Raw genomic sequence first — 72,089 nt, 5'->3', positions numbered from 1 at the left:
GCAGGATGATGAGTCCAGTCAGCCACACATACCGCTTATGCAGCAATTGGAGCACGTCTCTTAAAACTCTGCTCCTTCACACTCCAAATGACCCCATTGTTCTCCGTACACATGGAATGTTTTGAAGTGTTTGGTTGGTGATGGGGATGCTGTTTTCAAACATGTATTAAGGGGTCGGCCTTTATCCAAGATACATTCATTCATTTCTACATGGAGACCCGAAGACGATGGGAATGCTGTTTCTTGTGAATGAAGGAACTGTGGCTGCTGTCAGGACAGAGGTATTCACCAACATAGTGTACTGTGCATGGGCACACGGTAACATTAACAGAGAGAGAGCTCCTTCAGTTCCTCTACCTCTCCCCATTGACATGGGTACTCTGCAGATGCCATGTACACCATCGGGAATCCCATTATACTGGATACACCCGGCAGCTCCCTGCTGTGGGGGAAACGATGTATTTACCTCATCCACCATATATATCCTCCATCACCGAATGGTTACATTGATGGCAACATACTGGGAGATGATGGCTATGTCACCCAGTCCTGTTTGGAAAGTTCCAGAACATAGAAGCTGAATGTAACTGTGACACGAACAGCCACTGGCAGCACCGTCCTTTCCCCGTGGGGGAAGATGCAGGACGCGTTAAAGGACGTGACACAGCTCTGTGACCAGCTCCTTGTTCAATCAGTGTCCCCTCACACTCTGCTCCTGGGTTAAGTGTAGCTTGCGAGGCTGTTAATGGAAAACTCGGGTGGGTCCAACAGATCCCTTTCCACACATACAGTAACTCTCTGTTTTCAGAGTTTCCCCACTCTCTAACCTTTGCTCCATTTGTTGCTCATGTTACAGACCCAGATGCTGTAACTACAGTCCCCAGGCTCCACCCAAAGATTGGTCAGCAAATCCTCATGTCTCCCTGAATGTCTCAGGCAGCTCACAGCACAAACCTCCAGCAAACCATCCCCAACCCATCCACTACATTTTCAATAAGAGTCAGTCAGAAACTCCTCATCTATAAGTGTTGTGGACCAGACCAGATCCCTGCAAAATATTTTAAGAAGGTCGCTTAGACCCAAACCTTTCCTTATTTTAAAAGTAGATGTGAAGTTTGCGTTCCAGATATGTTGTGACTGGTCAAACCACTCGACATTAAGCAAAATATAATCTATTCAAATGCTTTAGTTAAAATACAATTAAAGAAAAGAACATTTTGAAATAGCTTATATGTTTGAACACTTACACAAACAACAGATATCGTACCTTCTTGATATACACTGCTTGGCACAAAGATATATTCAAATACAGATCCTTACAGCAGTTTTCCGATCGAAGAGATATCAACATCAACAGAGATCTCAGAGTGAATAGCAGCTGGGGATCATGTATTGAAACTTCCAACCCTTTCCGCGATCCCCAACAGCTTCTGAATGCTGCAGCTAAAAGCAAAACGAGAAAACCTGGTCTGGGAGAGCTGGCCGCTGCCCTTCCATTGTTACCAATGTTTTAATAAAACCTGAAGGCTTTCTCAATTATTTACTTAAACTGTTTTCAGACAGCAGTTCTGCACCTCTGTCTTTATAACCTCTCTTAAAAAAAAATCCCAAGATAAAATAACCTTTTTATAGTGATAGTATGCTCACAACTCCACCTTTAATAAAATGATCCATCAATATACAAAAAGGGATTCATTTTAGACCTCCTAATCTTCCTCTATGAGTAGACTGGCGGGAATGGCGGATTACCTTACACTGAAAGACTGAAGTGACTGGGCTTGTATACCCTTGGGTTTAGAAGACTAAGAGGGGATTTGATTGAGACATATAAGATTATGAAAGGATTGGACACTCTGGCAGCAGGAATCATGTTTCTGCTGATGGGTGTGTGCTGAACCAGAGGACACAGCTTAAAAATACGGGGTAGACCATTTTGGACAGAGATGAGGAGAAACGTCTTCACCCAGAGAGTGTGGAATGCTCTGCCCCAGCGGGCAGTGCAGGTCCAGTCTCTGGATTCATTTAAGAAAGAGTTGGATAGAGCTCTCAAGGATTGTGGAATCAAGGGTTATGGAGATAAGGCAGGAAGAGGATACTGATTAGGAATGATCAGCCATTATCATATTGAATGGTGGTGCAGGCTCGAAGGGCAGAATGGCCTACTCCTGCACCTATTGTCTATTGACTGCAATGCATATATATTACATTGAATCTGAGCATACAAATGTTCACAACGAGATTCGATTTCAGTCATTTTACTCCTGCCACAGAAAGCCTTTGTCTTTCTTCACTCAAGTTTCCACAACGTGTCAAAACTTAGGTTTTCTAACCCCGTCACATGTATAATTTCATATTGAATGGCGGGAATAATAAGCTCAGTCGACACAGACTGGTATTTTTCTCCCTAAACTTCTCCAAAAACTTTAAGGGGTCACGATCAGTGAAAACGATTTGTCTCAGATGCGTTATTTGCAATTTAAATGCTGAAATGTTGGAAGGCCAACACCAAGCTCAAGGCCTCCTTCCCCATTGTGGAATAAATCTGTGGATGTTTCAATTAGACACTCCAACCACACGTTACATAATGGAGCACTTCACATCTCTCCAATAGTCCTTCTTAATAACATAGCGCCTCATGTCTCAGCACAAAAGAATTACATGTTTCTTTACCTCTTAATGCTGTAACCGCTTTACCTGCTACTCCTGGCCTATGCCAGTAAACCTTACTCTCACAGGGATATGTTCTAAGAAAATCTCACATTCTTCTCAATCTCTCACAGAAACCAAACTTTGATTTCTGAACTCAATCATCATCATCAGCCATTTTAGCTTCTAACCTTCCCATTGTTACTCTCTGCTCTTCCACATGAGTTCTCATGACTGCAGGAAGTAAATTGTTGAACTTCTCGAAAATAAGAATCTCTCTAAGGGTCATAGGTTTGCTCTGTTTTAATACCCTTCCCCACCTTTCAAAATTTGTTTGATCCTTTCAAACACAACGTGCGTTTAACCAGGCATGCAATTTTAGATTCCTGAAACACTGTCTGTCAGCTTCTGGCACAAGCTCATATGCACTTCAAACGGCTTTCTTTACCTCCTCATACTCAGCAGATACCTCCTCTGATAGGGATGCAAATGCCTATCAGCTTTGTTTGAATCAACTAAATCCACATGTTCTCTGGCAACCGCATTTGTTTAGCCACTTTCTGAAATGATAGTAAATAGGCTCCCTCCATCATTCTCATCAAATTTAGATAATACCTGGATGTATTTAAACAGATCCCCGTCACCCCTTTGGCTATATGGGGTTGCTCATCCTCACTATCCTCCTTATCCAGCCGACTGTCCGCCTTCATCTCTACCTTCTATGTCAAATTTCCTCTCTAATTACTAACTTTTGAAGTTGAAACTCTCTGCTTTTCTTCTCTCTTTTCTCTCTTTCGTCTTCATTTCCTTTTCTTTTATTTCTACTTTTCATCATAATTCAAACTGTTTCAATTCCTTCTCATGTTCAAGGTGCCTCATTTGAAATTGAATTCTAGCCATTTCCAAAGGTTCTGATGGCGGTTCCACCAAATGTAATTGCCGAGCTATAGCTGTAATTATCTCTCATTTTCTCACAGACAAACACAATTCCAACTCCAGCTTGTCTGCCAATTCCTACAGCTTCCCTTCATTACCTTTTGTAGAACCCCTAACTTTACTTCTTCCACACCCAGAGAACTCTTAGTGACTGAAATTGTCTTTATACTCAACGCACTGTTTAAACCAACCGAATTCAACATCCACAACCAAAGACACTAACAATTACCATACGTAACCTTTGAACCCAATAGCATCCCAGTGCATATTCTCCAGTGTTTGCATGAGCTTATTCTGGATTCTCTAGTTTCCTTCCACAATCCAAAAGTGTGCATGTCAGGTGAATTGACCATGCTAAATTGTTTGTAGTTTTCAGGGATGTGTGGGTTAGGTGCCTTAGTCGGGGTAAATGTGTAATAATAGGGTAGAGGAATGGGTCTGGGTTGGTTACTCCTCGGAGGGTTGGTGTGGACTTGTTCGGTCGAATGGCCTGTTTGCGGACTGTAGGGATTGTAGTTCTAAACCCAATTTGGTGTTACTGATTTAGAACCAGACAAGAGTCCCCAGTTTGCTATAGATCAACCAGACTGCCTCAAACTAGTTTAAGAGGGTAGGTTGGATGCGAACCTTTTCTTATTTTAAATGCAGATGTGAGTTGGGTGTTCGAGATGTGATGGTACTCGTCAAACCACTCACCATTAAGCAAAACACAATGTATTTAAACACTCTAATCAAAATCCATACACAATGAAAAGGAATTTAGACTAACTTAGCTCTTGGAAACCATAACAGAATAATGGATACAGTACCTTCTACAAATGAACTGTTCCAATATACTACAATCACCTAAACACACCCCTTGGCAAAAAGGAACATTCAAACATGCATTCTTGCATACAGTTCTCCAATCCAGGAGGAAAGAGCATCAAGTGAGCTTCCAGAGAGAATAGCAGCTAGGGATAATTTACTAAAACTTACACCTGTTCTGGGACCCCAAGAACCTGGTGATTGTTATTGCTACAATGAAAAGAAACCTAGAAAGCCTGGTCTATGCGAGCTGGCCATGGTTACCACTATTTATTAAAAACCCTAAAACCCCCGTAAGTTATTTACTTGAGCCGTTTTCAGTAAGAAGTTTGGCCTTTAAGACCTCTTACTAAAAATAAGGAGAAAATAACCTTTTATTTCAAAAGTGACAGCATTGTCAGGCAATTTAGATGCCTGGTCCTTTACTCAGTGGTCTTCCTCGTGTTACTGATCGCAAGGTCACCTGAGAGGGACAGCCACAGGTACACACCAAGATACAAGGATGTTTCTCATAACTTCTGAAACACACCTGTCCATGAACCATCACATGGGACACACCGGGAAGTGAACAACAGCCTGACACACGCCATTTCAGTATTTCTGAGCTACACAATGCCAGCACTCGATACACTAGGGAGACAAAACCCAAGGCCAGGGAAAGATACAGAGGGACAGAGAGATTCACATTAAAGTCAGAAACAGGCAGTTAATTAACTGAAAAGATGTTGTGGAAATATGGGGAAAAAGACAGGGCAGTGGGACTAACTGCAGAAGTGAGATCTTCGTGAGTAAAATTACAAGAATGAGAACATTGAATACAGGCATTGTCAGATCAGCTGGAATGGTTTGTTACATCAAATTCTGAATCTGCTTCACAGAACACCACAAACATAAACTGGGACAAGATGACAGCCCAGCATGGAGAGCTGTGCACACCATGCTAGTGTGTTCCTCAGTGAACTGCACTATCTGGAGAGTATTGCAAACTTTAATAACATATGCTAACTATACTCGCATCAGATTCCTGCCTAGAATGGGAAGGTTTGCTCTCTCTGTGTGTTCATCAGAGACTGAGAGAGTGTGCGCGATAGGCGTGGTTGAATGCGAAACTCATTGTTTGAGAAGGAACGCACATGGAGAAAACAATTTTAAATAAGAACAGCTGGCAGGCTTTTTGTTTATCAATAGAGAGAACGAGGGAAGTTTCATGGACAGATGAGGTAAAGTGTTTGAGAATATTAAAATAAAGGCATTGCCAGACAAAACAGCAATATACATGGGCGTGCACATGAATGACAGATGGATGGGAGTTTGGTGTGAGTTCGAATCGGATTTGCTTCGGCAGGTTTGAAGCCGGGAGCATCAGCAGCAGATTATTGACTTCATTAAGCCTGTACTTCATAGCTCAAGGTTCAAACAGCAGATGGAATAAACCAGTGAGATATATTCTGGAGTAGTGAGTATTTCAAGTTAAAAATGTCAGGGAATGGTGTCAAGAATTAGCTCATTGTCAAAGGGATCTCCCACAGTTGTGACTTGTCTGCTTCAACTGCAGATATTGGCCAGGGATGGGATGGAAACAGTGGAAGGAAGTGGAGTTTGTAACCAGAACAGTAGACGGTGACCTCCATGTTCTTAACAGCAAAGGCAATGATACGATGCATTATGATTCTCCCCTGAAACTGAATAGATCAACATAGAGATCCGTGAGTAACACTGTCAGAGCAGAGAGGGAGGCAGGAATTGAACACCTTCATTGATGCAGTTAGTAATGGTCTGTAGAATGAATATCTAGATTGAGAGATTGGATTGGATTGGAACAATAATAGTGGCAGGAAGTGTAGACGATATGAAATAACAATAATACAGTCATAACTGGTTTATAGAAAACAAAATCTGGATAGTGACACTCACCAGGAACACCAACGATAGCCAGGAAGGGATAATAAAATTATTGAATAATGAGAAGAGCGTAATAGATCCGCAATGATAATGACATCCAATCAAATGCAGAAAGATACCAAACATAATAGGCTAAGCTCCTGTCTATTGTTGGAATATTCCTGTCTAATGTTCTCAGATTCTGATCCATTGTTTGAATATTCCAGTCTAATGTTCTCAAATTCTGATCCATTGTTGGAACATTCCAGTCTCATGTTCTCAGATTCTGAAATCTCCTCCCCCTCTCTCTGGATCTACTGATCCCTGTCAGTGCTGTTGGTGATGCTCTGCTCATGTTATGGGTTGACACATTGAACAGAGCCCATTTATCATTAAAAGATGGAAACCCTCCACTGGGATAATTAGAATCCATGGAGATTGGCATTAATCGCAGTCACTGAACAAATAGGCTCAGTTAACCAATTCAATACACCACTTTTCATATACTGGATGAAATGAATGAGGGTTGCTGAGGGATGGACCATAAATCTTTCAATATTTTATATCTTTTTTTCCTTGTATATGAGAGTATTAACAGAACACTGCAGGGGTCTATGTATGTTCCATTCTGTTTATGAAAGGAGGCAGTTATAAAATAACAGATCGGCTGCATAAAAAAATTTGGTGGGGGGTGGTGTGGGTTAGTTTCTAGATACCTGAACACAAAGTACGGTGCTTATTGACCAGTGTGCGGCCACTCCTGGTTTTAATGTCCTGTTGTCAAATCCTTTCATAACCTTGAGATAGAGCATTGAGACTGCTGCTCAGGAACAGGCCGAAGAAATTCTCTCCCAATGGGCCTCTTACAGAGGGAGAAGAGAAGACCAATCAGCCCATATTAGCCTGTTGCTACTTGAAAAGGTGGAAAGCTGGAATATTGGCACATTTTGTCAACAGAATCATTCAGAACAAAGAGATGTGTTGCTGCAGCAGCATAAAGTGTAACTGAGAGAGCACCTGCAGTACATTGTGTTGTCTGTGTTTCTGTATCTGAGAAAGGATGGACCTCCATCAGATGCAGTTTAACGGCTGCTCGTAATCCACGGATTACTGTGTCCCGGATCTGTTACACAAGGACAGGAGGAGGCCATGCAGCCTCTCGAGTGTGTTTAGAAGAACTGGAGGAGGCCATTAAGCCTCTTGAATATATTCCAGAGCGACAGAAGAAGCCTAGTCAGACTTTCGAGCCCGTTATAGAGGGGCAGGAAGTGTTGATTTAACTTTCAAATCTGTTTCGCATAAATATTAGTTTTAAATTATTTGTGGAATAGGAAATACCTAATGTCAACATTTAAGTTCTAACTTTGAACAAGGCCAATTTTGAAAATGTTAGGCGAGCACTGTGAAAGGTTGATTGGAATACCCTATTCACAGGTAAAGGGATGGTTGGTAAATGCAAGGCCAACAAAACGTGGTTTCAGAGAGTCCAGAGCCAACGTGTTCCCATTAGTTAGAGGGGCAAGGCTGGTGGGTGCAGGGAGTGCTGGATGGTTAGATATATTGATGCTCTGGTCAAGGTAAGGAAGGAGGCATATGTCCGGTAAACAGAGCTGAGATTAAGTGAATCCCGAGAGGAGTATAAGGGCAATAAGTGTATAGTCAACGGGAAATTCGGGCCAGAAAAATGTGGACATGAGATGGCTTTAGAAATAGGGTTAACGAGGCATTGAAGAAATTCTACAAATCCTTTAATGGTAAAAGATTAACTCGGGGGAGAACTGGGCCCCTTAAAGATCAGTAAGGCTACCTATGTGTGAAACCACCCGAGATTGGAGGGATATGAAACAAAACTTTCTCCTCAGTATTTAATGAGGAGGAGGTTACAAGAGCGAGAGAATGAATAAATATACAGTGATACATTGGAAGGTGTCTATATTACAGGAGGTGTAAAACACATAAAGGTGAACTAATACCTGGGACCTGATCATTTGTATCCCAAATGTTTGTGAGAAGCTAGGAAAGAAATTGGTCAGCATTTTGCTGATATATTTGTATCATTGATTTCCACAGGTGAGGTGTCAAAAGACTGGAGGGCTGCTAACATAGTGTCATTATTTAAAAAGTAAGGGAAAGAAAACAGGTAACTATATATCGCTGAACCTGACGTCAATGGTGACTAAATCGTTAGAGGGGATTTTGTTGGAAATGATGTAAATGCATTTGAAAAGACAAGGACTGAAGAGGGCTTTGTACATTGGAAATCACGTCTCACTGACTCGGTGTAATCTTTTGAGGAAGTGATGAAGATGATTGATGAAGACAGGACAGTGGATGTTGTCTTTATGGAATTCAGTAAGAAAACCAAAATGTTCTACATGGTAGACTGGTTAGCAAGGTTAGACTTCCTCAGATCCAGGGAGAACTCGCCATTTAGATCTGAAATTTTCTGGAATATTGGAGACAGGGCATGACAGTGAGCATTTGTTCATTAAACTTGGAGACCTGTGACTAGTGGCATGCCGCAAAGATCAATAGGGGTTCCACTGCCTTTTGTCAGTGATACAAATCATTTACATTTGAGTATATGAAGTATGGTCAGTAAGTTTGAAGATAATTCCAAATTTGGTGGTGTTGTCGACAGTGAAGAATGATCTCTCAGACTATAATGGGACCTTTTTAGGTGAACTGAGGAGTGGCAGATAGAGTATATTTTAGTTACATGTGAGGTGTTGCATTTTGGCAAGACAAATCAAGGTAAGACTTACAGGTAGTGCCCTGTCGAAAGCTGCCAGTGAAGGAGAACTCCATTGAAATTATTGAATCCCTTCAGTGAGGAAACAGGCTTTTCGGCCCATTGAGGCCACACCGAACCTCTAAACAGTATCCCACTGGACAAACACCTGCCCTATCCCTCTGAGCCTGCATTTCCCATGGCTAATCCCTGGGTACGGTGCGTAATTTAGCATGGCCAATCTACCCTTATCTGTATATCCTTATATAGTTGGAGTAAAACATAGCACCAGGAGGAAACTCACACAGACACGGGGAGAATCTACAAACTCCATCCAGCCAGTCATTCAAGGATGGAATTAAACCCAGGTCGTTGCGCTGTGAGGCAGCAAAGCGAGACTAGTGGTGCAGGTTCTCTGTTCCTTGAAAGTGCTGTCACAGATAGATAGCGCAGTGAAGAAGGCATTTGGTGATCTTCCCTTTATTGGTGCGTGCTTTGAGTCGAAGCATTTGCATAACATGTTAAATCTGTACAGGACATTGGTTTGGCCACTCTTGTAATATTGCCTTTAATTTTGGTCTCTCACTGTCGAAAAGATGTTGTCAAACTTGAAAGGGTGCAGAAGAGATTTAAAAGAATGTTGCAGGTGTTGGAGGGTTAGAGTTTCAGGGAGAATTTTAATAGGCTGGGGCTATTTTCAAGTGTTGAGGCTGGGGGGGTGGGGGATCCTTAAAGTGGTTTATAAAATCATGAGGGGAATAGATAAGGTAAACCGTCAATGTCTTCCCAGGATAGACGAGTCCAAAATTAGAAGACAAAGATTTAAGGTGAGAGGAGAATGATTTAAAATGGGACATGAGGGACAACATTTTCACACAGAGACTGCTGTGTGTATGGATTGAACAGACAAAAGAGGTGGTGGAGGCAGGGACAGTTACACCATTTAAAAGGCATTTGGATGGATACATGCATGGGAAGGGTGTAGAGGGAGATGGGCCAATGGCTGGCAAGGGGGACAAGATTTATTTCGGATATTTGGCGGTATGGATGACCAGACCGAACGATCTTGTTCCGTGTTGTACATCTCTGGGAGTCTATTGACTCTTCAGTGTATAACACGGGAACAGGAGGAGGCTATTCAGCATCTGAATTTTGCCAATCGGCTTGTTTGCTCAATCACAGAGAGTCAAATACAAAAATACATCATTCAGATTTTGATGGTGCTTTACAGAAACAGGGGAAAGGCCTTTATTCAAGAAAAAGTTGCAAAGAATGTGAAGAGGCCATTCAGTCCCTCACCTCCATTCCACAGGAGCAGCAGGTGAGCACAGAGCTATTGGAGCCTGTTACTCAGGAGCAGGAGGAGAACATCTACTTTCACAAACATGGGATCAGGCGGGAATCATTCAATTGCTTGAAACTGGGGCACAGGGACAGGAGACAGTCACTCAACTGTTCGAGACTTGGACACAGGAAAAGGAGCCAATTATTCAACTGCTCAAAACTGGGGCACAGGGAAATCTGGAGGCGAGTGAGGCTTGAGGATACTGTTACGCAGGAACAGGAGGAGGTGACTCAGTCCCCATCAGTATGAGGCACCGGGAGAGAAGGGGAGTTTGCTTGGAACAAAGAGAAATATATGATAAGTTGCATCAGTGGTCCATTCAATCCTGCCCCACCATTCACTAAGACCACGGCTGATCTGATTGTGATTCCCTCATTCCATTTTATGGAGACTGTCCTCTCTGCAGCCTCTGCTCCATTTGTTGGTCATGTTGCAGACTCAGATGCTGTAATGGTTGCACTATAAGCCTTCAAATAATCAATGGGAATTAGAAGAACAAATATGCAGGAAGACTGGTGAGACTTGCAGGAGCAATAGGGTTGTCATAATAGGTGATTTTAATTATCCGAACATAGACTGGGACTTTCAGAGGGTTAAGAACTTAGATGGAACGTAATTTGTTAAGTGTGTTCAGGAAAGCTTCCACAAGCAGCATGTACAGGGTCCTACTGGGGAAGGGCTACCTACTGTTGAGAAAGTAGGTGACTGCGGTAAAGTGGGGGAGCATTTTGGGAAAAGTGACCAGAGATGTATTAATGTTAAAATAGGTATCGTAGGGACAAAATTGGTCCACAGATTCAAGTTCTAAATTGGGGCAAGGCGAATTTTGTTGAAATTTGACAGGGGATTGCAGGGCTTGATTGGAGTAGTGTGTTTCCAGGTAAAAGGATCCCGGGCAAGTGGGAGGGCTTCAAAAGTGAGATAGATCGAGTTCAAGGTCTGCATGTTCCTGTGAGGGTGAAGGGAAAGTGAGGCTGGAAGAGAGAACCCTGGATGACAAGAGATATTGAGGCTCTGACCAGAAAGAAAGGAGGCGTCACTCAAGTACAGGCAGCTGGTTCCAAGGGAATCTCTGGAGGTACACAGGGGTTACAGGAGTTTGCTGAAGAAGGAAATCAGCAGGGCTAAAATGGGGTATGAGTTAGCCTTGGCTGAGCAGATTAAGATGAATCCAAATTCAGTGTAGTAAATAAAAAGAACAACTAGAGAGAGATAGGATGCCTTACAATCCAAAATAGGCATGCATGTGTAAAACCTCAAGAGATGGGTGAGGTCTTCAATTTCCCCTCTGTGTTTATCATGAAGAAAGACATGAAGAAAGACATGAAGATCTGTGACCTTTGGGAGGTGAGTTGTGATATCTTGGTACAGTCCATATCACAGTAGAGGTGCTGTTGGACATATTAGAATGCACAAAGTCAGATAAATCTCTTGGTCCTGACCAGATATATCTAAGAGCACTGCACAAGGCGAGAGAAGGTAGTTCAGGGGCAAGGTCTCGGAAGACTGGGCAGTAGCAAATGTAGTGCCCTTATTCAGAAGGGCTGCAAAGAAAAACCTGGGAAATATAGACCAGCAAGCTTCACATCTGTTTCGGAAACCACTTGAGAAGGTTCGGAGATATAAGATATGGATGCATTTGGGAAGACAGAGTTTGACTTGGAGCAGTCAGCATAGCTTTGTGCGTGGCAGATCATGCCTTACAAATTTTGATCAAGATTTTTGAGGAAGTGACTTGGAAGGTTGACGAGGAAAGATGGTGGATATAGTCTATATGGATTTTAGTAAGGCCTTTGATAAGGTTCCACATGGTAGGCCGCTCTAGAACGTTAGATCGCATGGACTCCAATGTAAACTGGCAAATTGGCGACACAATTGCTTAATGTTCTGAAACAAATGGCTATGGTGGAGGTATGCTTGTCGGACTGGAGGCCTGTAACTAGTGGAGTGCCTTAGTGGTCGGTCCTGGGCCCATTGCTGTTTGTTATCTATATCAATGATTTGGACCAGAGTGCACAACGCAACGTTAGTAGGTTTGCAGACGACACTAAATTAGAAGACATCATTTACAGTGAGGAACGTTATCAGAAATTGCAGCAGTACCTTGATCAGCTGGGGAAGTGGGCTGAGAAATAGCAAATGGAGTTTAATTTAGATAAGTGTGGCGTCTTGCATTTTGGAAAGTCAAATCCAGGTAGGAGTTTAATGATGAATGATAGTGCCTTAAGACGTGTAGTGGAACAAAAGGACGTTGGAGATCAGGTGCACGGTTGTCTGAAATTTGAGTCACAGATACACAGGACAGTGAAGAAGGCTATTGGCACATTGGCCTTCATCAACGCATTGAGTATAGAAGTTGGGACGTTATGCTGCAATTGTACAGGATGTTGGTAAGGCTGCAGTTGGAGTATTGTGTTCAGTTTTGTTCATCTTGCTCTAGAAAGGATATTATTGAACTAGAAAGTATGCAGAACAAATTTCCAAAGATGTTTCCTGGGCTAAAAGCTCTAAGTTATAGGCAGAGGTTGGACAGGTTAGAACTTATTTCTTTACAGCGTAGGAAACCGAGAGGGTTCTTATAAAAGTGTAGCCCTTATAAAATCATGAGAGGTGTGCATGGAGTGAATACTTCAAACTTTTTTCTCATGTTTGGTGAATCGATGACGAGAGGACATCCATTAATGTTTGGAAAGGATAAAAAATATAAAAAGGAAACTGAGGGGCAACTTTTTTACACAGAGTGTGGTACGCATATGGACTGAGCTGTCAGTGGAAGTGATTGAGGTGGGTACAATAACAACATTGAAAAGGCAATTGGACAAATACACAGATAGGAAAGGATTAGAGGGATACAGAACAAGGGCAGGGAAATGGGGTGAGTCTGGATGTACATTTTGGTTGCCATGGACCAGCTAGGCCAAATGACCAGTTATACTGGAAGTCTCGTGCAATATGACTGTAAATGTGTGTGTTTTGGTGTGGAGATAGGATGCGGGGGGGTGGAGAGACTGAGATAAAATGTCATGGAAGGATATGTTCACAGGTTTCAGAATGAAGACATTTCGATAGTATCATGCAACACGGGTCAGTATTTCGAAGAATTATGAGTGAAAGGGATATTGCTATGAGTTCAGGCGATGGAGAGTTTTGGATGAGCATTTGTTCTGCAGCTTTGTAACTAGGAGTGAGGACAGCAGAGTCTTCGCCTCACTGGGCTGAATCTAACAAAAAACTGTCGCAGTGACATTTTAATTAAGTGTGACAGAGGGGTTGTCTGCACAAGGCCGAGCTAGTTTCCTGGTGCTATCTTACCAAACTCATCTCATTAACGAGCCACCCCACTCCATAATGTCCCTCTCATACAATGCCAGCCCGATTCTCCAACCCATCAAGACTGGAGGTACTCACCATTGCCGGGATGCCCCGGATATTCTGTGACCCCTGACACTTGTGCCATCTTTAAAAAGCCAATGGGTACATGGTTGTGCTTTCTCAGTTCAGAACTGCCCTGCACAGTTTGCCCCGAGCATAGCATCTAAGGGGAAATTACACCACGGTTTGTCAACAGGGGCACGGAGGTCCTGGTGGATGGGCTAGTACAGAGGGGGAGCATTCTCTTCCGAGAGGGATCATACCACCAGACCCACCGAGCATGGTCTGAACTCCTCACCCAGGTCAGTGCAGTGTGCGGTTTGAAGAAATGTCCAGCAAAACAGGACAAGCATCAATAATCTTCCCCACTCTGTCAGGATAAGGGTCACCATATTTTCTCTGCTCCCTCACACTCACTGTATATCTGTTATAGCACCGACCCCCGAACAAGGCTCATGCTCCACCACTCTCACTACTGCATGCAGCACCTTCTCTCTCTTTCTCTCTTGTCTTTCTAATGCACCCCCCCCCCCCCCCCCCCACACACACACAGAGTTATAAAATATTCTGGAGAATGCCAATTATGGAAAGTTCCAGATAATGTTCCAACTTATTCCCACTTACAGAAAAATGGCTGTGCCCCAGTGTGTAACACGTAAAATGATGGAGTAGAGATGTGTGTTTTTCAAATCACACACAATTAAAATCCACCATGATGCCATTCAGTATTTCAAATATGCTCCAACATTCAATACGTTCGGGGGCGATCCGATGGCTTTCTCAGCTCCATGTTACAGGAACTTTCAGTCATTCAACCCCCAGCTTCCTGTTACTGAGCAGACGATTCTCAGACACTTCATACCCCGGGATTCATCTCGCATGTGTTCAGAAAGCATTTCCCATGGGGACGGATTCTCCTTAAAATATATTTCATCTGATTTATAAATTCATGCAACAGTCAGTATGCTTTCCACAGACCAATCAAAAACATGCACTTATTTTATGGTTATCGATATCAAACCACAATTAGTCATTCTGGTTATTTCACTTGTCTCACCTTATTGCATTCAGCCAAAGGCAGCTTCCAAAAACTTGTCTCAATGTAAAATACAATTTCAAGCAGAGAACGTTTTTATCCTCAGTCGTTATCATGACGATTATCTCAAATATACCTTTTACCTTGTCATGAATGTTTCTCTTGCCCTTTGGCTGTGACTGATTCTGTGTGTAACGGTTACACAGTCTCCCACTCAGTTGGCTGGATGGTTGGTTTGTGATGCAGAGGGAGGACACCAGGGCAGGTTCAATTCCCCACACTGACAGAAGTTACCATGAAGGGGATGCTCTCTCAACCTCACCCTGTCACTGGGGTGTGGTGACCCTCAGGGTAAACCACCATGAGTACGCTCTCTAATGAGAGTCCTTTGGGACTCTATTCTAACAATTCTGGCATTTTAATTTTTTAACAAACATTTTTATTGAAAATGAGGTTTTTATTATTATATTAAACCAATAACAAAACAACTCAAATAACTGAATTTTGCATGTACATACAAAACAAGTTAAAGTCTCTAATTGGACAAAAGAAAAACAAGAAATAAACAATAAACAATAAATAAATAACATGGCTCAGCATAACAAAATGATTGTTCTCGTTCTTCGAGAGCATTACACATTCATATGTTCATAATTCTTCATACTAGATTCATTAGACAATATCGTCATGGCTATGTAAAAGCCCTTTTTAGATTGGCAGATAAGCCTGTATCGGGGTAATCCAAAAAGGATTGCCATATCTTAAATAACTCTCTGCTTTTTGGTGCACCATACTCGTGAGAAAGTCCAAAAGGATATTCTCCATGATATGCTTACAAGGACCCAACAGACCCGGGGGCTTTTCAGACATCCAACATTACAGAATATTCTTCCTAGCACAGGAAGTATGGGGGAGATACTAAACGAGTATTTTGCATCAGTATTTATTGTGGAAGACATAAAATGTAGGGAAATAGATGGTGACACCTAGCAAAATGTCCATATTACAGAGGAGGAAGTGCTGGATGTATTAAAATGGGTAAAGGTGGATAAATACCCAAGGATGTCTTGAAACGGGTCCCCAGGACCTGATCAGGTATCCCCTAAAGCTCTATGGGAAGCTAGAGAAGTAATTGCTGGGCCTCTTGCTGAGATATTTGTAATATGGAAAGTCACAAGTGAGGTGCCGGAAGACTGGAGTATGGATAACGTGGTGCCACAGTTTAAGAAGGGTGGTAAGGACACGCCAGGGGACTATAGACCAGTGAGCCTGACGTTGGTGGTGGGCAAGTTGTTGGAAGGAATCCTGAGGGACAGGATATGCATGTATTTAGAAAGGCAAGGACTGATTAGGGATAGTCAACATGGCTTTGTGCGTGGGGAATCATGTCTCATAAACTTGATTGAGTTTTTTGAGGAAGTAACAAAGAGGATTGCTGAGGGGAAAGGGGTAGATGTGATCTACATGGACTTCAGTAAGGGTTTTCATAAGGTTCCCCATGGGAGACTGATTAGCAAGGTTAGATCTCATGGAATACAGGAAGATAGTGGAAGATTTGGATACATAACTGGCTCAAAGGTAGAAGATAGTGAGTGGTGGTGGAGGGTTTTTTTTTCAGACTGGAGGCCTGTGACCAGTGGAGTGCCACAAGAATCGGTGCTGGATTCACTACTTTTTGTCATTGACATAAATGGTTTGGATGCGAGCATAAGAGGTACAGTTAGTAAGTTTGCAGATGACACCAAAATTGTAGGTGTAGTGGGCAGCGAAGAAGGTCACCTCAGATTACAACAGGATCTTGACGAAATTGCCAATGGGCTGAGAAGTGGCAGATGGAGTTTAATTTAGATAAATGCGATGTGCTGCATTTTGGGAAGGCAAATCTTAGCAGGACTTATACACTTAATGGTCAAGTCGCAGGGAGTGTTGCTGAACAAAGAGACCCTGGAGTGCAGGTTCATAGCTCCTTGAAAGTGGAGTAGCAGGTAGATAGGATAATGAAGAAGGCGTTTGATATGCTTTCCTTTATTGGTCAGAGTATTGAGTACAGGAGTTGGAAGATCATGTTACGACTGTACAGGACATTGGATAGGCCACTGTTGTAATATTGCGTGCAATTCTGGTCTCCTTCCTATCGGAAATATGTTGTGAAACTTGAAAGGGTTCAGAAAAGATGTATAAGGATGTTGCCAGGATTAGAGGATTTGAGCTATAGGGAGAGGCTGAACAGGTTGGGGCTCTTTTCCCTGGAGCGTCGGAGGCTGAGGGGTGACCTTATAGACGTTTACAAAATTATGATGGGCATGGATTGGGTAAATTGGTAAAGTGTTTTCCCTGGGGTCGGGGAGTCCGGAACGAGAGGCCATAGGTTTAGGGTGAGAGGGGAAAGATATAAAATAGACCTACGGGGCAATTATTTCAAACAGAGGGTAGCATGTGTATGGAATGAGCTGCCAGGTGAGGTGGGGGAGGCTGATACAAGTGCAACATTTAAGAAGAATTTGGATGGGTATATGAATACGAAGGGTTTGGAGGGTTTTGGGCCGGGTGCTGGCAGGTGGGACCAGATTGGTTTGGGATATGTGGTCGGTATGGATGGGTCTGACCAAAGGTTTCCATGCTTTACATCTCTCTGACTCTATGACTTATACAAATCTCTGTTTTTTGGTGCACCATACTGGTGAGAAAGTCCAAAGGGATATTTTCCATGAGGAGCTTACAAAGACCAACAGCCCTGAGGAGTTTTCAGACATCAAACACAACAGAATAAGTTTCCTAGCACAGAAAGCAAGGATTTTTTTCCCATGCGTAAGATACTCTGGGCAGGCCCAGGAAAAGAGAAACCGAGTCCATCTCCAATTCGGTCCCCAAGGCCCACTCTACCACACCGAACACAGTGCTCCAATATATATGAAGCCTGCAGCAGGGCATTATGCAATGAGCAAGAGTGCTGTTGTCATTCTGCATTTAGGACATGCTGAAGATCATCCCACTTTGAATTTTGAGAGAAACACTGGTGTCAGATTGACCCTATGAAGAATTTACAACTGCATGCAATGTGTACTGTTGCAGATCAAAATCCTTTGAGCATTTTCACAAATATCCTCAAATGTCTCTGAAGAGATCTAAACCCTCAACTCTCTCGCACAGACGTCACGAAGTTGCATAGTCTTGTCTGAGGGGATATTATCCAACTGACGATAAAGGGTACTGACAGAGAGTGTATTCTTAGCAAAAAGAACCCACTTCTCTGTATCGGATCTGTCAGTCTCCGTTAATTTTTTAAAAATTAAATCTCTAATCTGGAAAAAAAACAGAAGAAGTCTCTACTAGGTAGTCCATACTTAACGAGTTATTTGACCAAATGATATCATTGTTTCTCCCTCAAGTAACACGTGGTAGCTCAGTGGTTTGCACGGCTGACTCACAACACCAGGGTCTCGGGTTTGGTTCCAGCCTTGGGTGACTGGCTGTGTGGAGTTCGTATATTCTCAACTGTGACTGCGTAGGTTTCCTCCAACAGTTACAAAGATGTGCAGGTTAGATGAATTGGCCATTGCTAAATCGCTCATAGTGTTCCAGGATCTGTAATTTGGGGCATTAATCAGGGTAAATATAACATGGTAGGGGAATGGGTGTGAGTGGGTTACTCTTCAGAGGGTCGAAGTGGACTTGCTGGGCCCAATGACCTGTTTCCACACTGTAGGGATTCTACTAATTCTAAATCACTCAAGCAAGGTATCCCCCTCGCTGCCCACAGTTTAAACCTGGAATCCATTATCCCCGGTTGACAACCCGGTATACCAATTATAGGGCTAAGAAACATGTTTTTGTCTGTATTGTCCTCGATCTGACGCATTGTCCTTAAAGTTTTAACAGTATTGATCATCATTAGTTTATGACAATACTCCATAAACGTTGTCATTTTATCTAAGAACAACAGACTAATAAGGGTTCACTTTGTCTGAGAGGGCTCAATGTCTAGCCATATTGATGCCGAGACCTCAGTAGCCCAGGCACTCACATAGGATGAAAAAAACCGATTGCTTTTAATCGGGGAGATCAACTCCCCAAAATCTGTGGGGCAGTTGCAATTTTGTTAGCTTGATAAATAATCACTTATGGTGCCAAATAAAAGAGCTAAACCAGCCATTTTTTTCTAAAAATCATCTTAGATTACTTAAAGTTTGCAAACAGGCCCTTCGGCCCAACAAGTCCACACTGATCCGTTAAAGCGCAACCCACTCAGACCCATTCCCCTACATTTACCCCAACATTCATTTTAATAACAGCTACCCGACCTAGCCAGGATATTGGAAATGCCTCCCATCTTTGAAGGTCTTGTTTAATTTTGTCAAACAAATGGATACAGTTCACGTTAAATAAATTATCAAAGACAGATGCAATGAATATACTGAAATAGAGAAACCACCCCAGTGACCATTTAAAAGGAAACCAGGATTTGCCCACAGTGTCAGGTATTTCCCTAAGACCTCCCATAGGCATGGCCTCCGATCTTATCGCCCGGCAAGACAACAAGCAAATCAATGAATTGCATCACGTGAACTACCGCAATTGCGGAATTTGACAAAAAAACATACAATGTAATCTTACGTGACTTCTATCCTACTTCTAGGGCAGATATGTTGGCATCCCTACGGATAGCCTCCGCCAGTGGCTCAATCCCCAACGTAAACAACAATGGTGAAAGGTGTTAACCTTGTCGGCTGCCTGGAGAAATAGTAATATTACTGGTTGGCCACACCATTAGTGAGAACCGCAGCCAGAGGATCACGGTAAAGGACCCTCAACCACTTGATAAAAACCTTGCATAGACCAAACCATTCTAATGTACAGAAGAGATCCGGCCACTCAACCCAATCAAATGCCTTCTCTCATCTAAAGAGATCATTAATCCCTGGACAGATTGTTGTTGACACTCTTGGATCATATTGAGTAAACTCTTAACATTGTAGGAAGATCTGTGGCCCTTTATAAAGCATGCTTGATCCTCTTTGGTAACGGAAGGCAGCAAAGTTTCCAGCTTAATGTACAGGTCACAGACGGGATTTTGAAACCAAAATTTAAAAGTAAGATTGGCGTGTAAGAAGCACAATCCTCCAGGGTCTTCCATTCTTAAGCATCAGAGAGATATGAGCCTCTCTAAAGGATGGATGGAGGGGTTCGTGACTGTATGAGTGATGGAACCTGTTAAACATCAGCCGTGACAATAGGTTTATAAATTATTTATAAAATTCACTCAGAAATCCGTCAGGAACGTGCACCTTTACATTCTGAAGCTGCTTCACACTTTCCCGTGCTGACAATGGTGCATTAAGGCACAACACTTATTCGGGGTTACTCCTGGAAAACCCAGGTTCCTGAAGAATGACTCCATCTTAATCCATCTATCCTCAAAAGTTCAGGCTGAAATAATTCGGAGAAAATTCTCGGACAGGCTGCATTAAACTTTTTGGAATCGGAGGGAAAGATCCCAGAACATTCCCTAATTGAGGTAATGGCTTGAGGGGGCGCTCATTTTCCTGGCAAGTTAGGCTAAATACTTGCCTGGCTTATCACCATGTTCAAACAGCCTTTGTTTTTCAAAAGTAAGTTCCTTCCTGGCTGTCTGTGTGAGCGTGGAATTCACTGTAGACCGAAGCGTTGTGATCCTCTGCAGATTAGGCACTGAGGGGCTATCACAGTATGCACTCTCGGCTGTCCTCAGCTGTGCCTCAAACCAGCGTTCCTGCTCCCCCTTCTGCCGCTTCCTGATGAATAACTATTTCCTTGGCATGAGCGTTAGTAGTTTCACATAGAATGGATGTGTTACTGGTTGAATCTGTATTAATGGCTAAGAAAGATCTGAAATCTTTACAGAAATACTCAATGAACTAACTAGCCTTAAGAAAAAAAAAGGATCCATTCGCCAGCGTCTCAAAACTGTGAAACTGCTTCATGGTCAGAAATGGTAATTTTCCCAATTGTGCAGGATGCCACCGAATCTAAGATTGTTGCAGGGATGGAGAAGAGATCAACATTCGTGTGGCATTTATGTGGGTGATAGGAGAAAATAACATCCCTACTTGTGATGTGGATCTGCCTCCAGACATCCACCAGTTCTAGTTCTGCACAAGAACCAACTAATTGCTTACATTATGACGAGGGTATTGGGTGACCTTTGGACATTCTGTCCACTGTGGGGTACATAAGACAGTTGAAATCATCTACACTAATGCACCATGAGACAAGATAACTTAATTTGGAAAATGCATCTACCACGGTTTTAAGAGGGTGCACCGGGAGGCAATAACTATTCAAAATAATGTATTCTTTCCCTCAGTTCAAGGGTTTGGGGATTATGATCCTCCTGTGAATGTCTAATGTAATCTAGTAATTTAACTGGAAGATTCTTCCTATCCAATATGGCTTCTCCCCTACTCCTATTATTAATAAAACGAGAAATAAACCCGATCAATTCCGCCCTGCTGTAATATCAAATGTTCCTTGTCATCAAGGTGCATCTCCTGCAATAGGACAACATCCACCCTCTCCTTCCTAAGACTAGACAGTACATTTTTCCTCTTGACTGGACTATGGCTCCGCTTATTGTTCCAGGTACCCCATTTAAGCACATCATTTTCCATCACACACTGTAGCAACATTTGAGCTCTAGAGAGGAAGAACTCGAATTACACATCACTGATCATAAATGAAAAAAGACTCATAGAGCTTAAAAACAACATGAACTAAGACTACTACATCTAACAAGCTCTCAAAACTTTCCAAAACTAAACACACAAAAAAACCAAAAAATGAAACAAAATCCAAAGTGCCAATGACCCTCCCCACCACCTGCCCCCCCACCACGCCCGTGCAGTGAGGACGGTTACATACCCCAAAGCTTCATCTTCTGCCTGCTACCAACATGACATTCAGGGCAATTAACGACAAAAATCGGGCTTCAACTGCCCTTTGGTCGGTATTTAGTCATCACAACTACCTTTGTAACCCGCTCCAGCTTGACTTGCTTCCCACACACAAGCAAGGAAAGAGAAAAAGTGTAGTAATACTAATGAAGAAGTTAAAAGTGAGTACTCTACCCATCCCCGACTATAATTTAACACTGGTTAATACCAGAAAAATCCAAGAAAATTTCCTTAAGAGAGAAACATGATTATCTAAACATCCATCTTACTTTAAAATGTCACAAAGTTTTCGCTTTCTCTGGAGAGTCAGACGAGTGTATGGATCCATTGAAAGTAATACGGAGCACTGCTGGGTATATTAAGGAATACTGACTCCCGAGTTCCCTTACTCTTCTCTTGATATCATCCAAAGATTTTCTTTCCTGAATCACCGCCGGTGAAAAGTCCTGAAAGATCATCATCCTGGAGCCCTCGTGAATTAAAGCCATCGGATCTTTCCACTGGGTTCTGGAAGATTCCATCTGCCTATGTTTATCCCCATAACTATGTTACCGCACAAGGACAGGGCGAAGACGTTGGCCTGAGTCTGACCTCCGCACCATAACCCGACGAACTGTCTCAGTCTTCACCTGTCCCTTTTCAGTTTTGAAGTGAAGGAATCGCTGCAGCCAGTTTTCAATAAACTCCCTGGCTGACCACCTTCCATCCGGTCCAGCAAACCGACGATGTGAACATTCTTCATCCTATCCCTGTTCTCGAGGTCGTCATCATGGTCAGTTAAGGTATGGACCTGCTTTTCAAAGGCGAGGATCCTCTCCTGAAAGGAACTGATCGCGGTCTCTGTCGCTGCAGTTCGGCGCTTGGCATAATCTGTTCTGTTTCCAAGGCTGTCAAGTTGCTGGTCATGTTTTTGAAGCACGGCTGAGAGCGGATCTAGCCACTGCTGAACCCTTCTTCAATCATTACTTCAATCATTTCACATACTTGGTGAACTCAGTGACCAAGGCCTGGTGAGTAACTGGGTCTATGGAACGAGCAGAGTGGGTTACAGTTACAGCCTCAGGCATGCTCGATGCTTCTGACGGGTGCACTGTGTGTTGGGACTTACTCGATCCTTTCCCATGTTTTGTCATTTCCATATGATAAAACGGGATTAGTAAAGATTCTATCGCTCTTTTAGTGTTGAATTTTACGTAAATGGCTGGGATGGGATGGGTTAGAGAACCACTTTGCCCGTGCTGTGATGCAGAGCCCAGCAAAACAGACCTTCCGGATCTCCGGTATCTTGGATTCCCCCTTAATGTTTTATCGATATTCTCATTTCATTTTGCATTATATTCCTGGATGTTCCGGACCAGTGTAATTTGATACCACTGTCTACATTTTCCCCTATGCGTCATATTGCTTCCCATTCCTCGATAATCCTTGACTCTCTTGTTATTCATGAACCTTCTGTCGGTGCCTCAAAAATATTCAATATTTCTGCCTCCAACGGTCTGTGGGGAAGAGTGTTACAAAGACTCTCAGCACTTTGAGAAAACAAATATAAACTTTATGATCTGAGTGTGAGATTAATATTTTTGTGTCTCCTTATCTGAGAAAGGATATAATTGCATTGAAAGCAGTTCAGAGATGTTTCATTTCACGTATTCATGGGGTGAAGGGCTTATATTATGAAGGCTTTAACAGGGTACGCTTGGAATGAGAATGAAACATACAAGACGTTGATAAGTGTTGATTAGGTATATAACTGCTGGGTGTTTATATAGGCCAAATTTGTTGTCATTGTCAGAGAACCTCTGCAGTGTGGAGGCAGGACATTCCGTCCATTAAGGCCGCACTGATGCACTAAACTGCATCCTACCTGGACGTGGCCCCCTACCTTATCCATGTTACCCTACATTTCCCATAACTAACTCACCTAACCTACACATCCCTGGGCACTATGGGCAATCCACTTTAAACTGCACATCTTTGGACTGTGGCAGGAAACTGGAGCACTGAGAGGAAAACCACACAGTCACAGGGAGAATGTTCAAACTCCACATAGAGGGTCGCCCGAGGTTGGAATTGAACCCAGCTCCTTGGTGATGTGAGGAAGCAGTGTCACCCACTGATCCACCATACTCCTCCGTTAGTTCTGTTAGTAATTTGTGGCTGACGAAAGAAATCAGCCTGACTTCTTATCACTGAACCTAACCCAGTCTGAGAACTTTATCATCGGCCATATCACCAACCTGGTTACATTTAAAATTTGCTGTGAGCAGTGGAGGATTGAGACTAAAAAAGGAAATAGTGACACCCTTCATCCTCAGTCACAAATGGAGTGAGAAGAAATTCACAAAGTGGGAATTCAGTCAAGTGGAAATCCTCTTTCCTAGAAGTTTGGGATGGCTGAATCTCTATATTATATCGAGGCTGGCTTCATCTGATTTTCCATAGACAGGTGAATCAGGGATAATGGTGCATGGAGAGAAAAGTGCAGCTGGGACCACAATGAGATGAGCCACGATCTCATTTACTGGTGGGGTAGTGTCAAACGGCCGAATGGCCCACTCCTATCCCTCAGCCCTGTGTTCTGATGTTCCAGTCAGCCCTTCAGCAAATGGAAGCCACTCCGATGGTTAGGTGTAGTTTTGGAAATGTACTTGGAAAATCTAGCCTGGATCAGGAAGTGACCCTCACCCCCAATCCCTGTTTCCAGGCTTCCCATCTCTGTAACTTCTTCTCCAAATTTAAGCCATGTCCCAGACCCAGATTCGCTGTGACTACAGCCCCCATACCCCACCCAGCGTAAACTCAAACTAATCCTCTGCTCATCCGAATGTAGCATTACACAACACAACTTCCAGGAAAATAACCAGTTACTTTCCAAAAGTATAACATGTGAAATTAATAACAGTAGGAACAACATTAGGCTATTCGGCCCCTCAAGCTTGCCCTGTCATTTCATACGAACATGGCTGATCAACTCCAGGAATCGACTCCACTTTCTTGCCGACTCCTTGAGGAGAGTGAATGAGTTATATATACCTGCTGGGTGTTTATATAGTCCAAATTTGTTGTTCCTCCACACCTCTCCGAGTTAGGGAATTCCAGACATTCACTACCTTCTGAGAGAAGACATCACTTTGCATATCAGACTGAAACCGATGTTCCATATTCGGTATCTATGTCCTCAAGTTCCGGACTCCACTCAGGAATGGTTACAACTTCTCAACATCTACAGTGTCAACCCCTCTGTGTGTCTTGTATTTTTCAGCAGTATCACTCCTCATTCATTTAAACCCCAATTAATAATCGCCTCACCATTTTAGAGATTCGAATTAACACAATCCTTTCGTCCCAGGAACCCATCTTTTGAACCAACCCAGTTACTTGCTGCACCAGCATGCTGACTTTATGTTTCATACACAGGAAGACTCCAATTCCTTTGTACTTCTCCTTTTCTGGAAGTCCTCTACATTAAATAACAGCCCGCCTTTGGTTCTCAGTGTCATCCACAAATTCGGATGTATGTTGCACTCAACTCCCTCTTTCAGGCTCTCAGTATAGATTGTAAATAACTGATGCCATCGGACTCAGAGCTGTGGTACTCCAGCAGATGCACCTTTATCATGAAGATTCATTAATCCTGACTCTCCGATTTCTATGTGCGAACCAATCATCATCCCATGTTCATAAATTATCCATCATCCTACGACATTCTGTCACGTGTAAGAACTTTTGTTTTGTAATACCTTGTGGAAAATCTCTGGAAAGCCTGGTGTCTACCAGATCCCCTTTATTAAGTATGCTTTTTACATTCTCAGGCATCTCCAGAAATACTTTGCATAATTTTACAGGGCAAAGTATAATTTCCCTTTCACAAAACCACTTTGACCCTGTGTGAAGCTCTTCTAACTGTCCATGCTGGCCAAGTTTTCCAAATTAAGCTCGTCCCACCTGTTTTCATTTGGCCCATATGCCTCGAAATGTTTCCCATTCATATGTTGTCCAAATGAGTTTTAAATATTGTACCTGTACTGGCATCTACCACTCTTCTTCTGACAGCTCATTCCATACCCAACCACCCTCTGTGTAAAAAAGTTGCCCCTTCCTTCCTTTTAAATCTTTCCTCTTTCACCTTAAACCTGTACCTTCTATGGCTGAACTCCCCGATGCCGTTGGAAAGATCTTAGATATTCACCCTATCCATATCTCGCATGATTTTAGACGCTTTTACAATGTCACCACCCAACCTCCTACACTCCATCTGATACTAATTTCAAGAACAAGCATTTAAAGATAAGCACTGCAAATTTAAACAATATTAAACATGACAGGTAAACAATACTCAGCCCAAACTTCATATGCTGATTTTTTTTCTTAATATTACAACACTAAGGCAGCATGAAATGCTTCCTAGTGCAAATAAGAAGTCAAACACATGGATTCCTTTGTCTAAATGGGGCGATGATCTCGACAGTGAAAACGTATCTATAGCCAGATCTATATAATGCCACATAGTCAACATTCTCCCTCCTGGCCTCCCTATGTCCTTGTGTGGTTGTGTCTTCTTTATCTTGCACTCAAGTTAGAGAACCCCTTTCCCCCATTCAAACTTTAATTTAAACACATTTTACATCATCCACTCGTTCAGCAGTGCTAAAAGCCCGTTAATCATTGCCACACCCTCGTTTCCCTGTCATCCATACCCCACCTCTGACAAGGGATTAAACATCCTAGGTTCCAATCCTTTTCAGTTCTGAAGAAGTGTCACACTGGGCATGAAATGTTAACGCCGTTTCTCTGTCTCTGCAGATGCTGACCGACCTGGTGAGTTTCTCCAGAAATGAATAGGCACAGAATAAATTTTCACTAAAACAAATAACTGTGGCTGCTGGAAATAAAAATACAAAAATTGCTTGAAGAACTAGGAGTTTTGTAAAGGGTCGTTGGACCTGAAAGTTCAACTCTGCATTCATTCCAGAAGATGCTGCAACATTTTCAGTAATTTCTTCAGCAATTTCTGTTTTTGGACAATTTCCAATGAAGGATGTCAATGATGCTGAAACATCCCATCCAACCTGGAGCGCCGTAAACTGGGGACTGAACGATAATGCATGGTCCACAAATTCCTAGATTCTAAAACTGCACAAGACTGACATCACTGACACTACAGAGCTCTTAATCATGTCAGGCAGAAAAACAGAGGGAAACACATTCATTTCAAATACCGAAGTTGACATTGTGGAAAAGAAATGATTTAGATTATTACCTTAAATGGATTGAGATAAAGTAACAAATTGGAGGTGTGACACCAGGGAGAGGGCCTCAGCAGAATGAGAATATGAAAATGGAAGTGTTACCGCATCAGAAACCAGGTGAGGTCACTGAATACAGGGCTGATACCAACGTCGGAATCACGTGCACCTAAACTTGTTGACAAACCACACGTGACTGGTTGCATTCCAAACAACAGAAATAACTTCTGATGGAGAAGGGGAAATGATCCCAAGACTAACAGATCGGATCTAAGCTCTGTCATCCTGCTAAATCCAATCATAAATGTCGATGGATTATTAAACAATTTACTGGAGCAGAAGACGCCATAAATATCCTCATCCTAAATATCGGAACAACTCTAAATCAGTGAAAAAAAGTATGCACTACCCTCAGGTGTTGACTCACACTCACACTCATCATGATGCCCACAGATTCACAGATGCAAGTCTTCAAGCAATTCGATTTGCTGTATGTGACGTGAAGAAACAGCTGTACACAGTAGATATGACAAAGGCAATGAGCCCTGAAACCATTCCAGCAATAGGACTGAAGACTTGTGCTGCACAACAAGCTGCATCCCTGGGGAAGCTGTTTAATTCCAGATCCAACTCTGACATCTCTCTGGCAATGCGGAAAATTACTCAGCTATGAATAATTACAATCTGACCAATTACCACCTCGAACTCCCATCACGACAGTCAAATTGGTGGGAATTCTTTTTGACAGAGCTGTCAAGAAGCACAGAAATAACCTGCTCAGTGTGGTTTCCAATAGGTCCCCATGTGGAGATGTTGCCGTCGTGGAAATATCATTGGATTACGAATCCAGACCAGGTCAATGCTCTAGCAGCTGGTGGAAGCTAGAAACAATTAATAAAATATCGAGTCCAAAAGTCTGGTGTCAGTAATAGTGCTCTTGTGTCCAATGTTGATTGTAAACATCGATCTCCTTCCCCAAGTACTTTCAGGAAGTGAATCTCCTGTGCTTTCTTGGTGTGGCCTAAAAGTGACTCCAGACGCACAGACATGTGATCAACTCATCAATGGTCTCTGAATCGGCCAAGTAAGACACTCAATTGTATCAAATTGCTCTGAGGTCTTAAAGGATAAACCAGGACAGAACACCTGGCACCAGCCTCGTTATCAGAAAAGGGAACGGGAAACACAGTCCTATCGATCCTGCAGAGATCTCCTTCCTAACATCTGAGAACTTGTGACAACATTTACAGAGCTTTACCACAGACTGCACACAAACATCGGGAAAGGAGGAGGTTATTCATTACGTTGAGTTTTCGTCATGCTAGTTCAGGGCCGCACATCTCCTCAATGCAGTTTTCCTCATACAATGTTCATATCCCAAAATATGTTTAAACATTGTGAAATATAAAACAAGAATGAATGTAGTGCTTTCGGCCCATCAAGTTTGCTTCTCTATTCGATGTACACACGGTTCTTTGATAACGCTTGTGTATTAAATACGATTTGACTGTTTCCTTTAAAGTGAACTATCATCCCTGCATCCAAACTGTCTCACACTGTCAGAGTTTGATATATTTCCTCCGGCTGGTGAGGCCAAAAACAAGGCGATAATGGACTTGAACGTGTTGCTGGGGAACTGGCACAGGAAGTAAGGATGTAAATTCTTGGATCACTGGCGTATGTTTTGTGGTAAGCATAAATTATACAAGAGAGACGGTTTGCACCTTAATTGGTTGGGGGACCAGCATTCTCGCAGGCAGGTTTGCTATTGCAACACAGCTGCATTTGAGCTAAGTAGCTGGGGGGAGGGGACAAACTGGATGTTTGAGAAGGAAATTGAAGGGAAAGTTAGAAAAAGGGAAGTCAAGAAAGACAACTGTATCAATGACGCAGAAAACTCAAAAAGGGATCATGCTGTAAGGTTGAGTGAAATAGGAGTTTTTGGGAAGGGTGAGGATAGCAACAAATTAAAAGTACTATATATGAATGAACGAAGCATTAGAAATAAGATGGATGAGCTTGAGGCTCTTTTGGAAATTGGCAGATACGATATTATGGGGATAACTGAGATGTGGCTTCAACTGGACAGGGCCTGGGAAATAATTATTCAAGGCTACACGTGTTATTGTAAGAACAGACTGACGGGCAGAGGGGGTGGGTGGCCTTGTTGGTTAGGGATGATATGCAGTCCCTTGCGCGGGGGGACCTAGAATCAGGGGATGTAGAGTCAGTATGGATAGAGCTGAAAAATTCTAAGGGTAAAAAGACCCTCTTGGGAATTATCTACAGGCCCCAAACAGTAGTCTGGATGTTGGATGTAAATTGAATCAGGAGCTGAAATTGGCTTGTTGTAAAGATGTTACTGCAGTTGTTATGGGGGATTTTTAACATGCAGGAAGACTGGGAGAATCAGGATGGTATTGGACCTCAAGAAAGAGGCTTTGTGGAATGCCTCTGAGATGGATTCTTAGAGCAGCTGGTGCTGGAGCCGACCAGGGAAAAGGCAATTCTGGATCTGGTATTGTGCAATGAACCAGAATTGATCAGGGACCTCGAAGTAAAGGAGCCATTGGGAAGGAGTGACCATAATACAATAAGCTTCAATCTGCAATTTGAAAGGGAGAGAGTACAATCGAAAGTGACAATATTTCAGTTAAATAAAGGGAACTATGGAACTATGAGGGAGGAGCTGGCCAAAGTTCAATGGTGCAATACCTTAGGAGGGATGACAGTGGAGTAGCAATGGCGGATATTTCTGTGTATAATGCAGAAGATACAGGATCAGTTCATTCCAAAAAGGAATAAAGAGCCTAGGAGGAGGCATGGGTGACTGTGGCTGACGAGGGAAGTTAAGAAACACATAAGGTTTAAGGAGAAAAAGTATAACGTAGCAAAGATAAGTGGGAAAACGGAGGAGTGGGAAGCTTTTAAAGAACAACAGAGGTTTACTGAGAAGGAAATACACAGAGAAAAAAAGAGGTACGAAGGTAACCTGGCCAATAATATAAAGGAGGATAGTAAAAGAATTTTTTACGTATATGAAAGGCAAAAAAAAAATGGTTAAGACTAAAATTGGGCTCTTGAAGATAGAAACAGGGGAACATATTACAGGGAACAAAGAAATGGCAGAAGAATTAAATTGATACTTCAGATCTCTATTCACTGGGGAAGACACAAGCAATCTCCCTGAGGTAACAGTGGCTGAATGACCTGAACTTAAGGGAATTTATATTTGCCAGGAATTGGTGTTGGGGAGACTGTTAGGTCTGAAGGTTGATAAGTCCCCGTGGCCTGATGGTCTACATCCCAGGGGACTGAAGGAGGTGGCTCGACAAATCGTGGATGCGTTGGTAATTATTTTCCAGAATTTCATAGATTCGGGATCAGTTCCTGCGGATTGGAGGGTGGCTTATGGTGTACCACTTTTTAAGAAAGGTGAGATAGAGAAAACAGGAAATTATAGACCAGTTAGTCTGACCTCAGTGGTGGGAAAGATGCTGGAGTCAATTATAAAGGAGGAAATTATGACACATCTGGATAATAGTAACAGGATAGGTAAGAGTCAGCATGGATTTATGAAGGGGAAATTTAATTTTCTGGAATTTTTTGAGGATGTAACTTTGAAGATGGACGAGGGATATCCAGTAGATGTAGTGCACTTGGACTTTCAAAAAGCTTTTGATAAAGTCCCACATAGGAGATTAGTGAGCAAAATTAGGGCGCATGGTATTGGGGGCAAAGTACTAACTTGGATTGAAAGTTGGTTGGCTGACAGAAAACAAAGCATAGTGATAAACGGCTCCATTTCAGAATGGCAGGCAATGACCAGTGGGGTACCGCAGGGATTAGTACTGGGACCGCAGCTTTTAACAATATATATTAATGATATAGAAGATGGTATGAGTAATAACATTAGAAAATTTGCTGATGATACTAAGCTGGGTGGCAGGGTCATATGTGAGGAGGATGTTAGGAGATTACAGGGTGACCTGGACACGTTAGGTGAGTGGTCAGATGCATGGCAGATGCAGTTTAATGTGGAAAAATGTATGGTTATCCACTTTGGAGGCAAGAACAGGAAGGCAGATTACTACCTAAATGGAATCAATTTAGGTAAAGGGGCAGTACAGACAGATCTGGGTGTTCTTGTACACCAGTCAATGAAGGCAAGCATGCTGGTACAGCAGGTAGTGAAGAAAGCTAATAGTATGGTGGCCTCCATAACAAGAGGGATTGGGTATAGAAGCAAAGAGGTTCTTCTGCAGCTCTACAGGGTCCTGGTGAGACCACACCTGAAACATTGTGTGCAGTTCTGGTCTCCAAATTTGAGCAAATACATCTGGCTATTGAGGGAGTGCAGCGTAGGATCACGATGTCATTTCCTGGAATGGCGGGACTACCTTGTGCGGAAAGACTAGAGCAACTGGGCTTGTGTACCCTTGAGGTTAGAAGACTGAGAGGGGATCTGATTGAGACATATAAGATTATTTATAAAGGGATTGGACACTCTGGAGGCAGGAAACATGTTTCCGCTGATGGGTGATTGCCGAACCAGAGGACACAGCTTAAAAATACCAGGTAGACCATTTAGAACAGAGATGAGGAGAAACCTCTTCACCCAGAGAGTGGTGACTGTGTGGAATGCTCTACCCCAGAGGGCAGTGGAGGGGCCCAGTCTCTGGATTCATTTAAGAAAGAGTTGGATAGAGCTCTCAAGGATAGTGGAATCAAGGGTTATGGAGATAAGGCAGGAATAGGATGCTGATTAAGGATGATCAGCCATGATCATAATGAATGGTGGTGCAGTCTTGAAAGGAAGAATGGCCTACTCCTGCTCCTATTGTCTGTTGTCTATTGTCTAATGATATCTCCACTCATTTTCCTAAACCCCATAAAATACAGGCCCAGCCACCCCAAATCGCTGGTCCCTCAACAAGGCTGTCATCCCAGAGATCAGTTTGGTCATCCTCCACTGCTCTCCCTCAAAGTCCTTTAGTAGTCAAGGACACCAAACCTGCGAACAATATTGCACAATATTCGAGATGGGGCTCCACTAAGGCTCGATACAGCTGCAGTAAATGACCCTTACTCCTGTATTCAAATCTCCCTGAAATGAAGGTGAATACACTATTTATCTGCCTACCTGCTTTCTGCTCCTACAATATTACTTTCACTGATTGGTGTACAGAGACATACAGATCGTTTTCAATGTTACAGCTCCCCACTTGTTGGGTATATATACACTGGTCAGCGTGCCAGTGATATTCCTCGTATTGACTTTTGGCTTCAGAACTCACTGCCTTACATGGACTCGGACGTCTGCACAGAAATAAAATAAAAATGCAGCTTCAGTTCATTTATAGAGCAACATTTTTCAACCACTCCCTTTGCAAATGATGGGATGCCATTCTATTGTTCCCATCAAAGTGTACAACATCTCATCTCTCCCATTGTTCTCCATCTATCACGTATTTGCCCAGTCTCTCCACTTGTCTCAATCACCTTGGAATGTTTTTTTTTCCATCCTCTTCATCCACTCACAAGCTGACATCGTTTAGTACTGTCAGCAGACTGGGGAATATAGCATATGAGCCCCTCAACCAAAGATATGATGTGTATTGGGAATAGGTGGATGTCAAATCTCGATATATCCTTGTTATATCCTCGAAGTGTTCCATTCAAAAAAAAAACATGATTCTATTCTTACTCATTCTTTCCTGCCAGCTCTCCCATTCTAAAACCATGACCGTACATTAGCCCCAGTCCCACAGGATTCGAATTTGCACAATAGGCTTGGGGCTTTATCAAAAATCTTTCTGAAATTTTCTGAAATTCCAATCGTATTGCATTGATACCTTCTCGATAATTTTGTTAAAAGCCACTTTATCAAATATGATTCCCATTCCATAAATCTCTGTTGACTTTGTCTATACCCATTAATTTCACTCCAATATTTTTTCTCTAAAACTGTTTAGTTGCTAATTTAGTTGCTATTCCCTTTTTCTCACCAGACTAAAGTTCTCTAGTATTTCTTTTTTGTTTGTTTTTTTTTAGCTTCTATGAAGGCCTAGTTGAAGTATTTGCTCCATTGATCTGCTATTTCCCTGTCCTCAATTCTTTGGTATCAGACTGTAAGAAAGCTGCAACTTTTTCTGTTAATTTTGCCATTGACATATTTTCAGAAGATATTACAAGTTCCCTCTTACATACTTTGGTAAGATATTCTTCAGAAACCCATCAATTCTTATCTTAAGCTACTCAATGATTGACCTCCCACATCCATACAATAACAGAAGCACAGTGTCTGTTCCATCAGAAGTACAGCACGACCTACATTCGGCCCACTTTCCGACACAAGCTTGTAGCTGTGAATCTTATGGCATTTCAACTGCACAACCATGCATTTTCTAAAGATTTTGAGGTTACCATGACAACTCCCCTCTCAAGCAGTGCATTCCAGACCCCACAAACTCTGGGTGAAAAACAGTCCTCAAATCCTCACTAAACCTCAAACCCATCACTTTAAAAATGTGGTCCTTAAACAAGGAACAGCTGCTGTCTATCCACCCTGAATCTTAGCCTTCTGATTCACATCCCCCCAGCCTTTTCTGCTCCAAAGTAAACAACCCGAGCTTATCCAGCCTTTCTCCATAGCAGATATACTCCATCCCAGGGAACATCCTGGTGAATCTCCTCTGCACTCCCTCCAGTACAATCACATCCTTCCTGTCATGTGGCCCCCATAACTACACACAGTATTCCATCTTGGCCTAACCAAAGTTCTGCATAGCTCTTATAATCCATGCTTCGATGTATAAAGGCTATGTTTACGCTCCCCTATGCGTTCCCAAGTTGTGCAATAACCTGTCCAGTCACATTCAGGGATGTGTGGAGAAGCACCCTCTGAGCTTCCTAGTGTGCTGCCATCCATTGTTTCCTCCCCTGTCTGATTCCTTCTTGCAAAGTGCATCACCTCATATTTATCATGGTTATATTCCATCTGCCATTGATCCACCCATCTGACCATTTTCTCTGTATTGATGTGACCATCTGACCATTCCATCTGTATCTTCCTGAAACATAAGGCCTTTCTCTTCACTGTCAACAACCCGGCCAATCTTCGTATCAATAACAAACTTACTTATGACACTGCCCACCCCTCGTCCATATTCACAGCTTATGATAAGGCTTAAAATCAGAAACATCAGCTTATATTCCAACAGATTTATTTGGAGGCACGACCTTTCAAAGTTCTGCATCTTCATCAGGTGATTGTGCGCTTTGATGAAGCACTTCGAAAGCTAGTGCCACCGAATAAACCTTTTGGAGTATAACCTGGTGTTATGCAATTTTTAGCTTTGTCCACCCCAGTCCAACACCAACACCTCCGAATCAGAAATAATAAGAGACACAGCACTGATCCCCGTGGTACACCATTGGACACTAGCCTCCAATCACACAAACAGCTTTTTACCACCATCCTCTGTCTCCTACCGCTAAAGTTGATTTGGATGCAACTTGGCAAGTCACTAATGAGTCCTACCTGTTCCCTGGTTATTCTGTTCTGCTGGAGACACCTGTAGAATATCAGCACATTCTCCCTCATGTTGCCTGCTAGTAGGTTTCCATGCCCCTGTGTTAGTTAGTCCCCTCCAAGTGATGAATTTCCTCCTTATTGCAGTCTTAACTGGCCTGTCCCAGATCCTGCCATTATTTGCCTTGAATGTGGAATAGACAGCGAGGGTAACGTTCTGTTAATTTTCAACTTATCATATGTTTTGTGAATTTTCTAAATTTCACTGTGAACCACCTCTCATTCTTAGAAACTCTAGCGAACACAGGCCGAGTTTCCTCATCAGGCAATCTCACCATCTGAGGGATTAATCTGGAGAATGTCCATTGCACATCCTCCGTGGTCAGTATATTCTTTCTGAGATTCTGTCACCAAAACTGTACACAATACTCCAGGTACAGTCCGACCAACATGCTGTGAAACTGCTTCAACATATCTTTGCATCGATGTTCTGACTCTCTTATATGAAAGCGAACCAAACTTTAACTTTCCACTTACATATATTCCTCCAAATACCCTTCACATTCATTGCATTTACAACCTCGTTTTTTGAGTTCTTATAGAAACCCTTTGGAAAATCCAATCTATGCCACTTCTACTGATTCCCCATTATATATGCTGTAAGGAACAACTTCGAACAATTACGAAGTTTATCAAGTATGATTTCGCTATCAGAAATGCATGCTCATTCTCTCCATTGTTGCTGTTCATTTCTAAATAGCAAAAATGTCATCCTGTGTGATAGATTCCAAAAGTTTCCCTACAGATGTCAAGTTAACTGGTCTGCAGTTAACCACACTATGTCTTTTTCCCTTTGTAGCTGTTTGGATCCCTTCCATTCGTCGGTCGTTCTTGGATCATGTTTATCCACAATAGTTTCCGGTCTCTGCAGAATGTACAGGAGAATAAAACACAGTCATCGACACTGCAATTAATACTACTATTGGTGATTTATTTCCGACATTTTGATAGGACGTACATCTGTTTCGGCAGACTTAGCAATGCTCAATCCAGCTCCATGTTCAAGTACGACCTTGTTTCTGATATGAATTGACTTTATGTCTTTAGCTCCAGAAGTCCAATATGATCATTTCGTATTACTGGGGGATTTTCTGGCTCTTCCTCCATGAAGACAGATGCAAAGTAACTGGTTATTTCTCGGCCATTTCCCTGTTCTCCACAATGACCTCTCCTCTGCCAATTACAAATTTCCACATTTGACCTTGCTTTTATTTTGTTTCCTTTGAAACATAAATCGCAGATTGATGCAGTCTTTGTGTTCCTGTTTGTTAACATGTACGTTCTCTTTTTGATTTCCTTTACAGTTTCACGGCCTTCCTTTTTTGGATCGTTAATTTCTGAGAATTCTCAGCTTTCCACAATAGCTGGAATTCTTCTGAAGTCACTTCCTATGATTAACATATTTTCTAATTTGTTATGTTAACCATCATTGAGTCACTTGCTCACTCTTTGGTGTTTGTACTTGAAATAAATAGATGTATGTTGCAGAATTTACAGTGTTTCTAAAAACTCCTGGTCCTGCCCAGTTATATTGAGGAACACAGCAGAAGGATAGGAGGATAGAGAAGAAAATACGAAAGCACTACTTGGCTGTTTTCTATCATCGCTGGCCAACGAGTGAGGTCCCGGACGGCTGGAGCATAGCGAATGCTGAGCCCGTGTTCAAGAAATGCTACAAAGATAAGCCTGGGAACTAAAGACCAGTAATCCTAAAATCTACTGGGTAGGTTACTTTAGAAGATTTGGAGAGATTGGATATACATGCATTTGGAAAGACAGGGTGTGGTTTGGACTAAGATTAGAATGTTGCTGGAAAAGCAGAGCAGATCAGGCAACATCCGAGGAGCAGGGAAATCGATGTTTCGGGCAAAAGCCCTTCATGAAATTCAGCACAGGAGTTTGTGCAAGGAAGATCATGACTCACAATTTTGTTGGAGTTCTTTGCTGAAGTGACCAGCAACGTTGAGGAGGTCCGGGTGGTATACGTAGTCCGGATGGATTCCAGCAAGGCCTTCAATAAGGTTCCACATGGTACACCGTTCTGGAAGGTTAGGTCGCATGGAATTGAGGGGGAACTGGCAAATTAGGTACAAAATTGCCTAGATGGTAGGAAGCAGAGAATAATACTGGAAACATGCTGGTCAGATTGGAATAGTGGAATGCCTCAGGGGTTAATGCTGGCACCACTACATATTACATAAATCTATGATTTACATGAGAATGTACAGGCATAATTTGTAAGTTTGAAGTCGGCACTAAAACAAGCGGCATCATCGAGAGTGAGGAAGGTTATCAGAAATTTCAGAAATTACAGCAGGATCTTGATCAGCTGGAGAAGTGGGCTGAGAAATAACAAATGGATTTTAATATAGATCAGTATAAGTTCTTGCATTTTAGAAAGTGAAATCAAGGTTGGAGTTTCATGGTGAATGGTTGGGTCCTAAGTGGAACAGAGGGAGCTTGGAATTCAGGTGCATGGTTCTCTGAAAGTTGATTCAGAGGTAGGCAGGGGAGTGAGGAAAGCTTTTGGCACACTGGCCTTAATTGGTTTATATCATTGTGTATCGAAATTAGGGAGTTATGTTGCAGTTATACAGGATGCTGGTGAGGCCATATTGGTAACGTTATGTTCAGTTTTGTTCACTTTGCTAGAGGAAGGATATTATTAAACTGGAAAGAGGGCAGAAAAAAACTTGCAAGGATGTTGCCAAGATCACAATGGTCTGAGTTATAGAAAGAGGTTGGACAAGCTAGGACTTTTTACTTTTGTGTGCATGAAGATGATGAGGATCATATTGTAGTTTATAAGATCATGTCAGGCATGGATAGAGTGAATGCACAGTCTTTTTTCCCAGGGTTGGGCAATCACAGACTAGAGAGCATCAGTTTAAGGTCAGAGGGGACACAACAAAAGGGAATCTGAGGAACAACTTTTTAACTCAGTGGCTGTTATGCATATGGAATGAGAAGTTGTTGAGGCAGATACATTGACAATATTTTAAAGGCATTTGAACAAATACATGGATAGTAAAAGATTAGAAAGGTACGGGACAATGGCAGGGAAATGGGTTGAGCATGGATGGGCATTTCGGTCGAAATGGAACAGTTTGGGCTGAAGGGCCTGTCTCCGTCATGTCGGACTCTATGACTCTAACAACCATTGCTTGTCTCCCACTGAATGTTATATTGTACTTTCCAAATTCACTGTAGATATATTGAACTCTAGCCTCCAATCTTCAATGATGTTTGACTGGACTATTCAAGCATTCTATATTGTATGCAGACACCTTGTAAGCTGCACCTTATAAATGCCATTATTCCTTAAAGGCTGCTTCAGACCAAAGTTAATAATTCGTCCTTCTGACCACACAACATCAAATCCGAAATAACCTGCTCTCCAGTTTGCTTCGCAACATACTCTTCAACCCACCTCATATAAACTTACAGAACTTATTTTTCACAGCTTCAGCAGTCACTTAGTTAACGTAGTTTAGATACAACTTGTGACCATTCAATGAGACTGCGGTATCCACAATAATTGCCTTTCTAATTTCCAGAACATATGATGCTCAGATTTCCTGCTACCGTTTTGGGTTCGATATATAATACACTAATATTTGCTTCTCCTTGCTATCTGTAAATTCTACCTCAACTGATACTGCAGAACCTGAGGGACATGTCTGTGTCGTTATTAGTGATAGACCTGGTTAAAACATTCAGGGAGGCTCACTTCGACGCTGAGATGATCTGAAGGAATGTCCCACAATACTGGACAAGCAACAATATCATTCTCGCTCTGTTAGGATAAGAGTTACCATATACTCTCTGCTCCCTCACACTCACTGTATATCTGTTATGGCACCTAACCCCGAACAAAGTTCACGCTCTGTCTCCAAATAAGGCTCAGGCACTACCACTCTCACTATTGAATTCAGCAACTAATAACACTATATGGATTCAAAACTGTCGACTGACTCATTCCAGACACCTCACAACTTTCCCCACCTACACCAGCACAAACAGCAGGGTCACCCATTCACACTCTCCCTCCATCCCTTTCTCCCATTCCAGGAGAAACAGCCTGGAATAGGATAGAAAGGGCCAAGCCGGGTAGTGGAGTGCCCGATATCCGTTCCCTCACTCCCCTCCCCCCGTCATGTGGGAAGGACTCTTAAAGAGCTGGAGAGGACCAGGACGCCTCGTGTGGAGAATCTGAAACATCCACGTCCTACTGACCAGTTAGGGAGCAATGTTCAGTGAAAGACAATTCTCAGTTTAAACCCACTGCCAGTTCCAACAATACTCCTTTCAGTTCCAAAAAAAAAACACAGATACCTCACTGTACACAGACGCAGACACAGGAAAACACAGACAAAACACACAATACTTACAAGGATATAGATATACATACACGTATAAACACACAAATACATATACAGTCACATACAAATAGAAACACAGGCTGAAACACAGACAGACAGATGTAGACACGCAAACACACAGATTACAAGCATTTGGACACACACACGCACACACACACATGCAGACACACACAAACAGAGGCACAGACACACATACACACAGACACACGCACAAACACATACAGATACACAGAGGCACAGACACTAGTGTCATTAAGACACAAATCGATGCGTTTTGATTTGTAAGGGGATCAAAGATACTAGGGAGAAGGCAGACGAATGAGGTCGAGGTACATATAAGAAATTATTGTCCGGAAATTCCGACTCGATAGGCTGAATGACCTCAATCTGCTCATTTCCTTAATGTTTCTGCGGTCGTCTGCTATCAGGCATTCTCTTCCTGAGACAGCAGCAGAGGCTGGGTATGATACATATTTGATTGGAAAGGGACAGTGGGAATGTGGAATAGGTTTGGAGTCCGGAATGGATTATGTTCCTAATTATTCCAAATTATTCTGTTCTTATGTCTGAAAAGAGGTGGCGATTTGTTGTTCAGTTAACACAGTTTTAGAATAACAGTCCCACAATGAAATAAGAACGTCCCTTTCACTTTAGTGTTGTGCTACCTGTGGTGTCCTCATCCTCAGGGAGCAGTGAAGACTCGGTTATTGAAGATATTCAAGGCTGAGCTCAGCGTATCTTTACTGGACAGAAGTGTCAGTGCTTATTGTGAACAGACAGGAAATGGATGATCAGACACACTCGGATCAGCCATGAACATTCTGAATGGTGCAGCCGAATGGGTAACTTCTGCCCATCCCATGTTTTGTTCCCTCAATCCACTCTTCCAGGCTCTTGCAGAGATATACTGCTGTCCCTACCCCATGTGTTGTTTCCTCAATCCAACAGGGTTGGGGACCACTCCATTCAGTCAGACAGGATCATTACAATGACACAGGAGGAGACCATTCTGCCCCTTTGAGGAATTACACAGGAGTATAGAATGAAATAATTCAGCTCGTTCAGTACACGACACAGTCCAGGAGGAGGCCATTCAACCCACCTGAGCCGCTACACAGGAAAAGGGAAGCTGTCCCTAACAGGAAATAGAGAGTAGAGGTAAATGTTTATTTTCAGGCTGTAAATGATGGAGTGCCTCAGAGATCACTGTGGGGTCATCAGTGATCAATAATCTGTATCAAAGATCTGGAGGAAGGGGAGCGAGTGGCTTGGAGCTCAATTAGCTCATATACCAAATGGTCATTTAACGTGTCATCAAATGGAGGTCGTGAGTCTGCAATGTGATACAGACAGTGAAGGTTAGTGAGCAAACCTTCAGCAGAAATAATATAAGGTAAGTTGTCTATTTTGGCGTGAAAGATGAAACAATGGTAAACAATTTAAATGGTGAGAGATTGCCGAACTCTGTGATACAGGAGGTTTCCAGGTTCTTGCGACATGAATCATATGAAGTCAGTCTGCAGATGCAGCAAGTGATTTGGAAGGTAAGTGGAATGATGCTGTTTTTGGTAGAAGGTATCAGGGTTAATCGCAAGGAATGTTTTACTGCATCTGTACAGGCATTGCTGAGACCACACCTAATACACTGTGTGCAGAATTGATCCCCTCAACTAAAATAAAAAGGTATAATTATTTTCGAAGATTTTCAAAGAGGTTACTCTTTACTCATTCCTGGAATGCCGGCCTTTTGTTATCGGGGATTATCAGTTTTGATCTTAGCTGAGAAATAGTATTGAACCATCCATGACTTTCTGAAAAGTTTATCAACTGGATGCATATTATCTCCTGTCAGGAAGACTAAAGCTAGAGAAAAAACTTTAAGAAGAAGATGCATTGATATTAATATACATACTATGAAGATACCTACCAATATTTACAAATTACACAGACACATGTAAGCATGTCATCAAATTATAAATAGGGACATTTTTTGCGATTGGAAGGAATTGTGTTCAACAAGAGCAGTGACGCACCTGCATATAATCCATATTCAGGTTTCAGAGAATGGTCCAGTTTGGTGTTCCGTTGACAAAGTTGTATGTTCCAACACAGAGTGGGAGAAAAATGTTCCCTGTCTGAACAGGAGCAGCCGATTGATCCCTCTCTCTTACTTTGTTCCGCCAGATAGCAAAGCGTGAGACCATAAAATCCTTGTGTCATCTTTACTACTTGTGAAGGATTCCTGGTGAGGACTCATTGGAATCTCTCCACTGCCTAAAACGAAGGGAATTCAGCCAAATCCCACTGTTCCAGAAAGAAATCCCACTACCAGTAGGTTGTGTGAGCAGAATAACTTCAAAAGCAGAATAACATTTGGGGCACTCTATCATTTTGCCATTTGTTATGAGTTCAACTTCCTGTGTCTCACATTTTTCCAGAAAATGGCCTAGTCTAAGACCTAAATCATTGGCCACCTCACTAAACTGGGTGCTTTTAAGATGGGTGTAACCAATGGAGGAGTGGGACTGGAAAAGGACACAGTGACCCTTCAACATTGGTTGGAACACAAATGAGAAATAATCAAAGGGATGTTCAAGTAGAAATTGCCTTCCCCAGAGGATTGTGGTTTCTGGATGTTTGCATTTATTCAAAGTTGTTTTTGGTATGTGTAAAATGGTGTACAGACAGAAACGTGCTGCTGAGACCAAAAGCACACAGAGCTCTGACAAAGTATCTAATGGCCCACTCCTGCTGCTCAGTCCTGTTTTGCTATGTTCTATTCAACCCCCCGCATCTCCTGCAAGGAGCAGATGGAGGCCACTTGCTCCAAATACCTGGTCAACAGTAACACAGGATATCATTCAGTCCCTCAAGACTGTCACAGATGGTTTGGTGTCCGTTGGAAAATGTTATTTGGTTCGAAAGACGCCTCTGGTCTCTTTAAAGAGTGTTTCCCCTCGGCAACTTGTGGTTCATTTGTTGGTGATATTATAGACCCAGATTCACCGTGAGTACAGTCCCCATACCTCAACAAGAGATGACTCACAAAATACTTTACTCTCTCTGATTGCAACGTTCAATAAAAGAACATTCAGGAAAATTACAGCCATTAACTTTGCAATTGCTGAATATGAGGACAAAAGAAACAGGATCAGGTAATTCGGATGATCAAGCCATTGCATAACATCATGGCTGATCTACTGTTGTCATTAACTCCTCTTTAATGCCCAATTCTTCACCCCTTAGCTCTCTGACAGGTCAAAAATCCATCTAACTCCTCCTTAATTGCTTTCAGTGATATAGCTCCCCTCGGTCTCCAGCCCAGATCATTCCTGACAGTGATTACCCTCTGTGAGTGGAAAACACTCTCTACACATACACCGTCACCTATTGATATGAACAAGAGGTGAACACAGGGGCTCAGGAAAGAGTGAATGGCCTTGATATCAAGGCGGTATTTGACTGAGGATGACATCGGGACCACCTACGTATTTGAGCTGAATGTGGATCAGGTGTAACCTTCCCACTGGACGGGATCTTTCCGAACACAAATAAAGAGGTTTAGGGTTAGTCACCAACAATCCTCTCAGTCCCAGGACATCTCTGCAGGAGATCCTCAGGTTATACTCCTCAGCACAAACATCGTCAGCTGCTCCATCAATGTCTTTTCCCATCATAAGATTGGAAGTGGGTATGATGAATGAAGAGCACACAATGTTCAGAACATTTTATTCCCCCATCAGCTCCTGAACCATTCTGTGTCTATATGCAGCAAGACCCAGACAGCATTCCGGTTTGTGTTGTTAACGTGTCGGTAACATTTATGTAACAGCACGGCCAGACACTGCACATTGTCACAGTTAAAGGAGGAGCTCATTCAGCATCTCAAGCTGGTTGGACACAGGTATGAGCTAACATTCAGGAACAGGAAGAGTGACAGCACATTCAATACTCCTGCCTGTTACACAGGAAGAAGAGTGGTCTGTTCAGTGCATTGAACTCTTAAATAGGAGCAGGCAGAACCCAATCAGACATTTAATCCTGTTCCATGAGACCAGGAGGAGGCTATTCATCCCCACGAGACAGTTATACAGGAACAAGAGGGGGTCATTGATATTCCAATATGACAAACCAATGAAACCGAGACTGCACGGACAGAGGACTCCATGATGTTAATCATGGTTCCATTGTTTGTAGAACGTGTGCTGCTTTAACATGGTTTGATGGTAATGAGGAGGGAAGCCAAATGATTAGTGTCAAGTCTCAAGGAGGTATTTTCCATCTCCGAGAAGACACACCCATGTTCTCCATGGAGGTCAGAATCTGGTGGTAATAGTTAACTGTTTTAGCATGAGGGTATTGTGGCTGCTGTAGAGATTGCGGATAACGAGACGTTCAGTGCAGGACTACACAGGAAATGAACTGTATTAATGTGGAGAGAGTTTATTCAAATACTGGCCCTCTGTCTCTCTCATGCGACATGGGGATTGGTTGTGGATTGAGGGGAATATTCTCAGAGGCTCTTAAACGATCGACAATAATGCAACCCGAGTAAAAAATAAGCCATGGAATTTTTCACCGTATCAGTGTCTATTTAGCACATCGTGAGTGACTGTCCCTCCCCCGCAAGTTTCAATGCAATCGCCTCTAATTCTCTCACAACGCCAGAGATTCATCTTCACTGTCTCCTCATGTAACCAACATCCCAGGGATTAGTCTGGTGAAACTCCATTGCACTCTCTCTGTGGCAAGGCGATCATTCCTTTTCAAGGAAAGAAAGTCTGTCAACAATATCCCAACAGCAACAGCAACACTCTCAGCGATGATCACAACAACTCTTTTTCCTCTTAGACATCTCCGTTTCTTTCCTGTGGCGTAAAAAATACTTTCATTCTCTCTACACTGCTGGAAAGAGTTAACACTTTTATAATGAAGGTATTGTTGCTGCTGTCAGGATTATGGATAACATGACGTTCATGGCAGGATCACGAACCAGTTGAACTGTATTAATGTTGGGAAAGTTTATTCAAAAGCCTGAACCTCTCTCTTTCTCTCTCTCTCTCTCTGTCTCTCCTCTCTGCTCTCTTTCTCTCTCTGTCTCAGTTGAAATAGGGAGTGGGTGGTTGGGTGGAACGTTCTTAGAGGCTCTTAAACTATCGAGAAGCATGCAATCTGAGTGGGAAAAAAAGCCATGAAACTTATCACCGTATCAGTGTCTGTTTAGAACATCATGAGTGACTGTCCAGCCCCCTTATGGTTTAATGCAATAACCTCTTATTCACTCACTGAGCTTCACTCACTGCTCATGGTGACATCATCCCAGCGATTAATCTGGTGAAACTTGAGAGAAAGGCTATCCACAGTACCCCAAATACTGCCTCAGGGATTGTCAAAAACATATTTTCTCTCACTTAGACATCGCCATTTCTTTCCTGTCCCACAAAAAGCCATTCCTTCTCTGTGCACTATGACTAACATGGAATTTATAGGTCCCTTACATCTGTACGTCAGCATCAATAAAGCTAGCACCAGCGATACCTATGGAGATGTGCATCAGTCTCGGGGAGAATTTCAATGAGATTGAACCTAAAATAGGGGATGATTACGTACCTGAATGGAAATGGCATGTAGCAATACAGAAAACAGGCAGAGAAAGGGAGCAATCTCTACCTGTGTTCTTTTCTCACAGGATGTATGAAGCCCTGGTCAGGGCAGCATGTTATGCAGATCTTGAACTGAGTGGCTGATTCAGCTGTTCCACAATATCGTAAAAAGTAAAACGCATATCTATGGGTTTGTAGTGTTACAACACAGGATAAATCTTCCTGCTTAATTAAAACCAGCAACAGAGAAAAGATTTATCCCATGCAGTAATCTGGGATAATTCTAGAGTCCAAATCTATTTTAACTAAAAATTAACAACTTTATTTCTTAAAGTATAGCAGAGAATAATAAACGAACGACTATTTCCAACTTCTTCCTCTAACCTGTCATTTACATTCCCCCTCCACAATACTAGTCTGATAAGACACCTAATTAAGATTTACAAAACAAAACTTCTTATCTCAAAACTAGGAAACTTTCGGTTCTTCTCCATATCTCTGTCTTCTTTTCTTCTTGGGGACTCTGCTTCACCAGTTAATAATCAATAAATGTACCTATAGGAGAGCTATTTTTAAGGCTGTCTTTGGATGCTGCTAGCTTGGAAGTTCTCGTCTCAACTGTTCAATTTTCCATGGTCTTGTACTGCCAACCTATTGGATTGTTCATTGGCTGTTAAGAATGGCAATATAAGAAATTGAAACTTGGTAGGTGGGTATTTTGGGTTATAATTTAAAATGTTTTGCTGAATTTGTTTTCATGCAATGAGCTAATCGGGTTGTTTGACCAAATGTTACATGATATCTATTTTTCAGAACTCTTGGTGCTGACAGGTAGTTAGTGTTGGTTTTTAATTCTCTCAAAGGTACAGTCCACCAACGTGTTCATCACAGAAGTCACATGGAAACTTGACGATGGAAAAATGACACATTGACTTCCCTAAAGGACTTGAGGCAAGTAGATTGGTTTTTATAACAAATGATAATGGTTGTTTTTAAACTCCCCAATTTCCTTCAGGAGATATCATCAGACCAATATTCTGTGGCTCTAGATTATGAGCAAGTGCCTTGACCACCATAAACTTTCTTCCCTTATGTGGAGAAAACAAGTTACACATTCTGAACAGCAATTATTTAGTGACGGATGTGTGGTCACAAAAAACGTGAAACTGTTGCATCTGGATTGAACAAAGGCACAAATGGTTTATTCAGATATCGCACTGAGACTGAGGACAAGACTGGGATATCATGATGGTGATATTGGACAGGACTGGTGAGTGTGGAGGACATGGAGATGTAAATCTCTGAAGGACAAAATGGATTATGGAGTTTCAGAAGAGTCTTGTTCCTTCTCGCATATCAGTAATTTATAAATCGTGGTTTGTTTGTTATAGTTTATAAGGAAATGAATTTTGCTTTGGAACTGAAGATATTGACTTGCACTTTCCAAAATGTATATGTCATGCGCAGAAATTCAGTTCAACCCGGTTTAGTAGACAAATATAATGACTTACCAGGAACACCGACTATTGCGAGGATGGGATAGGAACCACCTCGAATAATCCAAAGGATATCCTGGATCCAATATGCTAATGATATCCAAGGCTGAGAAAGCCAGTAAAGACTCAAGGATAAACTCCTATCCATTGATGGAGCATTTCACTCTAATGTTCTCAGATTCTGATCCATTGTTGGAACATTCCAATCCATGGTCCTCAGATTATGAACAATTATTGTAACACTCCTGCCTAATGTTTCAGATTCTGATCTCTCCTCGCCCTCTCTCTCGAGCTGCTGATCCCTGTTAGTGCTGTTAGTGATGTTCCTACTCAAACTATGGGATAACACATTGAATAGAGTCCATTATCTCTCAACGATGGAAACTCTCCAATGTGATAATTAGGATCCATGGAGGTGGGCATTAATTTCAGTCACTGAACAAATAGCTTCACTTCAGCCCTTTGAGTTCAAAATTTAAAAAGTTAAAATTAAAACAAATGTTTAAAAATTACTCATTTAGCTTAGGATATATTGGGGGTGACTGAGGGAAGGAATATTGGAGATGGCAGATTGATTGCGTGTATTCATTCAATCTGCCTTGGATATAGGAGTAATGTCAAAGGATTGTCAGGATAAACATGTTTCTCCGTTTATAAATGGAAACATACAGTCTGTAACTACTGATCAGTGACTATAATGTCAGTAAAATACGAAGACAACTTTTCTAGTCCATAATCTGACAGGCAAATGTGCCTACGACAACATGAGTTATAACAGACAAATGGCATGGATATGTTAACAGAGAATATGATTTGACACAGAATTCAAATGGTTAGTCGAGGATCAGAGAGGGCAGGTGAATGTCATGCTGTTAATGTTGTCGATATCAATCAACTGTGATTAATTACCATGCACTGGTTTTCAATTTGAGTGTGATTATGATATTGGGGACATGGTTGCAGAGACTGGAGGGAGGGAACATGATATTTCCTAGTCAGCAGTATTGGGATGTTACTCTTTATAAAGCATAAGAAGATCAAATTCCAGGACACATCTCCAATGAGGAATGTGGAGAGCCAATATTAACCATACGACCAAAAGACAATGGAGCAGTAATTTGGCCTTTCAGCCCATTGAGCCTGCTCCACCATTTAATGATGGCTGTTAAGCTTTTCAACCCCAATCTTCCGCTTTCTATTTGTAACCTTTCATCCCCTTTACAATCAAGAACCTATCTGTCTTAAATATGCTCAATTAACTGGCCTCGACAGCCTTCTGTAGCAGTGCATTCCCTAGATTCACCACTCTCTGGCTGAAGAGATTTGTCGTTATCTGTGTTTGAAAAGGTCTTCTCTTTACTCTGTCCCCTCGGGTCCTTTCTCCCCTCCATTGGAAAATATCTTCCCAAAATCCACCCTGTCCAGGTCATTCAATATTCTGTAAGTTTCAAGTAGACCTCCTGACATCCTTCTGAACTCTATCAAATATAGACCCAGAGCCCTCAGATGTTCTTCATATGTTAAGCTTTTCATTCCTGGGACCACTTTCGTGAATATCATCGGAAAATGTTCCAGATCCAGCACAATAATCCAAATGTAGTCTGACCAAAATCTTATAGAGCCTCAGAATTACATTCCTGCATTTCTATTCAAGCCCTCTTGAAATAAATGGAGTCATTTTATTTGCCTTCCCAACTGCTGACAACCTGCAGGTTTACCTTTCAAGATCCTTGGACTAGAACCCTCCCACTGCTCCCCCCCCCCCCCAAGTCTTCTGAATTTGCTCGCTGTTTAGAAAATAGTCCACGCTTTTATTTTTCCTGGCAAACTGCATGACCTCACACTTGCCCACGTTATACTCCACCTGTCACTTCTTTGCTCACTCCCCTAACCTGTGCAAATCCTTCAGCAGGAGCAAGTGAGGACCGCAGATGCTGGAGATCAGAGTCAAAAAGTGTGGTGCTAGAAAAGCACAGCCAGTCAGGCAGACTGAGGAGCCGGATATTCGACGTTTCCGTCATAAAGCCTTTATCAGGAATGAAGTGGGTGGGCAGAAGGCGGTTGAGAGATGAATGGGAGAGGCTGGGACGAAGATAGCTTGGAAGGCGATGGCTAAATGAAGGTGAGTGGTGAAAGTGGAAGGTGGAGTGGATAGATGGGAAGGAATATAGTCAGGTAGGATAGTTCAACAGGCGCTGCTCAGTTGGAGGATTAGATCTGGGATAAGGTGGAGGGAGGGGAGATGAGGAAACTGGTGACATTGCGCTGAATACCATGTGGTTGAAGGGTCCCAAGGTGGAAGTCGATGCGCTGGTGGCTAGAATATGGCAGTGGGGGAGGCCACGAACTTGCATGTCCTTGGAGGAGTGGTAGGGGAGGCGAAGTATTTAGCCACAGGGAAGTGGGATTGTTGGGTTCATGATGGAGAGTGTTCCCTGAAACGTTCTGCAAGTTGACGTCCAGTCTCCGCAGTGTAGAGGAGACCAGGGGGCACAGTAGATGATGTGTTTGGATTCACAGTATCTTCTCTGCCTGATTGGAAGGATCCTTTGGGGCCTTGGATGGAGGTGTGGAGGAAGTTGTTGGCACAGGTTTCATACCGACTGCAATGGCAACGGAAAGTGCCGGGAGTGGAAGGTGGTTTGTTGGGGTGTGGGAGGGAGGACGTGTGAACCTAATGAGGCAGTCGTGAAGGAAATGGTCTCTACAGAATGCTGATAGGGGTGGGGAGGAAAGTATATCTCTGGTGGTGTGGTCTGACTGTTGGTAGCGGAGGATGATGCGTTGTATCCTGAGGTTGGTGGTCTGGAAGCCGAGCATCAGAGGGGTGCTACTGCACCCTCCTGCATCCTAACAACCTCTTCTATGCTACCTATCCCTCTATTCCATCTTTGCACTGTTTGAAAACTTAGCAAGAATTCCCTCAAGTGCCTTCATGTAGACCATTAATGCACAAAGCGAATTTTGTGGTCCCAACACTGAGTCTTGAGGAAAACCACTTGTCACTGGACACCATCCTGAGAAGGACACTTCTATCTCCACTCTCTGCTTTCTGTCATACAGCCATGCATCTATCCAAGCTAGCACCTTGCCTGTAACACCAGGGGCCCTAATCTTTCTCAATAGCCTCCTGCATGGCACCTTATCAATGGAATTTAGAGAAGCAGGTAGATAACATCTACTTGTTCTCCTTGGTTAAATCTGCCCGTTACTCCCTCAAAGTATTCCAGCAGGTTTGTCAGGCATGACCTCCCATTGGTGAAACAATGCTGACTTTGCACTATTTTACTAAATACTTCCAAGTATTCAGAAATCCCATTCTTCACGATGGATTCCAGGATGTTACCTTCAACCAAGGTTAGGCTAATCAGTCTGTACTTTTCCATATTCTGCCTAACTCCCTTATTAAATGGAGTATCACGTTAGCAATTTTCCAGCCTGTCCTGATTTTAGTCATTTCTGAAAGATTACCACTTTCACTTTCCCTACTTCTTCAGCTATCTCCCTTACAATGCTGGGATGTAGTCCATTTGGTTGAGATGATTTATCCAAATTCAGGCCATTTAATTTTCTAGCATGTTCTTCTTGATGATGACCACCATACTCAGCTCTGTCCTCTCACTGTCTTCAATCTTTGGGAAATTACTTGTGTCTTGCATCATGAACATTGATGCAAAGTTCCTCATTCATTTCTTTGTTTTCCGCTACTGTTTCTCCAGCATCATTTTCCAGTGTTCCATATTCACGTTTGCCTCTCTTTTTTCACTTTGGCACGGCACAGTGGCATCGTGGTTAGCACTGTTGCCTTACAGCGCCAGAGACCTGGGTTCAATTCCTGCCTCAGTTGACTGCCTGTGTGGAGTTTGCATGTTCTCCCCGTGTCTGCGTGGGTTTCCTCCGGGTGCTCCGGTTTCCTCCCACAGTCACATAGATGTGCAGGTCAGGTGAATTGGCCATGCTAAATTGCCCGTAGTGTTATGTAAGGGGTAAATGTAGGGGTATGGGTGGGTTGTGGGTCGGTGTGGACTTGTTGGGCCGAAGGGCCTGTTTCCACACTGTAATGTAATCTAATCTAATGAACCTCTTACAGTCTCCTTTCTACTACTGGTTACCTTACCTCCATATCAAATCTTCTCTGTCATTTTTAGCCCTCTGTTAGTCTTTGTAAGATTCCCAATTCTCTAGTTTCCCACTGCCCCTCACCATATTATACGCTTGCTCTTTTGCTTCTATACAATCCCTCACTTCCCTCGTCAGCCCTGAATGTCTTATCCTCCCTGTACTATGCCTCTATTCCTCGGCAAGTATCTCTGCTATGTCTCCTGAATTAGTCTTGGAATCTGCTTCCATTGCTGTTCCCCCGCCTTTCATGCTTGACCCCTGTCCCAGTCAATTCTACCTAGCCTCTCCCTTGTGCCTCTGCAGTTGCCTTTATTCAGCTGAAATACTGTTACCTCTGATTCTATCTTCTCTCTCTCAAATTATGGAATAAATTCGTCCATGTGCTGATGATTGCCTCCGAAGTTTACCTTCACCCTAATCTCCCTTCCGAATCTTACGTCATTAAGTCCAGTATCATGTGTTGCCGAGTGGACTCCACTAGAAGTTGCTTCAAAAAGCCATCTCGTAAACATTCCTAAATTACATTTTCTTGCGAACCACTACCAATCTCATGTTCCCAGTTCCCCTGCAAACTGAAATCACCCATGATTACTGTACTTTGCCTTTCCTACACATATTTTCTATCTCCTGGCGTATCTTGTGCCCTAGCTCCTGACTGCTCTTTGGAGCCGTGTACAAGACTTCAACTGTGGTTGTCTTACCTCTTGTGGTTCCTCAATTCTACGCCATCTGAACTTACTTCCTTTCTTACTATTGATTTAATTTCATTTCTTACTAATAATGCAAATTCACTCCCTATGCCCACCTGCCAAACTTTTCGATAGGATAAATATCCGTAAATATTCAGATCCCCTTGCAGCCACATCTCCGTGATGCCCATCCCTTCATACCTTACGATTTAATTCTGCACCACAAGCTCATTTACCTTATTCCTTATACAGCATGCATTCAGTTATAACCCCTTCAGTCCTGCATTAACCATCCCTCTTCTCATTGTCATTAATTTGTGCAGTGTACTTGAAGTGTGATATGTTAAACATTTCCAGATGCTCTATCCTATTCGTGTCTGTGCTGGAGATTTTAATAACCTCTCCTGAGTTCTGTACTCTTACCTCCTCTTTTAATTCGGCTTTTCTAAATAATCCCTATAACTGCACCCCACCACACACACACACACACACACACACACACACACACACACACACACACACACATCCTAATCAGTTTAAAGCTCTATCTACAGCCCTGGTTAGGATTCACTCGGATTCCGATCCCAGCACGGTTCAGATGACGACTGTCCCATCGGAGCAGCTCCTTTCATCCTCAGTATTAAAATGAGTTTATTCAACACAAAATACAAGAATAAAAAAGCTTTTCTGTGCATACCAAAATATGAAAACAACAAAAAGACAATAATGTTAAAATACACTTACTTTGTGGAGCTATATAAATTGTAATGTGAATTACCAAACCATGGAAGTGGTGTGCAAACTTTATCAATCATTATTTGACCCAGAACTGAGATCCTGATTACCCCTCTGCCAGTGATGCCCTTCACTGAGATTCCACCCTGCCTCTCACGCAGTGTCTAGAGGGGCTACAAGTTCCTGTTGGCCCAGAATATTTAAATTAATCCACCTTCTCCCTGGAACCAATCTATTGGTCTATTGGATTGTGTTTAGCTGTCAGCAACTCAGCTCTGGGATGTTATTGGCAATAAATGACCTGGGATGACAGCCAGTATCAGCATGGTGTTCACAGGGTATGGCACCAGACAAAGGGCTTACAGTCTGTGAGAGTTTCTAAGAAAAGTTTCGGTGCATTTCTCTTCATGCTGTCTCTTGATCTAACTTCACATTCGTTTGACACCCCTTTCTCTCACTCATTCTGTCGCTTTTTTTTCACTCTCTTTATCTCACTTCACTGTCTTTCTCTCTGTTTATTTCTCTCCCTCTCAGTCTAGCTCCGATCATTCCCTCTATTTTCAAGTTGTCAATTTGAAGAGCTCATGGATGCATGGTGGGCTGAATGGCCTCCTTCTGTGTTGCATTAACTCTGACGTTCTCCGACCCACAGTAACAAATTTTGGTGCTTGGAGAGACAAGCTGGTCCAGTGAAGGACACAGTGGACAATTAACCATTATCTCTTCCTATTTTCTGACATGCAGCGACATCGATATATCTGTTCAAACAAACAGATTCCTCATATTAAAATCAACACACTTCAGACTGCCAGGCCACTGAACAGTGTTCTCTGTTTTATTTTTTTGTTGGTCTTATTGTTATGGGATTAGTCTCCAACTTCTCCTCAGTCAATGTACCTGTGGACCTACTGCTGTCGTTCCACACGCCCCTCCCCCACCGCCGACACACACGAGCTTAAAACCTCGTAAAGAACAATAGAAATCTGCCTGCCAGTAGATTGCTGCCAGTTCAACTCCATCTCGTCCATCTTGCGTATATCCTGCCAACCCAGGAATCCCAATCTTCCACATATCGGAGATTGTTATCAGTTCATGTGCATCCCGTCCTTCTTGTGTGTATCCTACTGACCCGTGAATCCCAATGATCCACATATCGGAAGTGCTGCCTCCCCGACCTGCACTTTGATCGTGTATTTAACTGTGCTACCTTACGATTCCTAACCTCACTCGCACGTGACATTTTCTAATGTCTCCAAAATTCAAATATCCTTTCAGCACAACTCCAGCAAGGCCTTTTCTTTAAACTGGATAGACTTGATAATAAAAACTTAAGTGTGACATCAGGAAAGTGGGACCACTGAATCAGTCCAATGACGACCGTATCTGATATCTATCCCCACCACCAAACCTGCTTGACAAGGTATACACATGGACCATCTATTTGCAGATGGCCGAGGATAAACAGAATATTAGAAAATGTCGGCGCAGATGGATGTAATTCAGCCTGTTTACTCAGCTTTGCTATTCAATTGGATTCTACTTATTCTGTTCCTTTCAATGGCAGGGTCTTTACCTAGCATCCCCAGCGGGTCAGAAAGTTCCCAGTGTCGTTGTGTACGCAGTCCTTTAGATTAGATTAGATTACTTACAGTGTGGAAACAGGCCCTTCGGCCCAACAAGTCCACACCGCCCCGCCGAAGCTCAGCCCACCCATACCCCTACATCTATCTACCCCTTACCTAACACTACGGGCAATTTAGCATGGCCAATTCACCTGACCTGCACATCTTTGGACTGTGGGAGGAAACCGGAGCACCCGGAGGAAACCCACGCAGACACGGGGAGAATGTGCAAACTCCACACAGTCAGTCGCCTGAGGCGGGAATTGAACCCGGGTCTCTGGCGCTGTGAGGCAGCAGTGCTAACCACTGTGCCACCGTGCCGCCCACCTGCGAAGGGAGTATCCAGTGCCAGGCAATGGGGTGTGGGGAGTCCAGGGGTGGCACAAGGAAATGCTGCATGTAGTGACGATGGACTGAGGGAACTGAGCGAGAAGGAATGGGCATCCAGGGACACTGCACTCAGAGAAGTGGCAGGGCAAGATTCCTCAATACCCAGAGGAACCCGCGAACCACGGCTTCTTTTACAAAATTACTGTCACATTTGCTGCATTTCTCCATCGAACAAAAGCAAAAATTCCATAGATGGTAGAAACCTGAAGCAAACATAGAAATGTATTGTGGAGAGAGAAGAGAGTTAATGCTCCCAATGCCGACACGGGAAGAATGTTCAAAGTCCACCCAGACAGCGTCCAGAGATTGGAAATGTACCAAATGTCCTCAGCACTGTGAGGCAGCATTGTTGTGTCACCACGTTGCCCAATGATGGATAATTGGGGATAGTATAGTTAAAAGCATAGATACTGTTCTCTATGATCAGGGTTAAGACTCCTGAAGATCGTGTTGCCTATCGCGTTTGGGATATATCATCAGGGTTGCAGAACATGGAGTAGGAGGGGAATGATCCAATGGTCAGGGTCTGTGTAGGTACCAAAGGCTGGACAAACAAATGACAATGAGAAGAGCGACGGGTAATACAGGACTGAACTATAATTTCGGAATGCATGCAGTTTAAGGAATAAGGTAAGTGAGCTTGTGACTTATCCATAAATTGGCAGGTACGACATAGTGGGCAGAACAGTGACATCGCTGCAAGAGGATCAGGATTGGGAGCTGAATATTCAAGGATATTCATCCTGTCGAAAAGATACGCAAGTGGGCACAGAGATAGAGTTGGCTCAGTATTAAGAATGGAATTGAATCAATAATCAATAATAAGAAATGAAATAAGGTCAGATGGTGTAGAATTGAGAAATCAAAAAGGTGAAAAAATGCAGTTGGAGTTATATACAGGGAGCTGGTGTGTATGATACACCAGGCGCTCGAAAGATCTGTTGGAAAGGCAAAGTTATAGTGATCATGTGGGATTTTATTATGCAGATGGACTGGGAATTCAGACTGATGGTGGTTGGCAGGAAAAGGAATTTGTAGAATGTCTACGAGATGGCTTTTTGGAGCAGCTTGTGCGGCCAGAGTAAATGAGGGGAGCTTAAGGTGACAGTGATCATAATATGATTGAATTTCTCTGCAATTTCAGATGGAGAAGTTAGAATCAGAAGTAACAGCATTACAGCTGAATAAAGGCAATTACACAGATAAGAGTGAGGAGGTGGGTAGAATTGACTGGGAGACGGGCCCAGCAGGAAAGACAGTGCAACAGCAATGGCAGGAGATTTTTGGAGTAATTCAGGATAGAGAAAAGATTTATTCTGAGGAAAAAGAGGCTTGTATAGGGAGGATGGGACAACTATAGCTGACTAGGGAAGTCAGGTATAGCATAAAAGCAAAAGAGAAAGGATATAATTTTGGAAAGTGCAGTGGGAAACCTGAGCTTACAACGACAAAACTGAGGGCAAACTAAATAAAATAAGGAGGGAGATTATTGAATATGGGTGTAAGCTCGCCAGTAAGATAAAAGAAGACTGTAACAGTTTCTTTCGATATATAAAGTACAAAAGAGCGGCAAAAGTGAACACTGGATTGCTGGAAAATGATACTGGAGAGAGAGTAGTGGGGAACGAGAAAATGGCCAAGGAACTGAATAATTACTTTGCATCAGCTTTCATGGTGGAATGCATGAGTAATACCTTAAATATTCAAGAGATTGAGGGGCCAGTGCTGAGTATGATGGCCCCCACCATGGAGAACATGCTAGAATAAGATGTAATTCCCAAAGGTGGGTAAATAACCTTGACCAGATGGACTACATTCCAGTGTTATAAGGGAGATAGCTGAAGAGGGAGTGGAGGCAATCGTGGTTATCTCTCAGGAATCACTAGGGTAAGGAACGATCCCAGAGCTCTGGAAACCCACTAACGTGACACTACTTTTTAACGAGGGAGTAAGGAAAAAAGACAAATAAAAATCCCACCATGAATAGTTTAACCTTTGTCATGGCTAAGATCCTGGAATCCATTGTGAAGGATGAGATTTCTGAATAGTTGAAAGTGTTTGGTAAAATAGGGCAAAGTCGGCATGATTTCATCAAGGGAAGTTAATGCCTGACAAATCTATTGGAATTCTTTGAAGAGGAAATTAGCAGGCTCGACCAAGCACAGCCAATGGATGTTATCCACCTGGAATTCAAGAAGGGCTTTGACATGGTGTCACACAGGAGATTACTGAGTATGATAAGGGTCCATGGTATTGGAGGCAATGTAGTGGCATGGATAGAAGCTTGTCTGTCTGGGAGAAAGCAGAGAGTGGGGATAAAAAAGTACTTCTCAGGATGGCAGCCGGTGACAAGTGGTGATCCAGAATGCTCAGTGTTGGAATCATAACTTTTTACTTGTTACATTAACAATTTAGATGAGGGAATTGAGGGCACTCTGGCTAGGTTTGCAGACGATACAAAGATAGGCACATGGTCGTATTGAGGAAGCGGAGATGCTGAACCAGGTTTTGGACAGGCAAAGAGATCGTCAGATGCATTCCAACGTTGGAAAGTGTGAGGTCATGCACTTTGGCATGAAGTTTAGAGGCATGGTCTATTTTCTAAATGGCGAGAAAATTCAGAAATCTGATGTGCAAAGGGACTTGGGAGTTCTCGTGCAGGGTTCTCTCAAGATCAGCTTGCAGGTTGAGGCAGTAGTTAGGAGGGCAATTGCAATTATGATTGGGAGCATTTACTCCGAGAAGAATTGAATATAAGAACTGACTGTATACGGCTTTGGTCAGACCACATTTGGAGTATTGTGCTCAATTTTGAGCTCCATCGCTCAGGAAGGATGTACTGGTACTGGAACGTATTCAGAAGATTTTCACGAGAATGTTCACAGAAATGAAAAGCTTATTGCATGAGGAATGTTTGAGTACTGTGGGTCTATACTTGATAAAGTTTGAAAGGATGAGAGGGAATGTAATTGTAATAGACAGGATACTGAATGAGCCGGAGAGAGTGGAAGTTGTGCAGATGTTTCCATTGGATTAGAATCCGAGGGCACAGCATTAGATGAAAGGGAACACTTTTTAGAACAGTGATAAGAGAAAGTTACTTAACCATAGAATGGTGAATCTTTGAAGTTTATTGTCACAGAAGGCTGTGGGGGCAGGCCATTGAGTATATTTGAGGCGGAGATAGATATTCTTGATAATCCAGGAGATGAAGGGTTATGGGGAGAAGGTCGGAGAATGGGTTTGAGAAACCTATCAGTGATGATTGAATAATGGAGTAGACCCGATGGGCTAACTGTCCTAATTTATGCTCCAATGTCTTATAGTCTTCTGGTCTAAACCTTAAGGAAGTACCTTGCATCTCTGAGAAGATAGATTCATGTTCTTCATAAAGGTCAGAAGCTGTTGGGAATAGTTAACTGTTTTAGAATGAAGGTATTGTGGCTGCTGTCAGAGTGGTGGATATTATGACATTCAGTGCAGGATCACACACCAACTGCACTGTATTAATGTGGGGAATGTTTATTCAAAACTTGGACCTGTCCGTCTCTCTCAATTGGCAGTAGGCGTTGGGGTGGGTGGGTGTAACGTCTGCCCAGGCAATTTAACTATCCAGAAGCATGCATCCTGAGTGAAATAGCAGTCATGGAATTTATCACCTTCTCATTGTCTGTTTAGAATATAAGGAGCAATTGTCCATCTCTCTCAGGGTTCAATGCAATCACCACTTATTCTCTCACAGCACTACAGATCAACCTTCGCTCACTCCTCATGGTGCCATCATCTCAGGGACTAATCTGGTGGAACTCCTCTTCACCCTCTCTGTGTTAAGGAGATCACTCCAGATAAAGGAAAGAAAATCTGTCCATAATATGCCAAATACTGCCTCAACAACACTCTCAGGTTTGATCACAATAATTCCTTTCCCTCACTTAGCTGGCTCCATTTCTTTCGTGTGACACAGGAAACCATTCATTTACAATTCACTGCCATTGATGTAGAATTTAAAAACATCCTTACATCTGTAGGTCGGCATCAATAAAGCCAGCACCAGAGGTGCCCATGGAGATGGACATCACTCTTGGAAGAGACTCAGTCACAAAGAATGCATCTAAAATAGTGTATGGCTACCTACCTGAACGGAAACGAGCCATTGGAATATGGGATGCAGGCAGAGGAAGGGAGCTACTTTTCCTGTTATTCTGCCCTCACGGGATGTGTGCAGCTCTGGTCAGGCCAGCATGTTATGCCGATCTTGAACTGAGTGGCTGTTTCAGCTGTTCCACAGGACAATAAATAGTAAAACAAATTGCCGTGGGTTTGCAGTTAAACAGAGTCTTGACCAGAGAATGATGACCCACTGCCTTCTCTAATGGGCATAAGGCAAGCCGATATCAACAGGTTATTATTCTGTGGTTCTAGCATACGAGCCAATGACGTGATCCACCATACACTGTCTACCCATCTTTCATATTTTGTGAAGAGAACAAGTCAAAAGTCTCAAGTGCAATTATTTTGCGATGGGCACGTGGTTAGAAGGGACTTGAAACAGATGTATCTGGAATTAACAAAGGCACAAACGATGGTTTATTCAGGAATTGACGTGAGGCTGAAGAGGAGACTGGGACGTCTTAATGGTGGTACTGGACAGGATTGGTATGTGGGGAGGATATGGAGATGTACACTTTGCAGGAGAAAATGAATCAAAGAGGTTGAGAACAGTGTGTTTTATCCTCGCGTATTGGTGAGTAATTTGTAAATAATAGTTTGCTAGTTATAATTTCTAAGGACTGGAATCTTTGATTGGAGCTGAAAACGTTGGAGTGCACCTTTCCAAAATCTGCATATCATGAATCTGTTCAGACCATTTCACTAAACACACAGAGTGACTTACCAGGAACACCAACTATAGCAAGGATCGGGTAGTAACCAGCTTGAATAACCATCAGTACATCTTCAATCCGCGATACTAATGATATCCAAGGTTGGGAAAGCCAGTAAAGACCATAGGATAAACTCCTATCCATTGTTGGAACATTCCAGTCTAATGTTCCCAGATTTCCATCTCTCCTGCCCTTCTCTCTGAAGCTGCTAATCCCTATTATTGCTGTTGGACATGCTCCCGCTCACACTTTCGGATAAAATACTGAAAGCATTCCCTTATTAATAGAAGAGAGAAACTCTCTAGGGACGCATACGATCCACAGAGACTGACATAATTACAATCGCTGAACAAATAGCTCCAGTTCACCCCTTTGAATTCAATGCTACTTTATTGAATTTCAAAATAACGTTGAACATTTATGCATTCTGGGTGTGGTATGCGAGTGTGACTGAAGGAAGGAATGTTGAAGATGGCAGATTGATTGTGTGTATTCATTCAGTCTGCCTTGGGTATGGAAGTAATGCCAGAGGTTTAACGGAACATAAACATGCTTCTCTGTAAATAAGTACAGAAATGAATACCGTAACTACTGATTACTGATATCATTGCAAAATCTGTAAAACATTGAGAAAATATCTATCATCCATGATCTGATCGTAAAATGTGCCAAAAAAGAAACGTGGGTTACAACAAACAAACGGCATGGATACGTTAACAGAGAATTGCACATGGCAAACACAGTGCAGATTGTTATTCCAGGATCAGAGAGGGCAGGTGTGGGTCAGGCTGTTGATGTTATCGATGTTAAGGAACTGTCATGAAGTGTCATTTAATGGACTTTAATTACATTGTGATTATGATATTGGGGAAAAGAGAGAAGACGGAGAAGACTGGGGAACATGGCTGATTAGACTGGGTGGAGGGACAGTGATGTTCCCCATTTACCAGTATTGGAATGTTACTCTTTATTACTCATATGAAGATCAGATTCAAGAATACATCTGCAATGAGGAATTAGCAGAGACAATATTAATGAAATGTGTTTATGCAATATAAAATACAGGAACAAAATGAATTTCTGCACCGACCAACATATGCAAAGTACAAAGAGATAAGGTTGTTAAAATACACTCCTGATTTTGAGCTATATAAATTGAAATGTGATTTACATAACTAGGAAGGTGGTATGCAAACTTTATCAATCATTATTTGACCCACAGCTAAGATTGTGATTTCACCTCTCTCAGGGAGATTCTCTGGCCTAGTCTCTCATACAGTATCGGTGTGGCCGGGGGGGAGGGGGGGGTCGTGGATGCGGGGTGGTGGTTGTTATTTCCTGCTGCTCTTGGCAGAGTCTATTTAAAACCTCTGCTTTCTCCATGGAACCAATCTATTGGCCTAATGGGTTCTGTTTAGCTGTCAGTAACCCAGCTGTGTGATATTGTTGGAAATAAATAATCTGGGATGACAGCCAGTACCAGCACAGTGCTGACAGTGTATGGAGCCCAGACAAAGGGCTTGCCGTCCAGAGGAATTTCTAAATAAAGCTTCTAACTTCTGTCTGTTCATATTTATCTATCGTATTGCAGTCTTCTGATTTATCTGACTTCACCCTCATCTAACACCTCTTCTACTCACATTCAGTCAGTCGCTCCCCTTTCAATCCTCTCTGATTATCTCCCTTCACTTGCTTTCTCTCTGTTTATTTCTCTCTCACACAATCTCTCTTAACACACTCTCTCTATCTCCAATTGTGCAGTTGGAGAGATTGTGACTCCTCGATGGGCTGAATGGCCTCCATCCATGGCATAATAATTGACGTTCTCTGACCCAAAATAAATACTTCCTGGACAGACATGCTGGTCCGGTAACAGGTACAGTGCACAATCACCCATTCTCTTTTCCTGCTCTTCTCTGGTGTACAGGTGCCTTGAAATATCTGTTCAAACAAAACAGACTGAATGAACTTCGAACAGTCGAGAAGACGTTCATGAGTGTGTATTTCAATCAGGATTTTATGAAGAATGAGATTCCAGAATGACATAAGCAATGAATTAAAAACAGGGTAACACAAGAAATGGCAGCTGAGTACAACATGTGGTTCCAAGTAGGTCTCATGGTATTACCAATAGATTATCAATCCAGAAAAATCAGCTCCTGTTCTGGGGATCCAAGTTGAATCCCGCCACCGCAGACGGTGGAAAATCAATTCAATAATGTAAAAAGTATTCCTGGAATTAAGAATCTTCTGATGAGAATGAAGTCATTGCTGACTGTCAGATAAATCTATCTGGTTCACTAATATCCTACAATGAAGGAATCTTCCGTCCTCACCTGGCCTGGCTGACATATAACTCCAGACCCAATGCAATGTCATTGACTCGCAATCGCCCTCTGAAACGGTCTAATGAGTCATTCAGTTGTTCCAATCGCTACAATGTTTCAAACAAATGAAACTGGATGCACCATCTGGCATTGAAATGGGCACCGGAAAAGTCAACATTAGAAACATCACTATAGAATCTGGAAAGTCTTCCTTACAAATATCTGGAGTCTAGTGCCAACATTGGAACAACTGCCTTACAGACTAGTTAAGCAACAGCCTGACATTGTCATACTCACGGAATCATACCTTACAGAAATAACAGAAATTAAACATGGACAAAGGAATCTCTCACTGATTATCACGTAACGTCGTTCCTCAGCTGAATCAGTCCTCCTCCATGTTAAACAACACTTGGAGAAAGCATTGAATGCGGCAAGGGCACAAAGTGTATTCTGGTTGGGGGATTTCAAAGTCGACTTTTAAGAGTGGTTTAGCAGCAGTACTACTGATCATGCTGGTCGGCTCCTTAGGACATAGCTACTAGATTGGGTCTGCAGAAGGTGGTGATGGAATGAACGAGAGGGTAAAAAAGCATACCTGACCTCATCCTTACCAATCTGCCAACTGCAGATGTATCTGTCCATGACAGCATCGGTAAAAGTGACCACCACACTGTCCTTGTGGTGATGAAGTCTCTTGTCTCCATAAACTCTATCGTGTTGTGTGGCACTATCACCATGCTAAATGGCACAGACTTTTAGCAGATCTAGCAACTCAAGACTGTCCGCCCATAAGACAATGTGGACCATCAATAGCAGCAGAACTATTCTCCAGCACAATCAGTAACGTCACGGCCCAGCATGTCCCCCACTCAACCATGACCATCAATCCAGAGGATTAACCCTGGTTCAATGGAGAATACAGGAGGGCATGCCAGGAGCAGAACCAGGAATATATAAAGATAAAATGTTCATCTGCTGAAGCTTCCAAACAGAAATACTTGTGTGCCAGATAGCATAAACAACAAGGGACAGACAGAGCTTAGAGATCACAGAACCAATGCATCAGAATTAAGCTCTGCAGTCCTGCTAATCTGATCGTGAATGGTAGCGGACGATTAAACAACTCACCGGAATAGGAGTCTCCACATATATCCCCAACCTCAATGATGGGAGAGCCCAGCTCATCAGTGCAAAATATAAGGCTGAAGCTTTCGTTGCAATCTTCAGTCAGAAGTTTTGAGTGGATGATCCAATTCGGCCTCCTCCAGTGGTCCCCATCTTTACAGATAACGGTCTTCAGCAAATTCGATTAACTGATATCAAGAAACGGTTGAAGGCACTGGATACTGCAAAGGCTATGGGCCCTGATAATATGCCGGCAATAGCCCTGAAGACTTGTACTCCAGAACATCCCGCTCCCCTAGCCAAGCTGTTCCAGTATGTTTACAAACCGATAATGGGGAAAAACTGCTCAAATATGTTCTGTACATAAAACGCAGGACAACTTTGAACCGTCCAAATACAGCCTAATCAGTCTACTCTCCATCATCAGTAAAATGATGGAAGGTGTCATCAACAGAGCGATCGAGCAGAACCTGCTCAAAAATAACCTGCTCAGGGACGCCCATTTTGTGTTCCACCAGGGTCACTCAGCTCCTGAACTCATCACAGCCTTGGTTCAAATATCGAAAAAGGAAATGAATTCCAGCCTTGACACCAAGGCTGCATTCTGCAAAAGTGGCATCAAGGACCCCAAGCAAAAATGGTATCGCGGGCCAACACTCCATTATTGGAGTCATACCTGACAGATAGGAAGATGGTCATTGTTTATCGAGGTCAGTCATCTCAGCTCCAGAACATCTCCAGAGTAGTCCCTTAGGCTAATGTCCTCAGTCTAAACATCTTCAGCTGCTGAACAATGACCTTCCTTCCATCATAAGGTCAGAAGTGGGGATATTCGATAATGACTGCACAATGTTCAGCACCATTCGCAAATGCTCAGATACAGAAGCAGTCCATGCCCAAAGCAATAATATCTGGGCAATATCCAGGCTTGGGCTGGTAAGTGGCAAGTAACAGTTGGACCACATAAATTCAGACAATGACAGTCATCAATAAGAAACAATATAACCACTTTGTATTCAGCAGCATTATCATCACTAAACTCCCCCACTATCAATATCCTGGGGGGTGGGGGTTTCATTGACCAGAACCTCAACTGGGCTCGCCGCATGAATGTAAGACCAGATCAGAGGCTAGGAATACTGCACGAGAAACTCGCCTCCTGACTCCCCAACGCCTGTCCATCACCTACAAGGCACACGTCAGGAATGAGATGGAATATCCTCACTTGCCTGAATGGGTGCAGGCCCCACAACACTAAAGAAGCTTGACACAATCCAGGACAAAACAGCCCATTTGATTTGAACCTCATCCACAAGCATTCACTCCCTTCACCACGGTCACTCAGGAGCAGCAGTTTTCACTGTCTACAAGACACAATGGAGAAATTCCCCAAAGATCCTCAGACAGCTCCTTCCAATCTCTAGAACTCTTCCATCTGGAATGACAAGGGCAATAGACTTTTGGGAACACCACCACCTTCAAGTTCCCCTCCAAACGAGTCAACATCCTGATTTGGAAATGTATTGCCGTTCCTTCACTGTTGCTGCGTGAAAACCCTGGAATTCCCTCTGTAATCACTAGTGGGCCACCGCACAGCAGGTAGATTGCAGCAGTTCGAGAAGGCATCTCAGCACCACCTTCTCAAGGCAACTAGGGACGGGCAAGAAATGTGAGCGGTTTCATCCAGCGATGCCCACAGAAAAAAAAAAGAACTTTTTAATGAATAGTCCGAAGTTGAGCATCTCGATGGGACAGGTTATCTAATTTGAACACGAACAGGAAAGCAGTGTTTCTAATATTGAACATTTTAGTCTTTTCTGTTATTAGAAGAGTGTTCAGTATTCGATGACATATTGTTGCTGTGTGCTGTGATAAATTGCACCTGTTTTGCTTAAATCAACAATACTGGTGTATCAGGATCAATCCTTCGAAAATCCCAGACAGAAAATGACAATCATCGTGGAGAGAATGTCCTCCCGCCAGATGAGACTCACTGATAGCAGCTCATAATCAAAATATTAATGGAGTCCTGGCTGACACTGAATCTTCTTACTGTCCATATCACAGGGGTTAACATTGACCAGAACGTGAAGTCAAATAGACATACAAATACAGGGTTACAAGAGCAGGTCAGAGACTTACAAGTCTTTACTGAATAATAGATCCTATGACCGAAACAAAATGAGATATAGCAATAGATTTAGGCCATTCAGCCCATTCCTTCATTCTGACACTGTGCCATTTTGTCATTGTCTCTATGAAAATTGGCAATATTTTCTACACACTGACTGTAGTATCAATCTTTGCAGTAATCCATTAGTTTCAATCAGACCCCCCCCCCCACCACCCACAATTCATCTAAATTCCATCGTGTACACACACAGCCGCTCATATGACAAGCCACCGTCCCCAGGATGGATCACCTCCAACACCAGCAGATCTTTCCCCAGAGATAGTGTCCAAAACAGCTCACAATTGGCCAAATGCCGTCTGTCCATAGCCCATTACATTCTCAGCAGTATGTCTCCCGTCTTGCATTCTTGCTCTCTTGAAATAAATGCGAACATTGTTTTTGCTTTCCTAACTGCCAACTGAACATGCACATTAACCATAAGAGAGGACGAGTGCTTCAAAATCCTTTTGTGCTTCAGATTTAATGGATCCCATTGGAACATAGTGTCTCCTCTATTCCGCCTACCAAAGTGCATATTCTCACACATTCCCATATTGCGTTCCATCAGCCACGTGTATTCCCACAGTCATAAACTGTTCAAGCTTTTCTCCAGCTTCCCCACTTCCTCAATACCATCTGCAAACTTAGCAAAACTGCCCTCAAGTCCTTTGTTCAGATTGTTCTTACATGATATATTTCCTGGCTTCCTAAGGACCGCCCACCATCTACAAGGCACAACAGTCAAGATGCTTGACTCCATTCAGGTTGAAGCAATGGCTTCACTTGAATTACACCTGAAAAGTCTTCACTCCCTGCGTCACTGACTCTCAGTGGAAGCACACTCTACCACCTTTTGTTGTGAGTTTACTTCATTATGGCGCTTAATCTCAGTCTATTGATGTCACTCCGTCTCAACACTAACTGAGTGGTGCTCACACCAAATATGTCACTGTGTATTGATGACGATCGAGGGAGGTCAGCGAGGAGATGTCTGCGATGAATGACTGTGTGACTGCCAGGCTGAAACCTGCCCCGACAGCCTCGGATGTGCCTGTGCCCGCTGTCACCGCTGCAGGCATGATCAGTCTTCCTGCAGGTCAAATCAAGGAAAGCGACGGGCCTGGATAGTGTTCCCGGCTGAGCACTCAGATCCTGGGAGGACCAACTGGAAGAGGTATTCATATACAATTTCAGCCGTTCCCTCCCACAAGCTGAAGTCCCAACCTGCTTCAAGAAGACCAACATCAACCTTGTAAGTGAGAAAGCTCATGTTTTAATGACTTAATGATTACCGCCCAGTGGCTCTAACCTCAATAAACATGGAGTGATTTAAAAGGCTGGTTATGGCCCACATCACCTCCAATCTCCCAGCCTGATTGATCCCTTATAATATGCCGACTGATGTAACGGGTTCACAACAGATGCCATATCCCGAGCCCTGCACTCATCCTTCGGACATCTGGACACCAAAGACACCTACACCAGACTCCTGCTCATTGACCTCGACCTTAAAAATCATTATCCCCTCCAGACTGATCTCAAAATTCTGTGACCTTACTCATGGCTCCACCCTCTGCAACTGGATCCCCTGGTTTCTGACCCACAGACCACAATTAGTGAAGGTAGGTATCCGCACCTCCGCCACAATAACACTCAACACTGGTGCTCCTGGAGCATGTGTCCTCAGCCCCCTACTATACTCCCTGTACACCCACGGCTGTGTCCTCAGCCCCCTACTGTACTCCCTGTACACACATGGCTGTGTCCCTCAGCCCCCTATTGTACTCTTTGTACACCCACGGCTGTGTCCTCAGCCCCCTACTGTACTCCCTGTACACACACGGCTGTGTCCTCAGCCCCCTACTGTACTCCCTGTACACCCACGGCTGTGTCCTCAGCCCCCTATTGTACTCTTTGTACACCCACGGCTGTGTCCTCAGCCCCCTACTGTACTCCCTGTACACACATGGCTGTGTCCATCAGCCCCCTATTGTACTCTTTGTACACCCACGGCTGTGTGCTCAGCCCCCTACTGTACTCCCTGTACACACATGGCACTGTCCCTCAGCCCCCTAGTGTACTCCCTGTACACACATGGCACTGTCCTCAGTCCCCTACTGTACGCCCTGTACACACAGGGTTGTATCCTCAGCCCCCTACTGTACTCCCTGTACACATACGGCTGTGTCCTCAGCCCCAACTGTACTCCCTGTACACACACGGCTGTGTCCTCAGCCCCCTACTGTACTCCCTGTACACACACGGCTGTGTCCCTCATCCCCCTACTGTACTCCCTGTACACCCATGGCTGTGTCCCTCAGCCCCCTACTGTACTCCCTGTACTCCCTTGGCTGTGTCCTCAGCCCCCTACTGTACTCCCTGTACACACACGGCTGTGTCCTCATCCCCCTACTGTACTCCCTGTACACCGACGGCTGTGTCCTCAGCCCCCTACTGTACTCCCTGTACACACACGGCTGTGTCCCTTAGCCCCCTACAGTACTCCCTGTACACACATGGCACTGTCCCTCAGCCCCCTACTGTACGCCCTGTACACACACGGCTGTGTCCTCAGCCCCCTACTGTACTCCCTGTACACACACGGCTGTGTCCTCAGCCCCCTACTGTACACCCTGTACACACACGGCTGTGTCCCTTAGCCCCCTACTGTACTCCCTGTACACACATGGCACTGTCCCTCAGCCCCCAACTGTACTCCCTGTACACACACGGCTGTGTCCTCAGCCACCTACTGTACTCCCTGAGCACCAAGAGATGTATCCTCAGCCCCCTACTGTACTCCCTGTACACACACAGCTGTGCCCTCAGCCCCCTACTGTACTCCCTGTACACACACGGCTGTGTCCTCAGCCCCCTACTGTACTCCCTGTACATAGAACATAGAAAATAGAAAAATACAGCGCAGTACAGGCCCTTCGGCCCTCGATATTGCGCCGACCGTAGCCTACCTATCCTACACTGGCCCAATAACCTCCATATGCTTGTCCAATGCCCGCTTAAATGACCATAAAGAGGGAGAGTCCACCACTGCTATTGGCAGGACATTCCATGAACTCACAATCCGCTGAGTAAAATATATACCCCTAACATCTGTCCTATACCTACCACCCCTTAATTTAAAGCTGTGTCCCCTAGTAACAGCTGACTTCATTAGCGGAAAAATGTTCTCACTGTCAACCCTATCTAAACCCCTAATCATCTTGTACACCTCTATCAAATCTCCCCTAAACCTTCTTTTCTCCAATGAGGACAGCCCCAAGTGCCTCAGCCTTTCCTCATACGATCTTCCTACCATGCCAGGCAACATCCTGGTAAACCTCCTCTGCACTCGTTCCAATGCCTCCACATCCTTCCTATAGTATGGCGACCAAAACTATACACAATACCCCAGATGAGGCCGCAACAGAGTCTTATCCAACTGCAACATGACCTCAGGACTCCGGAACTCAATTCCTCTACCAATAAAGCTCAGTATGCCATATGCCTTCTTCATAGTACTATTTACCTGGGTGGCAACTTTCAGAGATCTGTGTACATGGACACCAAGATCCCTCTGCTCATCCACACTTCCAAGTAGCCTACCATTAGCCCAGTAATCCATCTTCTTGTTACTCCTATCAAAGTGAATGACTTCACACTTTGCTCCATTAAATTCCATATGCCACCTTTCTGCCCAGCTCTGCAACTTATCTATATCCCGCTGTAACCTGCCACATTCTTCTTCACTGTCCACAACCCCCCCCCGACTTTCCTGTCATCTGCAAACTTGCTCACCCAGCCTTCAAGCCTCTCCTCCAGGTCATTTATAAAAATGACAAACAGCAATGGTCCCAAAACAGATCCTTGTGGAACACCGCTAGTAACTGCACTCCAAGATGAACCTGTACCATCAACTACTACCCTCTATCTCCTTCCAGCCAGCCAATTCCTAATCCAAACCTCTAATTCACCCTCAATGCCATACCTCCGTAGTTTTTGCATTAGCCTGCCATGGGGTACCTTATCGAACGCCTTGCTAAAATCCATATACACCACATCTACCACTTTACCCTCGTGCACTTCCTTGGTCACCTTCTCAAAGAACTCAATAAAGTTTGTGAGGCATGACCTGCCCTTCAAAAAACCATGCTGACTATCCTTGATCACATTATTCCTATCCAGATGTTCATAAATCCTATCCCTTAGAAATCTCTCTAAGACTTTGCCCACAACAGAAGTGAGACTCACTGGCCTATAGTTACTCGGGCTATCCCTGCTCCACTTCTTGAACAAGGGGACCACATTCGCTATTCTCCAGTCTTCTGGCACTATTCCCGTAGACAACGACGACATAAAAATCAAGGCCAATGGCTCCGCTATCTCCTTCCTAGCTTCCCAGAGGATCCTAGGATAAACGCCATCAGGCCCAGGGGACTTATCCATTTTCACCCTTTCCAGTATTCCCCAGACTTCTTCCCGACGTACCTCAAGGCCTTCCATTCTAATCACTTGTGACTCAATATTCACATCAGCAACAGTGTCCTGTTCCTGAGTGAATACTGACGAAAAGTAATGATTTAGTGTCTCACCAATCTCCTCCACCTCCACGCACAACTTCCCACTACTATCCTTGACTGGACCGATACCTATCCTAGTCATTCTTTTATTCCTGACATACCTATAGAAAGCCTTTGGGTTTTCCCTAATCCTACCAACCAAGGACTTTTCATGTCCCCTTCTCGCTGCTCTTAGCTCTCTCTTTAGATCCTTCCTGGCTACCTTATAACTCTCAATCACCCCAACTGAACCTTCACGCCTCATCTTTATATAGGCCGCCCTCTTCCCTTTCACAAGGGATTCCAATTCCTTATTAAACCACGGCTCCCTCACTAGACCCTTTACTCCCTGCCTGACTGGTACATACTTATCAAGGACACCCATTAGCTGTTCCTTGAACAATCTCCACATATTATTTGTGTTCTTCCCTTGAAGCCTATTTTTCCAATCCACGCATCCTAAGTCATGCCACACCGCATCGTAATTTCCCTGCCCCCAGCTATAACTGTTGCCCTGCAGTGCACACTTATCCCTCTCCATCACTAGAGTAAAAGTCACCGAGTTGTGGTCACTGCCCCCGAAGTGCTCACCTTCCTCCAAGTCTACACCTGGCCTGGTTCATTACCTAGAACCAAATCCAGTATAGCCTCACCTCTTGTTGGCCTGTCTATATATTGTGTCAGGAAACCCTCCTGCACATATTGGGCAAACACCGACCCATCTTACGAACTTGAGCTCTAGCTTTCCCAGTCAATATCTGGGAAGTTAAAGTCCCCCAGAACAACCACCCTGCTACTTTCACTCTTATCCTGAATCATCCTTGCAATACTTTCCTCTACTTCTTTCGGACTATTAGGAGGCCTGTAGAAAACTCCTAACAGGGTGACCTCACCTTTCCTATTTCTAACCTCCGCCCAAATTACCTCAGATGGCAAGTCTTCCTCCATCACCCTTTCTACTGCTGTAATACTGTCCTTGACAAGCAATGCCACACCTCCCCCTCTTTTACTCCCATCTCTGACCCTACTAAAACATTTAAACCCTGGAACCTGCAACAGCCATTCCTGTCCCTGTTCTACCCACGTCTCTGTAATGGCCACAACATCGAAGTCCCAGGTACCAATCCATGCTGCAAGCTCACCTACCTTATTTCTTATACTTCTGGCATTGAAGTATACACATTTCAAGCCACCTTCCTGTTTACAGGCACCCTCCTTCGAGATCAATGCCATGTTCCTAACCTCCCTACACTCAAGGTCCTGTACCCTAAAGCTACAGTCCAGGTTCCCATGCCCCTCCAGAGTTCGTTTAAACCCTCCCAAAGAGCACTAGTAAACCTCCCCCCAAGGATACTGGTGCCCCTCAGGTTAAGGTGTCGACCGTCCTGTTTATAGAGGTCCCACCTTCCCCAGAAAGAACTTCAGTTGTCCAGAAACCGGAATTCCTCCCTCCTGCACCATCCCTGTAGACACGCATTTAACTCTTCTCTCTCCCTATGCTCGACTCTCTATCACGTGGCACGGGTAACAAACCAGAGACAACAACTCTGTTCGTTCTAGCTCTGAGCTTCCAACGTAGCTCCTTGAAAGCCTGTCTAACATCCTCACCCCTCTTCCTACCTATGTCGTTGGTGCCAACGTGGACCACGATCTGGGGCTGCTCCCCCTCCCCCTTAAGGACCCGGAAAACACGATCAGAGACATCATGTACCCTTGCACCTGGGAGGCAACATACCAATCGTGAGTCTCTGTCGCCCCCGCAAAACCGCCTATCTGTGCCCCTCACTATTGGGTCCCTAATAACTATCGCTCTACCTTTCTCCACCCTTCCCTTCTGAGCAACGGGGACAGGCTCCGTGCCAGAGGCCTGAACCTCATTGCTTACCCCAGGTAAGTCATCCCCCCCACAATTATCCAAAACGGTATACTTGTTCTTGAGGGGAATGACCGCAGGGGGTCCCTGCACTGGCTGCTTCCTCCCACTCCCCCTCACTGTCACCCATCTCTCTATAACTTTCGGAGTAACTACTTCCCTAAAGCTGTGCCGTCAACCCCCCACTGTACTCCCTGTACACCCACTTCAGTATCCTCAGCCTCCTACTGTTCTCCCCATACACACACAGCTGCGTCCGCATCACCTACTTTAGATCCTGTAAACCCACGGCTGTGTCCTCAGTCCACCACTGTACTCCCTGTACACACACAGCTGTGTCCTCAACCGCCTACTGTACTCCGGTACACACACGGCTGTGTCCTCAGTCCCCTACTGTACTCCAGTACACACACAGCTATGTCCTCAGTCCCCTACTGTACTCCGGTACACACAGAGCTGTGTCCTCAGCCCCCTACTGTACTCTGGTACACACAGAGCTGTGTCCTCAGTCCCCTACTGTGCTCCGGTACACACAGAGCTGTGTCCTCAGCCCCCTACTGTACTCTGGTACACACAGAGCTGTGTCCTCAGTCCCTACTGTACTCCGGTACACACAGAGCTGTGTCCTCAGCCCCCTACTGTACTCTGGTACACACAGAGCTGTGTCCTCAGTCCCCTACTGTACTCCGGTACACACAGAGCTGTGTCCTCAGCCCCCTACTGTACTCCCTGTACACACACACAGCTGTGTCCTCAGCCCCCTACTGTACTCCCTGTACACACACGGCTGTGTCCTCAGCCCCCTACTGTACTCCCTGTACACACACGGCTGTGTCCTCAGCCCCCTACTGTACTCCCTGTACACACACACAGCTGTATCATCAGTCCCCTATTGTACTCCCTGTACACACACGGCTGTGTCCCTCAGCCCCCTACTGTACTCCGGTACACACAGAGCTGTGTCCTCAGTCCCCTACTGTACTCCGGTACACACAGAGCTGTGTCCTCAGCCCCCTACTGTACTCCCTGTACACACACATAGCTGTGTCCTCAGCCCCCTACTGTACTCCCTGTACACACATGGCTGTGTCCTCAGCCCCCTACTGTGCTCCGGTACACACAGAGCTGTGTCCTCAGTCCCCTACTGTACTCCGGTACACACAGAGCTGTGTCCTCAGCCCCCTACTGTACTCCCTGTACACACACAGAGCTGTGTCCTCAGCCCCCTACTGTACTCCCTGTACACACATGGCTGTGTCCTCAGCCCCCTACTGTGCTCCGGTACATACATGGCTGTGTCCTCAGCCCCCTAATGTACTCCCTGTACACACACGGCTGTGTCCTCAGCCCCCTACTGTACTCCCTGTACACACGTGGCTGTGTCCTCAGCCCCCTAATGTACTCCCTGTACACACACGGCTGTGTCCTCAGCCCCCTACTGTACTCCCTGTACACACGTGGCTGTGTCCTCAGCCCTCTACTGTACTCCCTGTACACACACGGCTGTGTCCTCTGTCCCCCTACTATACTCCAGTACACACACAGCTGTGTCCTCAGTCCCCTACTATACTCCGGTACACACACAGC

The sequence above is a fragment of the Chiloscyllium punctatum genome, chromosome 13, assembly GCF_047496795.1.
Source record: "Chiloscyllium punctatum isolate Juve2018m chromosome 13, sChiPun1.3, whole genome shotgun sequence".
NCBI classification, from domain to species: domain Eukaryota; kingdom Metazoa; phylum Chordata; class Chondrichthyes; order Orectolobiformes; family Hemiscylliidae; genus Chiloscyllium; species Chiloscyllium punctatum.
Note: the sequence above shows the minus strand (reverse complement) of the source record.